Source organism: Mesocricetus auratus, unplaced genomic scaffold (assembly GCF_017639785.1).
Source record: "Mesocricetus auratus isolate SY011 unplaced genomic scaffold, BCM_Maur_2.0 Super-Scaffold_6723, whole genome shotgun sequence".
In the NCBI taxonomy this organism is placed as follows: domain Eukaryota; kingdom Metazoa; phylum Chordata; class Mammalia; order Rodentia; family Cricetidae; genus Mesocricetus; species Mesocricetus auratus.
The window spans coordinates 3326-75414 of NW_024429183.1; the positions used below are offsets into that span (position 1 = coordinate 3326).

General features: G+C 42.4%; 1 protein-coding gene across 1 annotated transcript; it reads left to right on the forward strand.

Moving 5' to 3' along the window:
* Positions 1 to 365: 365 nt before the first annotated feature.
* LOC110339687 (homeobox protein Mohawk) lies at positions 366 to 57348 on the forward strand (the record flags this gene model as incomplete). Its single annotated transcript, XM_040735013.1, is given in 4 exon segments — positions 366 to 519; positions 935 to 1270; positions 55167 to 55200; positions 55307 to 57348. Coding segments are annotated over 4 exon segments (711 nt in total), but the record flags the coding sequence as incomplete, so codon positions are not given.
* Between the last annotated feature and the right edge of the window lie 14741 nt (positions 57349 to 72089).

Genomic DNA, 72089 nt, shown 5'->3' on the forward strand with positions numbered 1-72089 from the left:
TCCCCAAACAAGACACACGGCCACATCCTCAGAAAGCTGTCTTAGTTTTCAAAATTTCAGGGGAACGCAAGTTGGTCGACTCAACATCACCATTAACTTTTCCACTCGTGTTTGTGGATTCTCGCATCATTCATCCTCCCTCTCCCTTCCCTTACCCCTCTCCCTCTCTTTTGAAATGGTGCCTCCCACTGTTTCCCAAGCTGAACCCGAAGCCTGGCTTCTAAGTGATTCTCCTACCTCACCTCCAGGTAGCTAAGACCACAGGTGTATAGCAGCAACTCTGGTCTTGGACTCCTAAAGAGAAAGTAACTGCATAATCTCCATGCTTTAATGCTTTGTTAATTGAAAAACTAATGCCGTTTTAGGTGTCAAATTGGTTTGCTAATGCTAGACGTCGGCTGAAGAACACTGTTCGTCAGCCAGATTTAAGCTGGGCCTTAAGAATAAAGTTATACAACAAGTACGTGCAGGGCAATGCCGAGCGGCTCAGCGTGAGCAGCGACGACTCCTGCTCTGAAGGTTTGTTCAGGTTTTTATTTTCCTGCCTTTGCTTTGCCATTGTAATAAGCTCACCCTAGATGCCGTCTTAATGGTTGACCCCACAAAATAGTGTAGTACCACAGATCTGTTTTTTTTTATTGCATTAGGTAACCTCACCTTTACAGTTTTATAAAGCAACAGGGATTATAGCTATTTCCTCTGTTTATAGATTTGACATGGGGGTGGGGGCAAGCATTTACATTAAAATCAAATACCCTATGGAACAATTACATAGGTTCCTGTTTCCTTTTACCTAAAAGTCTTACGTATAAAAAATAATCTTATATATGGCATATGTTCTTCCATTGTGCATATTTTTAATGACTAAATGTGACAGTTGAGCAACTAGGGAAAGTATGTGCAAGTACTAGTTGGTGACATTTTTTCCCCTCAGATGGAGAGAATCCCCCAAGAAATCACATGACTGAAGCAGGCTACAGCACCCCTGCCCATCACACTGTGATTAAAGGGGAGAGCTCGGTGATAAAAGCTGGAGTGAGATCAGAGTCAAGGGCAGCCGAGGACTATGTGTCACCTCCCAAGTACAAGAGCAGCTTGTTGAACCGTTACCTTAACGACTCTTTGAGGCATGTCATGGCCACAAGCACTGCCATGATGGGGAAAACAAGGCAAAGGAACCATTCAGGATCTTTTAGCTCCAATGAATTTGAGGAAGAGCTGGTGTCTCCATCATCATCAGAAACTGAAGGCAACTTTGTCTACCGCACAGGTAAGCCCAGGCTTTGTTGTAGTTACGGTGACCTGCGTGAGACAGACATAAACCTGTGGCAGAGGGATTTATTATAACATATAAGAAAGCCATAAGATACATTGAGTGCTGTAAATAATTCTGACACAAAGCTCTTGATTGGTTTTAAACTGGCGATGGGTGTATTTGTTAGTAGATGATGGTCTCAGCCTGAGATATTTTGCTCTCTAACAGTAAGGATAAGAGACTTCAACCTTCCTGATAATTTTTTGGGGTTTAATTATTTTTATTTTTAAATTTAAATTAGAAACAAGGTTGCTTCACATGTCAATCCCAGGTCCCTCTCCCTTTCCCTCCCCTCCTCCCACACCCTTCCACCAACCTCCCCAATACCCCCTCCTTTACCCAGGGAAGGTGAGGGCCTCTATGGGAGTGTCCATAGTCTATCATTTCATCCAGGGCAGGGCCTAGACTCTCCCCCCAAGAGTCCAGGGTGAGAGTACATCTCTATTTGTGGGATGGGCACCCGAAGTCCATTTGTCTGCCAGGGATAAATACTGATCTGCTACCCAAGGCTCTATAGATTGCCTAGGCCTCCTCACTGACACCCACGTTCAGGGGGTCTTGATCAGTCCCATGCTGGATATCCAGGCATCAGTCTGTGTTGGGGGAAGTCCTGTGTATTTGTCAATAAAGCACTGCTGGCCAGTAGGGAATCAAGATACGTGGGATTAGGAGTCCAGAAGGACTCTGGGAAGGAGAAACACAGAGAGTCAAGATGTAACGCCATGGGGTAGGAAGCCCGGAACTATTCTCCAGTAAGAGAAATACTTAGATTAACAATTATGGGGTAATTACGTAAGCCAGAGCTAGCCAGTAAGAAACAAGCAAGGCCAACAGCTTCATAATTAATATAGTCTCCTGTGTGTTTACTTGGGACTGATGTGGCTCTAGAACCAGGCTGGCGGGAAGGCTCCTCTCAAGGAAAAAGCTTCCCTTTACAAGTCTGGGATTCAAGAGCTAACCCTTGTCAGGTCAGCTGTTACTGGGAGTTACACCAGCCCAGTCTTAACCCCTTTGCTCATCAGTCCTCCCTCTCTGTTACTGAGTTCCTTGAGTTCAGCTCAGTGTTTAGCTGTGGGATTCTGCCTCTGCTTCCATCAGTCATTGGATGAAAGTTCTGTTTCCCAGACTCTCTGGCCGTGGGATTGTAGGCTGGCACTCCACAGATCTATGTCTAAAGTCCATATAGGAGAGAGTACATACCATATTTGTCTTTTTGTGACTGGGTTACCTCACTCAGGATGGTTGTCATGATGATGATGTGGTAACAGTGTTGATTTCTTCACCGTGTATCTTGTGTGAACATCAGTGTGTGGGCCTGTGTGTGCCAGATGCCCTCCTCTACTGCTCTCAGCTTTATTCCCTGGAGATTTGGTCTCTCATTGGACCAGGATCTAGGTCTGTAGCCAGCAATCTTACTGTCTCTGACACGCCAGCACTGGGGTTATAGGCACATGACCCGTCATGCTTAGCATTTTTATGTGGGTGCTGGGATCTGAATTTGGGTCCTCGTGTTTATGCAGCAAGTTTTCTTTCCCTCTGAGTCATTTTGCTTGCCTGATGATAACAATATTTAAAGGATGTATATCTCCCTTTATGAGTAATCCATACAGTGGAGGATTGCGCAAATGTTTTATGTACCATCTTTTCTTTTTACATACTTTGGTTGCTAGAAGTGATAGGAAGTAAATATAAATTAACACACGTGCCAGCATTTTCAGAAAGAGAAACACAAACCTGGATTCACTTACTTTGAAAATTCCACTTTCATTCCTGGAAAGTACAAGTGGGGCTGATAAATAGCTTTGAAATTTTTATATTCATTCCAGAAATATTCAGCTGATTTCTACCTGTCCAAAGCATTCAGATGGAGTAGCAGGTTGGCCAATATTTCTATCTTGACTTTAACTTAGAGAGATTTGCTTTTAAGGAGTATTTGAGCAGGGTTACTTTTCGAAGAAGGGATAGGTGAGATCTACATTTGGTACTAATGCAGCCTGACTCCTAGAAACACCAGTGAATGAATCTAATGTTAGATCTGGAGACAAGAAAGCACTCTGCCTAGCCAGTTACACCACAGATGAAAAAAACCAACCAAGAGCACACAATGATTGAGCACTGACTGAACAGCACAGAAGAGCCTTGCAAGAGGTTCCAAGAGGGGCGCCTCTGCCAGCACTATGGTTATATCCACTACCACCCACCACCACCTGTAGTCATCCTACCACCACCAGTCATTGCCTATAGTTACCCTACCATTAATCAATGCCTATAGTTACACTACTGCCTGTAGCTACCCTACCATTAATATGCCTGTAGTTACACTACTGCCTGTAGCTACCCCACTGTCAATCAGTACCTGCAGTTATCCTACAACCACCAGTTATTCCTATCATTCATCAATGCCTATAGTTACACTACTTGCCTGTAGCCTGTAGCTACCACCATTGAGTACCTGTAGTTATCCTACTACCATCAATCACTGCCTGTAGTTATACTTTCACCACCAATCACTGCCTACAATTATCCTTCCACCATCAGCCATTGCCTGCAGTTATCCTTCCACCACCAAGCATTGCCGTAGTTTTCTTACCACCACCAAGCATTGCCTGTAGTTTCCTTACCACCACCAAGCATTGCCTGTGTTATCTTACCACTACCAATCTTGCCTGTAGTTGTTACCACCATTAATCATTGTCTGTAGTTTTCTTACCAACACCAAGCATTGTCTGTAGTTTTCTTACCACCTAGCATTGCTTGTAGTTTTCCTTCCACCACCAATCATTTGCTCCATTGACAATAATAGTATTTTCCCCAAGAATTTGTTGAGTACCATGTGTCCAACATCATGGCAGATGTGATATCTAAATTACACTTTTAGAGAACAATGAGGCTTTTCCAGTAGGATTTAGTTTAAGTCTTTTTTGCATTATAAAACTCGGGTTTTTCAAGGAATATTGTATGACAGGGATCAAGTTAGAAAGATTACCAGAAATGACCAAAGTAATCTTCTTTTAGGACCACCAAGCATATGATTGTAGAAAGAGAAGATGGAGATCTGGAGGTTCTACCTACACATCAGTTCCTGTAATACAGATGTGGCTTGTGTATGGCAGGTTTTTCTCTGACTACTGGGTCCCTGTCTTTGAACTAATGGCATTTACTTAACTCTTACTGAGTAGTTAACCCACTACTCCCAATCATTTACTGAGTAGTGACGATACACTTGGCCCTGCTCTGGGGACCACACACCTCTACGCAAACTAATACTGTTGAGGAGCCTGACATGGCAACAGTAGAGCTTTAGGAAGGAATCCACAATAGGACACTGAGTACAGCCTTCTGACTGATTAACCTGAAATCTCCTCTAGTGTCTACAGATGTGGACAGCATTATTATCCCAAAAGTGTCAGGGCATCCTTAAAGAGCTGACTCAACATTTTTCAATTTGCATCTCTAGCTCCCACATACAGTAATCCCAGACATACAGAAATACAAAAACAGCCTTAGAAGCAGGAACTGGGTATAGGAAGGAGTTAAAATAAACACACACCCACCATCATGAATTGCTGTGAACAATTTTTGACAGTATACCGTCTATACCTGTGTATATGCAATAAACTGATATTGGCCTTGAAAATAAATGATGAATTCATGAGTAAGAAATTTTTTGGAGGGGTGGTTCGAGACAGAGTTTCTCTGTGATTTTTGGAGGCTGTCCTGGAACTAGCTCTTGTAGACTAAGCTAGTCTCGAACTCACATCGATCTGCCTGCCTCTGCCTCCCATGGGCTGAGATTAAAGGCTTGTGCCACCACCACCCCAGCAAGTAAGCAATTTTTATAAATGGCAAATAACTATGGAAAAATTCAGGTTTTTAGCCAATCTAGTGCCCCCAAATTATGAATTGATGGGTCTATTGGGTTGTTTTTGTTTTTTTCAAACTTTGAGTAAGTAAGTCTTAAGTTTTGCACATTTTCTGGAACATTTAAAATTATATCAAGTGCTTCAGTTTTTAAAAAATGTAAATGTAATCCTAATCCCGACCAGATGAAGATCATATAAAAATCTCTTCATGATATAGAGCACTGAGTGGGCTGGAAGTTTTTTACAGTTCAAGCTATTCAAACTACAGAAGCCTGGCATGCATCTATGGCAATACAAATGTGCACATACAGGTACAGCAAATGTGATTTGAAGAAAAATGCAATTAATGAGGTGAGTTAGGTAGCAACTGTCCATTTAGAAAAAAAGATTGTTTCTTATAAACACATTGAATGACATTACCCAGTGAAAGCAAGTAGATCATGTGCCTGCAAAATGCCAGTTATGTTGGGTAGTTTGGAAATGTGTGTTCTTTTCAAAAGTGACAGGACAGTTAGAAGGAACACTATGCCTGTAGCTGACGCTTTTCAGAGTGAGATACTCGGGCTGTGTGTGTTTCTCAAACCATTCCCAAAGTGCTTCATCCATAATAAGCACCGTTCCTTTCATCTGCCAGCTCTTTAGAAATAAAGCCCGTTCTTCAGTTATCCAGCCAAAGAGAAAGCAACCTAGACATGTAAACTTTTTCATGCTTGTGTGTAAACTTTAAAGGAACATTCTGATTTTTTCCCTTAATGTCTAAGCTTGGATAATCAAGAGAGAGAGGTCAAGGGCCTAAAAGTTCTGTGCCAAGTTTCAGGCCAAACAATAAATGGCTATCTTCAGTGGGGCTGAGCGGTAGCACCTTCCTAGCCAGGTTACCACACGTGGCAACAGAAGCACAGGGGACCCTGAATGCTTTCTGAGTGACCGCTGTGGCTTCCTGGCATCTGAGCCAAATCCTTCATTTCCATCTGGTTATGTCTCTTTCCTCATCAGAACGGAAATGTTTGAAATCTGATATTCACTCACACTCCTACCTCACCTTGCTGTAACAAAGATGTGAGCTCCATTTTAAAAAGAACACTGTAAGTGTGATTTGTTCATTTGTCTAGGCTAAGTGCTTATAATTATGTCTCCCTGCCTTTTTCTCTCTCTCTCTAAGAATATATACTTCATTACGAATATGGAATCAGGAATTGGAATGAAAGTTGTTGTATGGAACGTGGGGCACTGGTGAAATTTTATTTCACTAATTCCTTTTTTCTTTTTAAGACAGACCCTTTGTAAACCAGAGTGGCCTAAACCTCACAGAGATCTGCCTGTCTGCCCTCTGAGTGATGGGATTAAAGGTGTGCACCACCACTCCTGGCTTTGCCCATTCTTGTTAGTCATGAGAAGGAGAGGAGAATAGGTGGCTTATGAAGCAGAAACCATCAATGCACGAATCTTTTGCTGGTTTTTATGTAAACATTATTTCTCTGTATTCTGCAGACTTGGGCATTATGCCAAAAGCTATAACAAATCCTCAGTAAATATGCACCAAAATATTTCCAATACAGCTGACAAGAATCCCCAATGTTTTAAACACAATTAAGTGACGTTGAAGGCAAGCAGTCATTCAGTGGGTCCATGGGAAGAAATTCTGTGATTTAAAACAGCTATTTATTTCAGCATATTAGGTTAACAAGTAGGAATTTTCAGATGTTTGCTGGAGTGAATTTCTGATACAATGTGGCACCCAAGTCTCTGGTGCTGAGGTGGATCTGCGGCATCAGGGTAAAGGTCTCTAGACATCATTGTTCCCTATGCCCTCTCTGTTCCTCTCTCTTCCTCATGTTCCCCACACAAGACCAACTAACTATGTCACCTTGTAAAAAAGTCCTCCTTGAGCCGGGTGGTGTTGGTGCACGCCTTTAATTCCAGCACTCGGGAGGCAGAGGCAGGCGGATCTCTGTGAGTTCGAGGCCGGGCTGGACCGACAGCCTCCAAAACAATACAGAGAAACCTTGTCTCGTAAAAAACAAAACAAACAAAAAAAGAAAAACAAAAACATCCTCCTTGCCTAGAGGATTTAAGCCTGCCTTATGCTGCAAAACCAAATCTATTGAATTTTCTTCTGTATGGGAAGAAGGAAAGAAGTTTCTAAGTGTGGTGATTAGAAGATATCAGGGAAGCCTAGAAATAAAACTTAAGGACTTCTGCTTTCCACTTCACTGGGGAACAAAGGATGTGTCTGTCTGTGTGTGTCTGTGGGAGTGTTCACAGCACACAAATGAACCTCTTTAGAAGTGACTGGGACATTCACGGCCCACTGTCGGTAGATAACTCATCACTGTAACCTGCTCCCAAGAGGCCGAGCATCTCAAGTTCATCTTGTTAAGCTGACTTAATTAGTCACATCTGTCCTAGACAAAACATCCAGGCCTCTGGGACTTCTTTCTGTGTGATGTAAATTATTCATGTTTAGCCTTTCCTGCACTTCACTGAGGTGAATGTCCCCAGTAAAAGGGGAAATTTTTGACGAAGAGAGAAAAGAAACCATGTTCTTGGTACATGGGACAGACACTTTGAGATACAGGAACTATTTAGACTGCCTGTCACAGTTGCAGAATTGGAGGCAAATGAGAGCTGGGTAGTAGGGTTGCTGAAGAAGTACACAGCAGGTTGTGGAGGATAAGGGCCAGCTGCCATTTCTGAGTGTCTTTGTCTTAGCTGAAGGTGACGCTTGGAGGGATAAGATTTCTTTTCCCTCTCGTTTCCTGCACATTCATGTGTGTTAGAACTTTAGCTGGTGTCTGTAGGAAGGTCCAGGCGTGCTAGTGAACCCTGCAAGCCACTGGGCCAGCATGGGGTGACTCCTCACTCCTGGTTTCACGTCTTGGGAGTACACTATGGGTCTGACAACTGCCAAGTGCTTCTCTTCAGCAGCTAGTCTGTCCTGTCTGGGGGTCTCCTGCGCACACAGTCATTCCCGCATCAGGGTGTGAGGGCCAGGAGCCCCATGCTTTGGCTAGCCACTTTCTGCTTTTGTGCAATTTTTTTAGTTCTATCATCATCATCATCATCATCATCATCATCATTATTTTGGTATTGTAACGTGCCTGCTTCTTGTTGAGCTTTGCCATTTTGGATTATTTAAAACAACTCTTTCCTGACAAGGTAACAGCAGGTGATAGACTACAGCAGAACATAATGAGATCACCTATCTCTAGGACAGTCAGCGGTGTTTAAAGGATAGCTGAAAGTTTATCCAGTTGTTTTTAGCCTTGTACCTTACCTATCAAACACCACCTGGGAAGGAGGTAGTCACCATGAATGAAATTTCAAGATTGCAGAAATTTAAGTATACATGTAAAAATACAGAATTATCTTCTCCTCTGATGCCATAGTTTTAAACTCTGCATGCGAGGTGTGTTTCAAGGACTCTTCCTTTCTCTTCTCATGTCTCCTGCCTCCTATGAGAGCTCCATTAAGTTCTTATTCAAGGCTGGGATCAAGCCAAGGGGTCTTTGGCTATAGACAAATGGTCTACCCCTGAGCCACACTTCTATCCCCCCAGAGCTTCTAAAAAGTCATTCTAACTTTTCTTGGTTTTCTACAACCCTAACTGGACCCTGACTTCTTTGGGTAAAGAGCAATGATTTATTGATGGCTTTTGAAAGGCAGAACTTACCTAGTTGCTAATTTCAAAGCACTAATATTTCAAATGAGACTTATAGACATCCTGACCATTGCATCAGATCATGACAACCACAGACAATAATCTGTAGGTTCTTAGTAAACATTCACTAAGAGCCATCATTGCAAAACTTACTCACAGAGCTTATGTGGGAAATTTTAAACAAATTAATGTTTGAATTTATATCAACTTTATGGATTCACTTGAAAATATAAACGGAGTTACATAAAATGTCTCCCCCATTGTGAAAAACTGGAAGAGGCACAGGTAGGAGAGGGAGAGTGAGACAGAAAGACAGACAGACAGATAGACATATGCACAGAGCTAGTTTGAAGCAAGTCCATCAATGCAGGATGCATCTATCAGGCACGTTTATCACAGAGAACATAGTCGGAGGCACGTCTTCAGAAACAAAGTGAGATTTAGACCCATTCAACAGGACTCTGTCTATTTGGGTTGACAAGAAGCCAGAACAAAGTTTTGCCTTTTTAAGAATGACTGTTCAGGGTTGAGGGTATAGCTGAGAGTTCACACCTTCTGGGTGTAAAGACCCCTTACCCCAACTTACATTTTCAAATAGGAGGTAGTTATACAGAAACCTATGTTTCTCCTCTCTTCTGTGTGTAACAATGAAGAAGCCATTCATTTTATGGATTTCCCTACTAAGACAGGTTTTTTTTTGTTTTGTTTTTAATGTGATGTCCTTAGTCCTCTTTCCACATCAGATCCCACCCCCCTCATCCCACAGAAAAGACATTCAACCTCCTCTGTCCAGCATTTCAGCTTTCCTCCTTGTCCAAGCTCTAAAGTTCTCTTCCTTGGCCCTGCCTTTGGTGCCTCATGCCTTTAATCCCAACACCCAGGAGGCAGAGGCAGTAAATCGTTGTGAGTTCTGGGCCAGCATGGCCTCAAGAGCAAGTTCCAGGACAGCTAGGGCTACACAGAGAAACCCTGTCTCGAAAAGAAACGTTCTCTTCCTGTGCATAGAGAACTAACTCCAATACCCATCACCCCTCTCTATGAAGTCCTTCACCAGCCGTCTGATGACTGATAGTTCCAGTCACACCCTGCTAGGTGTGTCTGATTGGTTACATTTGTGTTAGGTCAGGTGGAGGGGTCGCTGTTGCAGGACATGGTCTTAACAGTCATAGAAGTCCATGTGGGCTCCAGACTGGAAGTAAAGACAGGTTTATGAGTAGGAGACTTTGGCCCTGCAGAGGCATTCTCTGTGTTTTGCCCTGATTCTTCTGCTGGCATCTGTCAACAAATCCGATGTGACTGGTTTCTGATGCTCAAACTTGCTGCAGCGGCCAGTCACCTCCTGGGCAGTTCCTTGGATGTGCTTGTCCATGTCACTGTGTTAAAGACTGTGTCAGCATTTCCACTAAGAGACTTTTTCATTCCCTGGGGTTTCTAAATGACATTAAAATTGAAGCCAAATTCAAACCCTGGTGTAAAGAGTCTTTTTTTCCCCTTACTCTATGCATGAGGAATATAAGCTAATAACCCACACCAATTCTAACTTTAGGTTTTTACTTTAACTTTTTTGCACATGGATGAGACTGAATAAGGGACATTGACACCTCTTTGTAGCCTGAGACTGAAGAAGATGTAAAAAATGTTTACTGCCTCTGAAAATAAGATGTTCTGTTTTATGAACATGGAGGTGTGTGCCCTACGCCGTCCTTACCCCTATGTCTGTCTGCCTGTCTCTCCGCCTCCCTCCATCCCCATTCCATGATTAGTTACAGGTAGTTCCCCTACTGCTTCCCTGCTTACTTCCTAAAATTCAATAGGTATTTTTCTGCCTGCAATTTTCTGTATAGTGTTGGTGTTACAAAAGCTTTACTCTGTAAATATCCACTTTCTGCCAACCCCGAATAGTTTGGCCCTTTGAAGTTTTAAGGCCGCATGTTTTGTTGTTTATGATTTATTAGATCGTTGATAACTGTGAGTTCCCAGGAAGCAAAGGGGGAATAAACTTGTTTGCCCTAGGCAGTTGGTATTGTTGTTTGTTTCTCAGAACTTTTTTCCTTTTTTTTTCAGGTTGGTGGAGGGTGGCATGTTTAAATAGCATTTATGTACTGAACCGGTCCTCTGTGATAACTTTAGCTTCTCTCCATGTGGTGAACTAAAGGGGCAGGTGCTCATGGACTTTCCCAAAGGACCTTCGAAATCTCATCTCTTACTTCATAATTAGAAAATGACTTTGGGTGCTACCATGGGAACAAAACGATGCCTTTAGATACGAATTGCTTAGTCTGATCATTTTGGGTAATTCCAGGTGCTTAATTGGTGTTTGCTTAAGAATTCTTGAGTCATTAATGTTGAACTTCTGAGAATTTAGAGTGAGTGGGTGCACATTTCTACCAGTTTCATTGAAAATCTTAAAAATCATGTATTATCATTATGTGTGATAGGATGTGCATGCATACTCAAGTCGAGGTGTATGTGTATGAGTGTGACAGTGTGAGTGTGTGTGAGAGTGTGTGTGTAAGAGTGTGACAGTGTGAGTGTGTGTGAGAGTGTGATCGTGTGATTGTGTGTGAGTGTGTGACAGTGTGAGTGTGTGTGTAAGATTTGTGAGAGAGTGTGAGAGTGTGATTGTGTATGAGAGAATGTGTGTGAGAGTTGTGTGAGAGTATGTGTGAGAGAGAGTGCATGTGAGAGTGTGTGTGTGAGAGAGAGTGTGTGAGTGTATGTGTGAGAGTGTGTGTGCCGTGTGTGTGTGTGTGTGTGTGTGTGTGTGTGTGTGTGTTTGAGAGAGAGTTGTAAGAGAGTGTGTGTATGCTATGTGTGGGGAGTGTGTGTAGGTTAAAGGACAATTCTGTGGACTGGATTCTCTCCTTCCATGTTTATGTGCATTCTGGGCTTCAAACTCAAGCGGCAAGCGCTTTATTCATGGAGCCTTCTTGCTGATCCAGTTTCCTCCTTTTAATGACTATTGTGGAATGGTCTTGTTGACATTATCAATTGCAGGCTGTGGTGGACCATTGGTACCTGGGGATGATCTTCAGTTATAGAGGAAAAGGAATGGTTTGTAGAAGATCACCAGTAGTTAAGGGTGGTGGCTGCAAGACTCTGTGAGGTACACCCATGCACTTGCTTGTAGCAGCAACAGATGTTGAGCACATGGGAGAGTGTAGTAGCTTGTGAAAGTGACCAGTACCATCTTCTGTGTACCTTTACATCATGGAAGCCTGAGGTCAACACCAGGAAAAACTCCAGTGCTAATAGCATCCCAGTTTGCTGCTACTTAGATGTTTAAGCATCAACAGCATTGTTCTTCTGCCTCCAACAAGCCTGAGACGTCTCAGTCAGAAAAGTGAAGTATGAACATTCTTCTGGTCCAGCAGGATGAAGCAGTTCAGGACACCTGAGCTTCTGTGAAGGAATTCCTTATGGGCACTTCCCCAGATCAAACGAAGGAGCAGGTCAGATCAGATTGGGAGCACTTTCTCAGGTCTGTTTAGGAGCACTCCATTAGGTTAAACTTGGAGCTCAGATTGGGAGCACTCCACCAACACTTCCTGGTCAGAGTCTAAGAGAATGATGATGAAGTTTAAATTTTACTGCTTCAGGACACTAGGCAGTGTCTTACCCCCTGACCCTGTAGCCTCGGTGCACTTCAGAATCTTCCAGAATTGCTGGACTGCAGACAGGGTTAAAAACTGCCTCACTGCTGATATTTGGAACATTTTCAATTCAGTGAGTGAAATAAACATCTCTGGTGGCAACAGTGTGTGCATGCATGTGTGTGTGTGTGTGTGTGTGTGTGTGTGTGTGTGTGTGTGTGTGTATGTGTGTGTGTGTGTGAGCACCTGTACAGATGATTGTCAGAAAACAAATTTTGCCTTTGAATAGTTTCCATTCAAATAAAGAAGCGAGTTATTGTTTGGCAACAGCAATGCAAATAGGAGTGTATTGTGAATGTAAAAACTAAGATGAAAACACAAAGAACTCAATATGAAAATGACACACTTAAAACACTGAAAAGTGCTGGGAGATGACCATCTACACAGTGAGGTTTCCAAGGGACAGACTGCTCTTGCGCGTTCACACAGCCGCCTGTGCACGAAGAAGAACGCATTGTCCCTTCAGCCGAGCCAGACTCGCGATGGTGGACAAAGCTCAGTATGCAGGGCTGTTTGGAGTAGGAATGCCCTGTTCTGCCAAGACTGTCATTATGACCCTGAAATGTGCCCTTTTCTGAAGGGCCAGAATTCAGAGGCTGTCCTTCCAGCTTCCACATTGATTTAGACAGCAGATCCATTAAAAGGCAATGTGGAATTTAGAATCATTTGTCATATGGCTTCAAGGCAAAGAAAAAAAAAAAAAAAAAGAACGGCTATCTGGCCAGAGCAAGAATTCCTTAAGTGTTACTACGTCCTACATTTCTAAATGTAAAATCCCAGGCCAGAAGTCGTTGGGTGCCAAGGGCCTTTGCTGTGATGTCTCAGCCCGGTGTGACGCTGACGGCTGTGCCGGCGTGGCTGCTTGCGGCCCACACGGCTGTCCTGAGTTGGAGCTGAGGCCAAGCCTGAGGATATTGTTGTTTTCCATGTTCACTCACTGTTTGGTTCCATCTCCAGGGCTTTGCTTCCTCCCTCCCGGCCACTCTCCCGTGAGCCACTACACCTGTCTAGCTGGAGTGAGGATCCTGTCACAGCTGTGTCAGGAGAACAGCTGGTCTTACTTCAGGTGTTGTTGAGCCTCCCGGGTTCCTTCATTTTAGGCCTCTTAAGAAATATATCCCCAATCCGGATTTTGTTTTTTTCACGTCTCATGGAGACCACAGTTTCTTTCACCTGTTTCCTTCTTCATCAAGAGGATTTTTCTTAAAGTATACTTTCCACCCTTCAACTCTGCTTGGAAAATATAAACACAAATCATCTGGAATAGTAATGGTTAGCTATGCTAAAAGATATTTCAGGACTATTTCACTGTTACTATAGTTGAAGTTATGAAATTTCATTTATAGATGCAATAACTTTCCTCTCATTGGAGAAAAAAGTATTAAAACTCATCGTTCTGATTTTGTGACATCCTGCCCACTTTCAAGCACCATTCCTACTCCATCCTGGAGTCTAAGCCATTCTAGGAGCCAGAGAGGAGCCCAGGGAGTAGGCTAAGCCAGCACCCAAGCTCACTTATCTCTCACTTTATTAAATAACAGTGTACAAGGCCCAAAAAGGGGCTCCATTGACACATTCCAAGAAAAATCGATATTTTTATTGTATTTAAAACACCTTTAGACTCTGCTGAGTTTTGGAAAACAACATCACAAGGCCCAGACTTTCTCTCCTGCTAAAAGCTCCTTACTTTACATGAACCAGTGACCTGATTGTAGGTCACAGACTGAAAGAGCAGAGGTAATGTCTGAGGCTAAGGAAGTCCAGCTGAGCCAGAACTGCCAGCAGTGGGTGTGTGTTCTAAGGTAAGCCCCTTTATGAACCCAAGCCTCTAGCTCCTTTTGCGGTGAAGTGAACGAACACGATGATGCAATCTGTAAGTGACACACTCCTGAAAATTTGTGGCTCTGCGGAAGGCCTAGGAGAGAAGGAAACACAGAGCTCAGAGAAATGGACAGGCAGAGGCCCACCATGTTACCCACCATGGGAGGACATGGGGCCAGAAGAATGGTTTGGGGGCTCAAAGGCTCATTATGTCTATCGTGGGGCTTTGTGTGTTGTGTCATTTCAGAAAGATCTAGCCCAAGTTTATAGATACCTGCTTCTGTTTTCTCTAATATTTTAAATATTTACATTGTATAACACAGTTTATAATCTATCCTTAGGATTTATTCTTGTAAATTATATGAGGTAATAACATGGCTTCTTTGTTTACTCTTTTATTTATTTTCTGGGTTGGTTTTATTTTTGACAGGGTCTCAAATAATCCCAAACTCTCTATATTAACAAGAATAACCTTGAACTCCTGGTCTTCTTGCCTCTCTCTCCCAAGTGCTGGTATTTAACTTGTATTTTTACCCCCACACAATTGACTGACTATGGTAGCAGTTCCTAACTGACTTAAAAGGCTACATTTATTACATAAGAACTTCAGTAGGATGCCTATTTCTAGATGATACTGCACTTGATCAGACTTAATGTATTCAATGCATTAGAGCAGACCACCCTTACAACTTTGGTCTCATAGACCATTTTGACGTTTGACAGCATATATCCATTTTCATCTTTCCTCAAGATATTGTCATCTAGGTTCTTAAAAATTCAATTTCCAGCTGAACATTTTAGTAAATTTGACAAGTTCCATTAAAAAATCTTCTTTTTAGAAATTAATTTGCTATCACTTTGAATATTAGCATGACTATTAGCATTTGGTTTGGGTAATAGTTTTGTCTTTAATATATCAAGTCTCCCCACTAAGAAGTGTTTATCCTGGTCAGCTTTTATGATATTCAATAAGTTTTCATACTTTACATATAATTCGCATATTTCTCATGAAGTTAATTACTAGATATGTTATGTGTTCTTAATTGTTTCATTATATGTAATTTTGCCAGTTATATGTTATAATGTTAACACTGACATTTATAAAAGCTATTGTATTTTGTAATATTTTCTTATAGCCAAGTGGGCTTTCAAAGCACACTGTATATCTTGTTCAGATACCATTTTGTATGTATCCTCTCCTCTCCCTCCCCCTCCTTTTATTGTGTCATCTTGGTGATTCTACAAAACGCCATTAGATAGCAAACATTAAATGTAATTTTTCTTGTATTTTACCATTAAGTATAGGCTTGTAGAAGGCTTTTGGTTATCAGAAACCAATAATAAGGAAATTACTGAGTAAAGGAATTTCTTAGTCATTCCTAGAATAGTTAGTAAAGAAACCCACACTCAGCAAGCACAGTGGTACATGTTCCATTTATAATTTTCCTATATTTAAATGTCCTTGAATTCTTGGGGATTTTTTTCAGTTCACCACACTATACCATTTTTTTGTTATATTTCTGAATTGAACTTCCATTGTGTTAGTAAACATTCAAGTTATTGATTTTACATCAAAAACCTCATGAGATTTGCCCATAATTTTATGTCATTCTGGTGCTTTTACACTGCTCATCGTGTGGAAAGAATTGGAAAATATTTTGCCTTTTTTTAATTCTGGAAACTTTTAAATGATGTATTAGCTCTTCCTCATGTCCTGAAAGTTTGAAGGAATTTACCTATGAGATGACACTGAGTCATTGAGATGGCCTTGGGCTGTGATCTATTGGGATGAGCTTGGCCTTGAGTCATTGAGAAGAACTTGGCTGCTCTGCTTTTCCTCATTCATTACTCATCTTTCTCCTGTATGTCATGAACAGTTTCATAACTTTATCTTTTAATTCCTGGTTTTAGCTTCAGTCCCATCCCCATTTATTAACTAGCTTTATACTGAAGTTGATCTTTTCTATTTTAGTATCTTATTTTCATTCTCCAATAATGTCATCATCTTTTTATCCTTCTGTTACAGTGTGAACCTTCAATTTCCCTCAAAACTCATGTGTGAAGGTGGGGCCACCAGCCCAGGGGAAATAGTGGGACTTTTAGTAGATGAGGCATTAGGGGATGAGGCACAGGGAAGGGAGTTAAACCATTAGTGGCTTCCCTTGAAGGGGCCATGGGGTTGATGACAGTTTCCCTCTTTCTCTTGTTTCCTTGCCTCCATGAGGTGAACAAATTTGTTCCCCGAGGCATTCCCTGCAGTGATGTTCTCCATTTGCACAGGCTCCAAAACAGCCAACCAACCTCGGGTGGAAACTCTGAGCCACACAAACCTTTCAGCCATTGAATGTGATTTTTCTTCATGTATTTTATCATAATGATAAGCACAACCAGATATTATCATATTTTCATAGCAGTTAAGAGAGCAGAAGTTACTTGAAAGTATTTCCAATCTCTCTCCTTCTCTATCTCTTTCTCTCCCTATTTTCCCTTCTCCCTCTCCTCCTTCCCCTTCTTCGCCTCTCTCCCTTTCTCCCTTTCTCCCTTTCCTCTTCTCTCTGGTGATTGAGCCCAGGCCTTCACATAAGTTAAGCACATACTCTACCACAACACACAGCCCATATGCAACTCTTCGATGGTTTTAAAGACTTTGTTAGGAGTCCTTCTTGCCTTTTCAACAAGTCTACTGATTTGCTTGAAGACTATTTGTGGTCAGGTGACCCTTTAAGTTCTCATTGAGTCAACAAGGCAAAAAAAGGCATGGCTTTCTTCCCGTGAGTGTCCTGTAACTGGTAACTCTCCTGATTCCGCTTGTGTTCTCTCAGTTCTGTTGGAAATTGCTGACCTGCTCTCTGTTGGGAGAAGCCGCTTACAGCCTGTCCACCTGTTCAAGTTGTAGTGCCCTGTTTAGATTTCTGCACCAATGTTTGTATCTGTTTGTATCTCATCTTTCATGAATTTCTCAACTTTTCTGCTTTACAATGATTACTGTGATTGTTTTTTTGTTGTTGTTGTTGTTTGCTTGTTTGCTTTTTACGAGACAGGGTTTCTCTGTATTGTTTTGGAGGCTGTTGATCCAGCCTGGCCTCAAACTCACAAAGATCTGCCTGCCTTTGCCTCCCGAGTGCTGGGATTAAAGGCGTGCGCCACCACCGCCTGGCTACGGTGATTGTTTTAATGCACTGCTATGTATATACTTGATTTTAAATTTACATTCTATAATATAATTTTAATATCACTTTAAAGGACAAATGGGTCAAGCATTCAATGCACTAACTTAAAGGAGAATTCTGTAATACAGATTTAGTAAATGCTTTTATCATAAAAAATATGTCTTCTGTTTCAGGTAGTTTTTTGTTGTTGTTGTTGTTTTGTTTTGTTTTGTTTTCTGAGTCAGGGTTTCTCTGTATTGTTTTGGAGGCTGTCCTGGAACTCACTGTGTAGACCAGGCTGTCCTCAAACTCACAGAGGTCCACCTGCCTCTGCCTCCCATCCAAGTACTGGGATTAAAGGCGTGCACCACTACCACCCGGCTTGCTTCAGGTAGTTTTTAAAGTGAGACATTGGATACAGTAACAGTCGTTCATACATATTCAATGTCAAGAAATAGAGTAATGTCTGAACTATCACAGAATTACTAATAGGGGGACAGTAAAATGGCTCAGCTCATGAAAGCTCTTACCAGCCAAGCATGACATCATGATTCAATCCCTACAATTGATGTAGTCACTGACTGGTGGGTTGGATCAGTGATTCCAGCACATCTATGATGAGACAGGAGATGAGGACAAGAGAATCATCTGGAAGCTTTAGGCAATCTAGCCTGGGGGATGCAGTGCAACAAATGGGGAGACCCTACTACATCAGGATGGAAAGATAACCCAAACTCCAAGGTTCTCTTGTCTCCATATACATATCACGGTACACAGGTAGTGTGGCCAGCCCATACACGTGCATAATAATAATTCTTAATTAAAAGTTTCCTGGAGAGATGACTTAGCTGTTTCCAGTACTTGCTGCTCTTCCAGATGACCCAAGTTCCATTCCTAGCACCTAAGTTCTGCTTACAGCTACATGCAGCTTTAAGAAATCAACACAGCCGTATTCATGTGGCACACACACATACACACACACATAGAGAGAAACTCACACATATGCACTCACACACACACACACACATAGATAAAACCATTTTTATCCTTAAAAACATTACTGGTAGTCTTTATCTGCATATACACGGTTTGTTCTGACAGCAAAGACTTCCTGATTACATCGTTTCTAGAAAAACCAAGTATAATTGAATTAAATAAACATGCCTGTAGTTATAACAATGTGATGAGGGGCTACTTGGCAGTAGCAGTACACTACTTGCAATGCTACTGAACTTGGATGGACTGTATACTCTGTAGTTAAGTATGTGGCAGGACATGCTAGAAACTCACTTTTCTTTTTGCCTTTCCATGGAAAACCTTAAGTTCTTTGAGGGGAAAATGGTGGGAATTTTTAAGTGAATTCCACTACTTTTTGCCAACATTTCTTTCAAGCAAGATGATCAGTAAGTGGAGCATTAAATATCATATGTTTCAAAATGTTTTTTTACCCTTTTGTGCTTGAGTTACTTTTATGATTTTAGCTAATGCTGTGAGTGTAGTTGATAAAAATGACACGGAGAAAGAAAGCAATGGAAGGGAAAGGATCATGAAGCTTGAAAGGCATTATATTAACTAAAAGACATACTAAATGTGGTATGTGCGCTTGGTTTGTTTTGAAAATGTCAAAAATAGATTTGCTTTCCATTAAGACTTCTATCACTTTCTTCTCTTCCTCACTTTTTTTCTGACAATAACATGCATTTGTCTTTCCAGAGCACCCCTGCTTAGATTACCCTTGGTTGATTGACTGTGAATGGTCCAAGGAAGTATTTTCCAGTAATTCTGTGCCTATCAGCAGTGATAAATGGGCCTCAGGATATTTTTTGGTGTGTTTGAGTCTCCTTCTCTATTGACACACGCAGCCGCAGCACCGCTTTCTGTTTCAAACAGGCCACTGTCCCAGGTCTTTCCAAGACTGACTCTTTCTTTCACTTGAGCAACTGGCATTTCTAGCGTCCTTTGCTTGCAGTGAATCATTGTCATCCCTTAGTAGTTTGTGTTTTATCAAAGGAGTCTTTCCCTGAATTACATAGCTATTGCTTTGATTCATTCTTGAAGACTGATGTGCCCAAGGACTTTGCATCCTTCCACCAGCTGGTCTCACCACTGGAAAAGAAGCGCAGATGAGTACCAGCTCCCATCTGAGCCAGTGTTTTCAGCACTGACCCACACATTTATGGGGGACAGTGTAAAGTCTGATACATGTATACACATGGTGCAGTCAAATCATGCTCACCAACACACATTATTACAAGTATTTATTGTTTCTTTGTGGTGAGAAAAGTTAAAATCTCAACTCTTCTGACATATATAGCACATTATTACTAACCATAGCTGATTCTCAATCTTGGAATGTCTGAATCTCATAGTAATTCTAACCAGGCCTTTTCTGGACTCTCATGCTGTTTTCCTTGATGGCTATAGTAATTACATGCCTATCAACAATATACAAAGGACCCCTTAGTCCATGGTGTCTCTGATGCTCTACACACACACACACACACACACACACACACACACATACACACACACACACACACACACACACACACACACACACACACACGCGCTACCAAGAAGATGAAGGGATTTCTTGTGGCTTTAGTCTTATGCTTAAGAGACATTAAACACTTCTTAATATATCCTTGACCGTTTGTTTATATTCTTTTGAGAAATTATAATACAAGGTTTTTGTTTTGTTGTTTATTTGTTTGTTTGTTTTGTTGTTGTTGTTTTAATGTTTAATGTTGTTTTCTTGTAGTTGAGTAGTTGGCATTCTTTCCATATCAGTTGGATATCAGAATTTTATCTAACATATGATTTGGGTGGTTTTTTCCCTCTATATTTATGATCTGTCTCTTCCCCCTATTGTATCCTTTGCTCTGTGGATTTGCTAAAAAAAATCCCAAACTGAATGGTGGTGGTGCACGCCTTTAATCCCAGCACTTGGGAAGCAGAGGCAGGTGGATCTCTGTGAGTTCTAGGCCAGCCTGATCTACAGAGCTAGTTCCAGGACAGCTAGGGCTGTTACACAGAGAAACCCTGTCTCCAGAAAAACCAAACAAACACATCCCACTTGTTTGGTTTTTCCTTCATCACCTGTGCTCTAAGGGTCATATCCAAGAATCATTGTCTCAATATGTCATGGAGCCTTCCCCCAATTTCCCTTACAGTGATTTTATGGTTTCTGGTCTTTAGTCTTAAAGGGTTTTCTTTCTCAGTAATCCCACACACTCTTTTGGGAGATGCTGTTTGGCAGTGGTACATCCCAACATTTAACCTAAAAGAAGAGAAAATAGATTCACAAACCAAGAAAAGCCAGGAAAATGCCAGAGTTTGGCTTCAGATCATCACACACATGTCTCCATGAAGAAATGGCTTGCATGAATCAGCCGAGGGCTTGAGGTAGCTGAGAATGTGAAGCATTGCATGTTACCTCAATGACAGTGTGGGACTTTTGAGTCTACTTATAAATAAAAGCACAGTTTGTGGCTGTGTGTGAGTTTTCTACTTCACATGGTAAGGTACCATAAACATTATAACTCAATGCCATTGTATGATGTCACAGTTCTGTTGAAACCTGGCAGAATTACTGGAATCTCGCTCGACTCAGGGTCTAACAGGCTAGCATCAGGAAGTCAGTTATTTGTCTCCTGCTGGTAACACAAGCAAAGAACCCACTTGGGGAGTTGTTCAGAGAATTCATTTCCCTATGGTTGTAGGACTAGCAAACCATTTCCTAGTCTTTCAGATTCTAGAGTGTTCTCTTGCCCCTTTCCTTGCTGTTTTCAAACAGCAACATCACATGGACTACCTGCCAAGTTTCTCTGACTCCCGCATCACGGTTATCCATCAAAACCTTTGCAATTATGAGTTGCTGCCATTATACTGAACCCACAAATATGACCAAAATAATCTCTTTGTTTTGGGATCAACTAGTTGCTCATCTCAATCAAATCTATAAAGTCCATTTCCCATGTAATGTGACATACTCATGTGGCACCAAGGTCAAAAGTTTCTGAAGGGCAATATTTTGCCTTTTCTAATGTAGAACACATAACAAGAAGATTTTGAAAGGTTCATCTTATCCCTACTCCAATGTACAGATGCCAAATATAGTATTACTAGCAACTGAAGACTTTTAATTGTAAATTGTCAAAAAGTATGCTGTTTGCATGCTTTGGGTATGGACTATCTACAAACTGAGTAATGAGGACCCGTCTCGGTAAGTAAGTTCAGATTTATGTTTCATTCATTTGTGCTTATTTATCTGCATAAAAGCCCCACCTCATTGTCTCTCTATATACCTGACTCATTTTACTTTCTTAAAAGTTGTATACTGTATCACAACATAAAGTAGGCAGCTGAACACGCAGTTGAGCATGAGCCATTAACAGTGTACTTCTGAGCAAGCTGGCTAGGTAATTGCAGTGGCCTGGGGGATGCTGAGTGTTGAGAGGAGTGCTGACCTTGCAGCTCTGCCCTAAATTTGAGAAAAATCCCAAATCTTAGAGTTGAAGCTTACGAAACATTCAAGTTGAGATGGGCTGATCATAGGACAAGGGGCTTTGTTGCAGGGTTATTTGAAAATACTATCTGTACTGTCCTTGAAACTTGACCTCATTTAAGCTTCTAAAAAGTTTGGAGTCTATTTTGAAAATTAAGCCATGCATTCATAGACTGTGGATTTGCAGAGAAGGGCATGGAAGTTTTAAGTTGAACCTACAAGCAAGACAAGAAGCAAAGCTCTTTGCTCCGGACCTGGTGTCTCCCAGTGTGCCCTGGGTATCCTGTGGCCACTCTGAGAAGAAGGAAATACCCCTGTAGACCTGTCCCTCAGCAGACTTGCTGTCCCTTGCAGATGAGCAGTTGCCCTTCTAAGGAGCTTGGCACGTTGGTCTCATGTGACAGGGCACCTTGCTTGTTTAGTTTCTTCCCTGCTTTCTTCCCAGTTTGGACTGGATGGCTCTCTGCAGAACTGTTCCCTCGGCTACTATTGAGGGTAAAGTCCATGGTCAGCTGTCTGTCACCGTGTGATACTTGCTAAAACTTTGCATCCCGGGTTTAAAGTGTGACAGCAATATATACCGAATGGGTAAAGTATGGTTGCGGTAAACTGAGAAGCCATGACAGTGTTGTCTCCTTGTGTGCTGTGTGCTGTGTGCTCTGTACTTAATCCTCCTGTATCAAGGAACACGGTTACTTTAAGAGGACTAACCTTTTAAAATTCTGATGCAGTCTCCAATGGTGAGACTCAATAGCATTCCTTTGAAACGACTTTCACTCTTAATCTATAATTAAAACCAAGGTTTTCTTTTGAGTTTAAAAGCTTGTCCTTGAACCAAAATAACATGGAACATTTTAAAACAGGGCTCCAAGCAGCTGTAGATACATTTCTTTTAAACCACAGAGACTGCAGTTAGATTTCTCAGTGCCAGACAGACTACAAATTATAACTGCAGCGGAATCAGAAATGAATGAACTTCTGGATGCTGTAGGACCAGGGGGTCTGGTTGAGATGTTTGGAGTCGTCCCTTTGGGTCATACCCATGGATGACTGAATCTTTGCCTGAGATCCAACAGCATGCCCTTTGCCATGCGGGGAAGCATGTGTAGCCTCCTTTGCCCCTCATCCTGTCCTTCAAGGATGGCTCCAAAGAAAGAAGCCATGTGGAGAAAGCTAACAGACAGAAGTTGGAAAGTAAGGCCAGAACACACTGAAACCCCAAGGCTTGGATGTTTGATAAGAATACCATTTAAAGAGAAGGTGATTTTTTTTGGCAGGAAAAGGGATTACAATCCATGATTGAACTGTAGAAATATTTTTACTAAGTTCATTTTCATACTTACTATTCTGGTATTTGATTAGCAAATCCCATGCCAGATTGGGTCTAATAATATCTTAAATTTGCTGCACTGTGTACTGCAGAATGCATGAACATCTGTTATTCTATTTGATCCTCATTATGACTCTATGAGGTAAAACTATGGGTAATTATTCCCACGTTCTGCAGGGTGGGAGGGAGTGACCTGCTGCAGCTACTTAACGGCAGAGCCAGGAAGAGAAGTGAACTCTCTCAGCGTCGCATTCAGGCCCTTTCCTTCCAGTTTTATGGTGTTTTCCATCCTGGCTAAATGGACTGAAAAATTAATAATTCTCAGAGAACTCTTGAAAACAGTGACTAGAAGCTTATCTGGAACTATTCTTTTCATATATATATATATGTATATGTACATATACATATATATATATATGTATATATATATATATGATCTGCTTTGAAAGCTGGGTGAGAGATCCAGAGAAATGCACAGCTACCTCCTCTCCCACCCTTATAGCAATGCAAGTGTCTAGTGGCATTTCCTGGCATAGCGTGGTTCATGCTGTGAGGGGTTTAGGGCTGCTATCACAACCTATGGCACCTGTACTTCCTAGTGCACAGTCACCTCATGAGTTGTGACTGTTTTATACATGTGTTCCTTGTCTGTAGCATGTTGATCCAGACACAAAATGAGCCTCCTTCTTCAAGTACCAGGAGCCCCTACTCTCCAAGACATGCACACGGAATAGTGGGCTGGGTGGACTATACAGGGAGAATAAATAAGGGTCTTCTCACCCATCACTTTCCGACTTATCAGAAACATCACTTCCTCCTGCCCTCCCCCCCTCCCCTCCCTGTGCTTGGGATTCAGCAGTCTCCTTCTACCAGTGAGCTGCATTCCATCCATGCTCTTGTCCCAAAGTGTCTTTTAGTCTTCCCACATGGGACACTTGTTCTATCTCTCCATCCCCATAGAGCCTCACAGTATCTCATCAAGTCCACTCTTCCATCCTCCCTTGCCCTTTCTACCCTGTTGCCCACTCCAAGGGCATAGTGGAGTCAGAACAGGTGGTCCAGAAGTCTGTGAGTGTCCACGTGTGTAGATTTGTCCATTCTCTTGGGTGATCAAGAGATAGAGATAGTATAGAAATTTCCAGTAAAAAAAAAAAAGGAAATAAATGAGACCAGACAGAAATAACTTTGATTTATCCTTATCAGTCTATCTGGTCCTCCTATCCTTTATAAAAATGAAATATGTATTATAAAGAAAAGTAAAACTGTGTTATAGGAGTAGAGAATAGTATAAAAACATGACAAGGACAGAGAAGGGTATAAAGTGGCTTTAATTTTTTAGTGAATATTTATTTTTAAAGTTAAATATATTTTAATTATTTGAGGTTTTCTACATTCATTCAATGTATTTTTATCATATTTACTCACACACACACACACAGACTCTTCCCTCTAATTCCTTCTAAATCCACTCCTCCACCTACCCTCCCTTCTTCACGTCCCCTTGGTTATTTTAATAGCCTACTGAGTCCAAATTGTGCTGCTCAATTTGGGCATATGGGTGTGGGGCCATCCACTGGGTAATAGGTAGCATACCAGGGACCACACCCCCAAAGAAGACGGTTTTCCCTCCTCTAGCACCCATCAACTGTCAATGGCTCCTCAGGTAGGAGTAGGAGCCAATACATGAGCCCTTCCTATCCATGCTGGAATGTTGACTGGCTGGATCTTGTGCAGTTCTTGTGAAGGCACTATTGCATGGATATGTCCTGCTTATAGCACAAAGACGCCTCTCTGATGAGGCCTGAGAGCTGCATGAATCTATGGGTATAGAGAAATGAAGTTAGTAGGCAGTTTGATACTGTGTCCATTTTTCAAAATAATATAAGTAGGTACATCCCTGGATCCCATGAGCTCCCAACCATTAGTTCTTGCCCTGATATACAGTTACGGTGCATCTTCCTGCAGAGTAGGACTTAAATCCGCTCAGAAGGTAGTTGGTTACCTCCATAATATTTGTTTCACTATTGCACACATGGGCATATCTTGTCAGACTGGTTATTGTAGCTTACAAGTTTCACAGCTGAGTAGCACCATCAGGTACTGTGGAAACTACCCAGCAGGGAAAATCTTTCTTATAAGTATGAAGTTGATTTCTTTTTGTCCTGTGACCAACTTATGTGGTATCTTCAGCAATAAGGTCTGATAACCAAGTTCTGGTGGGCAACCAGGAGTAATGGTGGCAGCCTGTATTCTTTGGTGGGGGGGTTCTCTTAGACACCCTTGATCAACAAATACCTTAAGAGCGGGTATCCCATACTGGCACTGGGCTTTTTAATTTGACAACTTATGGCTTTTTTTAGAGAAACATCAACCCTTGTGTAGAGTAACTCCAATTAACATCTTTTAGATGAACATATATACATATATATTCATGTACACATATACATATATGTATATGAAACTTATAAAACAGAAGGTTTCTGTGGGGATCCCTGCAAGCTCTATTGCTGGCAGCAAAATAATCTGATCGTCAGAGAGGCAAGAAGGAAAACTCCATTCAACTCAACTTAGTTAGCTAGCCTGAATCAAACTTCTGGAATCTGACACCAGGAAGTTTATTTTAGACATATTTAAATACAGTATAATCTTGGAAAAACATTTTCCTGGTAACAATTATCCCAATCCATGTGCACAATAAAGCTTAAGCTGAGACTACACCGAAACTCTTTTCCAAAGTACATGTGACCTCTTCCATGAAGTTGTGTAGGCAGAAGTTTCCTGTCTCGAACACCCAGTCCCAAATAACTTCTCTGAGGCTTGTATTAATTATAAATGCTCACCCAATAGCTCAGACTTGTTACTAGCTAACTTTTACATTTTAATTTAACCCATATTTCTGGTTTTTTTTTTCTGTGATTCTTTGAGACAGGGTTTCTCTGTAGCTTTGGAGCCTGTCCTAGAACTTGCTCTTTAGACCAGACTGGCCTCGAACTCACAGAGATGCTCTGCCTCCGAGTACTGGAATTAAAGGCGTGCACCACCACTCATGTTTCGCCACATGGCTCGTGACTTTACCTGCAGTCCACCATGTCTTGCTCCCTCTGCATCTCCTGGCAACTTATCTGACTCCTCCCGTCTTCTTCCTATCATTCTCTGTTTGGCTCTCCCACCTAACTCTGTCCTGTTCCAGCTATTGGCCAGTCAGCTTCTTTATTAAACCAATCACAGTGACAAATCTTCACAGTGTACAAAAGGATTATTCCACAACAAAGATGGGTTCTATAGCTTAAGGGCCTAGGATATGGTGTGGTTTCTGCCCCAGATAGTGCAGAGGTCTGCAGACTACGAAGTACATGTGACATCTCCCCTAAGGATGGGTCTTATTGACTGAGAAACAAACCAAAGATAAAGGTCTGGGGAGGGAGAGTCTGGGATGGACATTCTGAGGATTTGGGTGAGGTCTGGCTCTACAAATAGCAAAGGTTATCAGGTCATTAACAACATCCACTCCCAGCCTTCTGCATGGAAAACAGGTATTCGTTTCTTCTATTGAGGAACAACCTTGCATAATTAACGTTCCTGGTTTCTCTGGTGCTTGTCTGTAAGCACTTGTATCTTCTGTGGGTTTCCAGGTTACTTTTCTTTTTAAAGATTTATTTATTTATTATGTATACAGCATTCTGCCTGCATTCATACCTGCATCCCAGAAGAAGATGCCAGATCTCATTACAAATGGTTGTGAGCCACCATGTGGTTGCTGGGAATTGAACTCAGGTCCTCTGGAAGAGTAGTAGGGCTCTTAACCTCTGAGCCATCTCTCTAGCCCTGTCCAGGTTGCTTTTCAAAGTGCTGGTCCTGCACCACCCTACCCCATCCCTCTCCCCACTTAACCACCTCTCCCTGTTACTCTCCTTTCCCCTTTCACATCCTCTGTGGTTGATATTGGTTTTAATTACATTTGGTTTAAGTATGAGATATTCTTCTAAGACACCTTCCTTCCCCAGCAATGGGAATCTGTCCTGAGAGATGCCACCATATGTCTCTCCAGGGCAACCTAGCAGCTGTGGCTTCATGTTTAGCGTTACAGAAACATTACCATCATCCTGTTTGAATAGCATACTTGACTAGCACCTATCACATTTCTGAAGAAGACATTTAGAACAGTGAGGTGATTTACAAATATCACTGGTCCAAATGCATCTTAAGAACCTGGGCGACTTGTTGTCTAACCTTACATTTCCACCTCTGCCTTCCAAACCCCTTCTAATAATGAGTATCAAAATAAATTAGGGGGACTTTGTTCTTCTGTTGCAACACATGGGGTAGTATAGTTCACAATTATCCAGTTAGGATTTACAAAGGATTAGAAGACTCTGAAAATGGAACAATGGAGAGAAAACAAATAGTAATTATCCTAATTTGATGAGAACATGCTACATGCATGTACTGATATATCGCCACACTCTATAAATAAATACAATCATTACTTACACATCCTGGGTTAGTTACTTTTCTTGTCATTGACAAAATACCTAAGGAACACAGTTTAATGGAGGAAGGACTAATTTTGGCTAGTGCTTTCCAAGTATTTCGGTGTGCTGCTGGAGAATGTGGTGCAGAATGGCCACGGAGCAGTAGCTTGTTCACATGAAGCAAACAGGAAACAGAAAAGTTAACTAGAACCAAGGATAGGTATGGTATGCGGCTCTAAGGTCCAACCCTCATGACCTACCTCTGCTAGCACCATCTCCTAAAGGGCCCCATAGCCTTCAAAGTAGTGTCACAAGCTGGGGGCCAAGTCAAAGCATGAGCTAGGCAGTCCAGATTGAGTTTGTAAGTCATGCTAATTCAAAACTCAAAAAAAAAAATCAAAGTCAACAAAGGGAAAGAAGGAAGGAAGGAGAGAGGCAGGAAGAGAGGGAAGGAAGGAGGGAGGGTGGGAGGGAGGGAGGGAGGGAGGGAAAGAAAGAGAATTAGGGAGAGACTACAAGCATCACACAATTGCAAGTTCTGAGGTTGAAAAGGTAGAAATCTTTGAACAGGAGTTGGGTCCTGGCCCCCTGGCCCTGCTTTGGAGTGTGCTCTGGAGCCCATGGGACTTTGCTGTGTCCACTGGGTGTGCTATTAGAAGCTAAAACACCCTGGTGATTTGCAACATATTTTGTCTGCTCTAGTGAACTTACGAATATCATATTCATCCCTTTTATTTCTTCTCAAGAAAACTCAGCCAGGGTCAAGGGCACTGGATCGTCTCTTTATACCACTCAAATACCACTGAGTATTTACGTCTGGGTAATTTAGGGAAATTATGTATCATTTTCTTTCCTGGAAAATATGGGGTGTTTTCATAGTCAAGTATAGGTCAGATCAATCTGCCTTGATATAGGAGTTAGAAGATCTGGCTCAGTGTAGTGGTGCATGCCTGTCATCCTGGAATTTGGAAACTGAAGCAGAAGGACTGAGAGTTCAAGACCAGCCTGGGCTGTGTCATCAGACCCACTCTAAAAAAACAACTAACAGAAAAGTCAGAAGATCTGATTTTGAGACTGAGCCAGAACAAAACACAAGAAGTAAATACAATTACTTGCTAGTTATAACACATGATGGTAGCCAGAAATAGAAAGACAGAAGAAATATAATGGGAAAAAAAATCCAGAGTTGGGAAGTTACAGCCTCTTACTGAGGTAGAGAAAACTGCATTTGAAGAGTTGACTTGATTAAAGGAATAAACTAGGGGAAAAAAGAAGAAATGGGAACCTGAGAAAAAGAGACTTTAGGAGTTGGTCCTACATGCTAAGGATTACAATGGTTAAGTGCAAGGAAGTAACCATTGAGAAATGGGGCTGAGTAGTTCTGGGCACTTGAAGGAAATGTAGATTCCATGCTGAATAGTTCTGGACAAGTCCTTCAGTAGGATTCCCTATTACACTGCAATATAATGTCATAGTGTGATAGATACAGTATTTTACTTTATTACTATTCTTTACTGAGTATAGGGTACATGCTCCTAAGCACCATTCAGTCTTCTCCCAGAGTCCATGAGCAAAGTACATAAAAGAGAAATCATGTTGAGGTGTACCTTGAGGTGGCTTTGCTGGGAAATGGCTCTGTTACTCTCAAGCATGAGCTAAAGGTGCACTGTTGGTGTAGGTAATGGAGTCACCATGAATCCAGAATGAGAAATTCTTTCAAAACCTAGATGAATAAATGGAAAGCTGAGGGCTGGCAAAATGGCTCAGCTGGTAAAGACACTTGCCACCAAGTCTGAAAACCTGAGTTCAGTCCGTGGACCCACATAGTAGAAGCAGAGAATTGTTATGTGCTAGCTTTCCTTTGGGTTCGTTTCTCCATCAAGTTAAGAATAACTGGATGAGACGTTTGCAGTCTACTGGACACAGTATTTATTGCAGAAAATACACCACACACAGCACATATACAGAGTCAGAACCCCCTGAGTAACACAGGGGTGAGGGGTGTGTGTGTGTGTGTGTGTGTGTGTGTGTGTGTGTGTGTGTGTGTGTGTGTGTGTGTTATGTGTAGAGCAGAGCTTGGCTTCATTTTCCCTTCTTGAATTGGACTTGCCAGAATGCATATAGAGGGCTGGGTCATGTTAAATGACAGCAGCGACCTGACTTAGTAAATGACAATGGTGGGGAGCCTTTGAAATTCCTGCTAAGAAGAAAAAGGCTAGCCCACAGCACAGCAGGGGGTAGGGGAGTTAACCTACTGGCTGGGAGTTAGTCCAGAAGCCTGCTGGGGAGGAAGAGGCTGAGGAAAGAGGGCAGTTATTTTGGACAAGAGTTGGGTGGGTGTTCTTAGCATCTCCCATCTAAGGTGGAGGCATCCTGAACCTCTTTCCCCAACTATCTAACTCCTGTTGTCCCCCAGAAACAACTCCTGACCTCCACTTGCTCACCATGGTACATGCCACCCTTTCCCACAAAATAAATAAATAAAAATGTAATTTTAAAACCCCTTTTAAGAGTGGAAGGCTAAGTATATGCCACAAATCAAGATGAATCGGGTATTCAATGTTTCTGTTACACAGTGAGTTCAAGAATATCTGATTTTTCAGAGGTGCTGTATGTAGAAGATGACAGACCCTCCTATAGATTCTACTTTATCAGACAAGTCTTATGGGGTTCCGTGAGTGTAAAGTGTCTGGAGTAATCAAATTCATAGAGACAAGAAAACTGTATGTTTTACCCTGAGGGGGAGGAGTACTTTCATCTAAACTCTTCCTAAGTAGTAAAAGGAAGAGCTAGAGTCACTCCTCTGATTTGGACTTCTTATTCATAATCAGCAGGTAAAAATATGTTGATCACAGTTTGTATTGTGTCTAGATGTCAGGAATAAAATGATCAGTTTGTTTCCCCTGGATGTAGCATCAGTACTTGAGGTATTTCCGCATCATGTAAGCTGGCGGCCTGGGAGCTTCAGTCACTGTCTACTCCCACTATGATTGTGGTTTTGGTTTTGAAGAACTGGGTTCCAGTTTTTTCATTATTGTTTACTAACTACCAAACACTAGCAAGCTCATCTACCTTCCCTAGTTTGTCTTTATATATGTATATAAAACGGAGAAAATAAAAATATCTCACAAAGCTATCATGAGGGTCAAACACGGTCAAGACCTTGACAGCCAGTGCTCCGCTGTGCTGTCGAAGTGTCACACTCTCCTCCCTCCCCTGTGGACACCTCTATTTCCGAAATAGGACAAGTTGGATTCCCTGTTGTGGCTGTGAGCCTTTCAGAAATTGCACTCACCACACCGTTTCTACATGCACTCCAAGCTTGGAAACAAAAAAAATGTTTTTTGAACGATGAGTGAATTCTTTTGCTGACATTTAACCAAGGCATATTCCAAACCTGAGGTTTCTTGTGAGGTTAAGAAAATGTTGGTCACCTTCTTGTAAAGAGGTGAAATAAAATGTGTCTGTATCTCAGCTCCTCCTTGGTGCACTGGGGTTGTTACTTTGTGGTATTTCAATTCCAGGAAAAATGAAACCAGAAAATAGAGGAGATTTTTCAGATTTTTGTTGGGAAGCTTTTCTTTTTCTTCTTTTTCCTTTTCTCTTCTCTTTGATTTTGTTTTTGTTTTATGGCGTCTTCTCCAGCATTACTTAATACTTTGAAAGTCATAGCCCTCCAGTGGCTCTCAGATACTTACTAATTCATGGCTTTTTCTTATGAACTAATGATTTTAGAGAATGGACTGGAGTCTATTTCCTGTCTGAGACACAATGCTGACTTGGGACAATCTCAATGAATGGAAAATAATTTGCATACATAGGATTTTTTGTGTTTCCTGTCTCGAGCGAGTGTCCATATCCTTTCTGTCTGGTGTTATATGGCCTGGTCCAGTTTGACAATTGACTTTTTCTTTATAAGCAATCAGCCAGCAAGTGGGCTTTTCACTTTTTTTTAAATTTTACATGCATTGATGTTTTTCCTGCATGTATAGCTGTGTGAGGGTGTTGGAGCCCCCTGGAACTGGAGTTACAGACAATTGTGAGCTGCCATGTGGGTGCTGGCTTCACTTTTTAAAGAACATAGATAGTTTTGCCCATCACTGCCTCCTCAGCCCTTCTGGCAAAGTAGGTGAATGGACCACTCCTTCGCCAGTCTCCGAGTTTCCTACCCAGTCACCTTTCTCCCTTGAGATGGCTCCCAGAGCTGTAAAATTAAGTTTCTCCAGAGAAGCAGTCTTGTCCCTACAGGCTGGCCTGCAAGTGGCTTCCTCTCAGGGCTAGGCCTCTGAGAGGAATCCCCCTACCCTCATTTTCCTAAATCTTGGTCTGTGTCTATAGTTAGAGCCTGAAGAATCTTCTAGATCTGGGAAGACTGTGGACCAGTTTTACATTAAAATCAAATAAGGCCTTACTGCATTGTCTCTTGGAAACGGGCATGGGTATGATGTTCTCGTCTTCCACACATGTTGCAGATTTGTTTGCTGATACTAAAGGCAAGCACACAGGAAGACACAACCCTTCTTTTATACACAGGCATGTATGATATTTTATTTATAGCCTTATATATTCCTATATACAGTATTTCATATTGCTATCTTATGTGTATCATCTTATATATATCATCTTTACACATCACCGTATCTGTCAGTTCCTTTATTGTGGACCTCTTAGCAAAGGCACGGGGGAAGAAATGTGGGAATGTGCTGTGAGAGCCTTTGGAACGCCTCCGTAATTGAAATGCAATGGCAGTTGCTCCGGAGTAGCAGGGCTATTGCCTCATTAGCCCAATTTACAGAATGCTTATCTAAGCAAAGTTTACAAGTTAGGCTAAAAGTCAAAGCCATCAAAATGAATCAGTCCGGATGCAAAACTTCACACAGATGTGGCCTGGATTACCAGAGCTGTAGTGACTGTGACCCCCCCCCCATTCCACAGAACGAGCTTTGTTCACACAATAGCACAGCAAGTGTCAGGGAAGAGAAGAGTTTCTGAGGTGGGTGGGAGAGGGACCCTCTTTACAATTTTATAATTAATATAAGCAACCAAGGAAATGTGGTCTGTGCTCAGTTATGACTTCTCCCGTTTGTTACACTTCAGGCACTCCCTGTCTCCCTGTGTTCATGGAGCTAGCTGTTCACAATAGCAGTGTGATGCCTGTTGATTGATGGGTTTGTTGATTGAGCACTGGGGAATAGAAGCGCTTCCACCTTCGTTTCCGTCTCAGTTTGGAGAGGAAAGTGTGTGTATCTTTTGGTGTGCAAATCTGACAACAGGCAACGTAAATATGATGGGTCAAAAAAAAATCTCTTCTAATTAGGACCAGAGCCTATGCAAAGGAAATGGTTTATGTTACTGTAAAAGCAAAACTCCGCCTTTAGTGTCAGATACGCGGTAAGACCTGGAGCGCTTGCCTTCTGCCCCCAGTGTAAACATGATTCCAAGACGACTCTGGAAGTCATTTTCTCAATTCTTATTTCATATGCATGTTCTGTTCTGGGGCTTGGTGCAGAACTTGATGGAAAGTTATTTTCTTTAAGTGACAGCTTGTTTACAGAAATTCCTTGAAATCTGGACGGCTATTGGAAAGACTGAAATGAATGTTGCCCGCAGCGGAGCTCCACCACACCTTCCAGAGTGGTCCCATGCCTTGCTAGTAAATCATCTAACATCCATAAAGGTCATGGGGACGGCTCCCTTTGTAATATGAAGTATTTATGTTTCTTTTACAAAATAAAAAAACATACTGTGAATCATTTTGGTGTTTTTAGAGTGAGGGTACATAGTAAATTATTCCAAAATTATGGGGGCCAAATGCCATTCCCTCCAAACGTTTGTGTAATACCTATTTATCTGAGGGCAGATGACTACTCTGGATAACCAGTGGCAGACTTTGTCAAGTTAAGTCTAAGTAAACACAGCTGAACGTAAGCAAGTTGGACTACAAGGATTTCTTGAGCTTTGCCAATAGCATATGACCTTGGAAAATGCTGGGTTTTTTAAAAACTGAAATCTGTTTTCAATGGAAAAAAGAATTCTTTTTGCTTCAAATTAACAAGTGATGATTAGAAGCTTGTTGAGTTCTAATTTTTAGATGCAAGACAAATGAACATGGGTACATGCACCGAGCAGAGCCGCCCTCCCAGGGAAAGCTGTCTCCAGTCAGGCAGCAAAATATAGCCTAGATAGCTAGGCAGAAGTCAGCCAAATAAGAGTTTGTCTGAGAAGATGAAAGGGGAGGGGGACTATTTTCACTTGTTTCCTTTAATTCTTTGTGCCATTTCAACAGATTAAAATTGTGGTTTCCAAGGGGCACCACCAAATGATGTGTGTGTGTGTGTGTGTGTGTGTGTGTGTGTGTGTGTGTGTGTGTGTGTGTGTGTGTGTGTGTGTCCATGTGCATGCCACAGCATCTTTGCTGGGGTCAGAGAACAACTTTCAGAGTTGATTTTCTCCACCAACCTGTTAGATCCTGGGGCTGGAACTCAGGTCATCAGGCTTGTCTGCAAGCACCTTGTCACTGGCCTGGTTTGTTCTTTAAGAAGCACCTGGCCTCAGTAGCAATGGAACCTCTAGTTTCCAGCAGAAATTCCCATCATTCCTTTATAGTTTCCATGGGTTCCTTCTGTGCTTCTTTAAAACAATAATACATGTCTCTTTGCAATCGTCAAAGGTTCGTCATATTTTTTTCACATAGAATGGAATCCAATATTTAAAAAAGAATGTAAGAGCATTTTGTGGTGGGAGTGAAGTTCCTCATGTCAAAGGTGGGACTTTGAGTGAGAACTGAGGTAAAGAATGGATTAGTTGGGATTTGTCTCAAAACTTCTGGCCTGGATGTCAGCCAGACGGCCTGCTCTGTCTTTCCCTCCTTTAGGGAAATGGTTTCTTTTGCCTTTGCCCTTTGAGTGTGTTTCCTCCTGAGGAAAGAAAATGCAGTCTGTATGAAGGGTGTGTGACTAGTGCAGATTTTAAAATAATTCATTTTTCAAGATGTTAGTGTTTTATACTTAAAATCACATGTTGGATAATAGTAGATGAGCATATGGAAAAATGTTCATCTCTTTGTGCTAATGTATTACTCTGCAGTTAAACCCTTTATTATTTACTTATTCATCAATCCACACATCCACCTTTTCCTGGATTTCCGCAAAGAAATGCCTTAAGAAGACTATTTTCAAACTTGTTGCTAAGTAGCCCAGCATCAGTTTGACTTCGCATGAGCATCAATCACTAATGATCCATCTACACCTGCACTTGAAGATCGAGACACATCATACTATGGATGGACAGGGACCAAACACTGTCCCACCTGCTAGGGAGGGAACCCTGGCCTTCTTCCCCTCCTCTCTAACTCAGTGCTATCACCAATACCCACTCCCCTGAGACAGGGTCCTGAGAAACAGTTTAGATCCCAGTTCCACTCGATCATTTACCAGGCCCCAGTCTGTCTTCACCCTGCCTTTCCAGCCACACTACTTCCAAGTACCCCGCCCCCACCCTGTATCTCCCGTGGGCCCCTGCAAGGGTCCTCCCTGACTCCTTGGTCTTACACCACAAGAGGAGTCTTCCAGATCCACGGTGTCTCCTGGTACCTTTCAAAAGAGAGTCTGCGTCCTTTGTGGGCACACAAAGCCATAACCTTTGGCCTTTGTTAATTCCTCTTGATTCACTTTCAGCTGACTCTACTCATCCCCAATGTGAGAGAGATCCTCAAAGGGGTCATGACATTGCGCCTTCACCAAGTCCTTCTCTTCCCATGGTATGTACTCTGTCATCTCTGAAGTAGTCTCTTCACCGGTACCTCAGTGAGTGCTTTCACGCCTTTGCTGTCTTGGCACTTGGATAATGACATCATTGGCTGGGCATGTGGCGTGAGAGGAGGAGACTGCTCGCTGCTCAGGGTTCTGTGGGGTGTTGTCCCTCTGCCACAGGAGCACCACCTTCTCAGGACCCTAATAGCGCTATCCGCCCACATCTTCCTTGGCACTACCGTAAGTTCCTGTCATTCATTTATCAAATGGTCCTCAGCTCTGGGATGAGATTCTTCTGGAATTACTCTTTCTAGGGTCTGTCACTCAGCCTGCATTCAGTAAGTGTTTGCTGAATGAACCAATGTACCCACGAGTAAAAATAACTGAAGACAACATAAAGAAAATTCTGATACACTTGAAAGAACACTTGGTATCCAATCCTATTGCCTTCTGACAAGTCCTTGGACCTATCAGAGACCTTTTCTGAGTTTTATTTCCTACAATGGGAAATGAAAATCCCCCCCCCATGTTTAATCATGTCAGCGTGCACAAAAATAGTTAAATCATTTCACGAAGTGAAGTCAGTTCACAAAGTACAGAGTTTTTTCTGACAATTAACAGAAGATAATTTGTTTTTCACTCAGGCAAATTCAAATTCATTAGAATGTGATTATATATATTCTACCAAAGCACCAAGCATCCCAAGATGGGAAAAATTCCAAGGGGAGTCAAACATTCTACCTATTAGGCAAGGTGAGGCAAAAAAAAAAAAAAGGTGAACAGTCAGATATGCAATATCAGGATATCAGGATATTCCATGCACTCCTGCTGCAGCCGGAAAGAAGACTCTGAAAACCGCAGCATGAAGCAATGATGCAATTAAAGGGATGCTCTCTCAGCCTGGACTCTTAGGGGAGTGCCTGGACCCTACCCAGAGTAAAATGACAGACTCTAGATATCCCCTATGTGGAAGGATTTGGCAATAGGGTGGGAGGGTGGGGGGGAAGGGGAGTGCGGGAGGAGGGGAGGGAGAGGGAACTGGGATTGACATGTAAAACAAGCTATTTAAAATTAAAATAAAAATGATAAAAAAAACTGCTTAGCTTTACCTGTGTATTTTGCATCACAACGGTGAAAGGCAAGTGCAGTACTGAATTAGATCCTCATAAGAACTCTTAAAAAGCATCTTTTTAAAAAGATGGGAACTCTCAAGTGTCATATTCTCTCTCTTAGGTAAGGTCTCGATAACTGAAACTTGCTCCAAGCAATTGAGAATAAAACAGTTATCAGGGGATAGCTCAGTAGTAGATCTTACCAACATTCAAGGGGCCTTGTGTCCAACCTCCAGTGTTTTGTTTGTTTTGTTGTAAGTGCAAGCTTCTAGCACGGTGATTGAATAATGTGTGTGCAAGCTGCTGGTGCAAAGGCAGCTTCAGGCACGAAACCAGACAGTGAACAGCAGATTGGCAGCTGCCATGGTCTGTTATTTAACACACCCATTCCCACTGTCACTGAAGATTCCTTCATAATGTGTTGCATATTGTGGCTGTTCACCAACTAAAGTGACCTTCTCTGTGCTGTTGCAAAACTGAAGCTCCCATAATTATGCATCGTGCCCTTTTGAGAATTTTCCACACACTGGAGCTGCCTAGACATAACATGGCTTAGACAGTTCAAACACAAACTATGAAGAACCGCTGTGTTTCTTATTGTCTGTTCCATTTCAAGGTAAGTCTTCAGCGGTCTTCAACTTTTGCCACAAAAAGTAGCAAAGGCAAGCGTAGGATTGGTTTTTTTCTTGTTACTGGGTGCTCAGTGGTTTACTGAAATTATTTCTGATTTTCATAACCATCCCAGCTGTTTTCTCTTTTATACCGTTTGTGCACATTTTAAAAAGTGAGATCAGTGCGATTAAGCCACCTCATTCCAACCTGCAGCGCATAAGCAGGAGAGCTACAGATGGGAACTGGGCTCCCTGGCCCTCTCTGCCCTCCTTTCAGTACACCTCACTGTTACAGGAGGACAGTACAGTGAATGCGCCTTCATAAGAGCTTGTAGTTACTCTCAGTAAACAGCTTTGTCCCATTCAAGACACGCCAAGCAGAGCCTTGGGTCGCGCTACTGAGTGACTTTAAAAATCTGAGTCATTAATGTCTTCCTCTGTGCCTTAGTAAAGATGAAATCAGCAGAGTTTCCATTGGGTATTTCTTCAGTTATTTCTAACATGTGGCTCCCAGTTCTTAAATGCAGCAATCCCACCTTCTCTGTGCAGAGTGTGCTAAGAGACCCTCAGTAGTGAGAGATACAGTCTGCATGTGCAGATATGGCAATGATACAGCTTAATTTGTAACTGCACAGTAAGAGATTACTATAATGACTAACAATAACATTGAATAATTATGATAGTGATAAAATATTTCGCCTTTAAAAATATTTAGTCTTTACATTTTGCGTGTGACTGTGGTATATTTGTGTGTGGTGTATGTGTAAGTGTGTGTTCAGGTGTCTGCCTGTGCAGAGGCGAGAGGAGGACATCACATATCCTACTCTGTTACTCTTCACCTTGTTCTGAGACAGGGTTATCTCACTGAACCTTGAGTGGGGATGACAGCCAGCAAGCCACAGGGCCCTCTTGTCTCTGCTCCCTACGGTGCTGGGGTGGCAAGTGTGTGTGCAGCTGTGTTCTGCTTCCTTTTCCATGAGTTCCGAGATGTAAACTCACGCCTTCTGCTTACACAGCAAGCACTCTTTCCCAGTGAGCCATCGCCATCTCCCCACGTTCACTCCTTCCTCTTGAAAAGCCTACTTGGCAGTTTTTCTACATGGCATGTCTGAGTCCTCAGCATCAGGGCTCTTACACTGCATTATAATGTGTTCCTGGAGCACAGTGCCCTGTGACTGGGCCATCTGACACCGTTGGGTGTCCTTGACAAGTAGAGACAGTGCAGATACCCTGGAAATGGGGGCTGTCTGCCTCGGGTACAGTGGAGTGAGATAGCATCATACTGTTCAGAACATTATATATTTGGACATACAAGTGCCTATTTCTGAAATTTTCTAATTAATTTTGAGAGCGTGAGACTGACCGTGGGTAACTGAACCTGTGAAATCATGAGTAACAGGAGACCACTAAATACTGTAACTCACTGGCAGACACTTTTAGCACTCACTCCACACAAACCCCTTTGTTAAACTCTTCTTTTCCTCTTTTATGTTTGACGCATCTTCCCAACCAATTTGTCTAATAACCTGTGTCTTGTAAGATGACTTTCCAAAACCTCTGGAGCTGTACTGTAAACTAACTGAATAATGGATCTAGTTACCTAGGGCTGGGGAAAGATGAGACTATTTTCCCCTGGAAAGCCTTGCTATCCACCTCCTCTCTCTTACAGCTGTTCTAGTCTTATGCAGACATGGAGTAACTGAGCATAAGTGATGCCCTGAGGCCTAAACAGTGGCTTGCTTCTGCGGTTTTCTTAATGTCCTGTGTAGGACTCCTATTGTGGGTGGCCTGGGAAGGAGCCTCTCTCCTGTGTCTGGTAGATTCCTTCGACTTTGTGGATTCTGCTCAGCCCATATACAAACATTTTGCAGAATAGTGACACACTAGGTGTCAACTAGGGGTGCATCTAAGCTAATAGAGACCATCAGGATCTTCATAGCTCTTGGTTTCTTCTGAGAAGCTATTCAGTCATCCTGGATTGCCTGTACAGGCCATTCTTGCTCCCATCCATCCTCTGGGTGATAGAAACATGACTAAGACAACCATATTCTACCTGGAAGGGGGCATATGCCTGCAAAGGCTTTGGAGTCTTACAAATAATGTATGACTTTCCTGTGTTTGTGTTACTGCACACAAACACATGACAATTTGTTTGTACTTCTATGATGAAATATGTCATCTGTTTACTCCTGTGTGTGACAGCCAGGCTCTTTCGTTTAATATTTGACTCAAGGAAGTGACTTCTATTGGCTTCACATTGCTCACTCACTATTTCTGGATGTCTTAGCAGTCTACATGAATTTATATTGTGAAATTTGATTTTCAAACCACTCTAGAGTATATTCCATCATCAGACCCCAAAAGTATGAGTAGGTGGATCTGATTTGTCCTGAAATATATTTCTGTCTCTGTCTCTATCTCTGTGTCTCTCTGTCTCTGTCTGTCTGTCTCAATTCTAATTTGTTCTGCCATATACTCTTGGCTCTATGCCATCCATTGGAGCATATCCAACCTAAAGCAGTCACACCTTAAGGAAAATTGACTCTTCCTCTCCCAGCAGCTTCTCTCTATTGCCAACATCTCCAAGCTAGGGATGGGACTTCATGCCCACATCCCCTCTCCATGTTGGGAGTTTTGTCTCACTTGAACTTGCATAGGTCTTGTGCATGCTGTCAAAGCTATGTGCTTACTTTTTAATGTTTTATAATGTCTTCTGTCACTATAGAGTTCCCCTCATGGGTTAGATTCTTAGACCTGCTCTATAGAACTGTATAAGTCAGGATTTTCTAGAGTAACAGAACTTACAGAATTAGGATTTACCTACATAGAAAAGGAATTTATTAGAATTACTTACAAGCTGAGTGGCACAGCCAATCCAACAATGACTGCCCGTGAATGGAAGGTTCAAGAATCCAGTAGTTGCTCAGTCCACAAGGCTGGATGTATCAGCCAGTCTTCAGTATGCCTGGGAATCCTTAAGAAGTAGGATTTAATGTCAGTGAAGGAGTGGACTTGCTAGTGAGGTAAGAACAAGCAGGCAAAGAGCAAAATCTTTCTTCTCCCACACCTTTATATAGACTTCTGGCAGGTGTGGTCCAGATTAGAGGTGTGTCTTCCCACTTCAAAGTAAGCAGAAATTCTTAACAGGTGTGTCCCTCCATTTGAGGGTTTTGTTTAATTCCAGATATAGTCAAGTTGATAACCAAGATTAGCCATTGCAGGAGCCCTGTTGCATTAGACTTGTGTCTAATTTCCGGTAGACCATTGGAAGAGATGGTCTGAACACAGGATGACCCCACTTGTTCCAGTGGAAGAATAAATTCAGCCTTGAACCCTTGAAGAGTCATTCAGATTTCAGCCTCTGTCTCTCGAACCTGCAATAGGGGCTGTGCTAGATTCATTACCAACAATTTGGTCACATGTTGCAAAGATAGTAAGTGTAAGTGTAAGTTCCACCAGCTGGAATGTAACCAGGCACTGACATCTAGTGAATGCTGTCGTGCTGCACCATCCCATGGCAGAATCCAGCAGGGGCAAGAGAGTAGGAGAGCAGGATGAAGGGATGAGCACATCTCTGCCCACACCAACGATGACTAACCCACGGATCCATCCACAAGGACAGAGCCCTTGAGACCTAATCGCTGCTTAAAGTCCCACCTCCCCATAAGCTTCCATAGTAGGAACCTGAGGGGTTGTTCAGACCATTGCAGTGCTCAGCCCTTTGGTTCCAGGTGATAATAGCTCACTCCTCAAAAATGAGTAGCAGCCTGTGTGGGAACCACTCAATCCACCTTCAAACCCAAATCTAGTATCTCAATCCTTCTCTGCTCCATGACCATGACTTTAGGCTCCATGGATGCCGAGTTGATTTCATGGTGCTGCATGAACATTTCTGGGAAGGATGTAAACAAACGTCTACTCATCCCAGGGTACCAAAGGGTCCAACTCAGTAAATCAGTGAATTTATTGGGCTCCAAATAACAAGTATTAGTGGTGACTTAAAGGCGTTGGGTAACCCCAAAAGCACCTGCATCACCGTGCATGGATGATGACTTCCCTGTAGTTGCATAGATAGAGCTCCTCCTCCCCCTGACCTTCCATATTTCTGTTACCTCCCAAGGCCACAGGGTCATGCCCAGCTGGGGTTCAATTACACACAGCTGGAAGAGAGATGTGGGAAGGAATGGATTGAATCTCCAAAAGAGGGGGAGTGTTAAGTGACTCCTTTTACGAGAGAAGATGAGCCGTTTGGCTGTTGAAAGCTTTTAAGAGTAATCAGAGCTGCACTGATCGCCATGTAAAGCCTAACACTTTTAGAGGACAGTGTTCTATAACACAGGGCACTTCTGCCCTCATTATCTTTCTCTCTTCAGAGACCAGATAGCCTCAGCTACCTCTCAGGGATGCCATGGAAATGGCAGATTGAAAATAGCCCTGTCTGGGGAGTGGATAAGAGTGCTTGCTGCACAAACATGAAGGCCTGAGTTTGAATCTCCAGTGCTCACATTAGAAAGCCAGATGTGGATGCGAGTGCCTGTAATTCAGTGCTGTGGGAACTGGAGACAGGAGGATTTCTGAGGCTTGCTGGCCACTTGCCTAGCTCCAGGGGTTCAGAAGGAGACAGCCTCGAGAGCAGAAGGCAGAGAATAATAGAGCAGGACAGCTGATGCCCTCTGGCCTCCACACACCCATGTAGGCATGTGTACCCACATGTAGTATATCACATATACCACACACACACACACACACACACACACACACACACACACACACACACAAAAGATATAAGCGTGGCTTTAAAAAAAGTAAAAGTGGCCCTGTTTTTAGAGCCTTATCTTGGTGTCAGTAGAAAAAGAAACAGTGCTCTATTCTTTGGAGAAAGGGCCAAATAAAATATTCAACCAAGGGCAGCAGAAACAGTTTACTTTGGTTTACAAAAGCCGATTATGCTCCCTAGAAAGAATGTGTATTTGAAGATCCCGTGTGGATTACTGTCTGTTACCCTATTTTCTCATAGGAAAGATAAAATAATCAAGTGGAAGACCTATAAAAATAAAATCCCCACCATCACTACAATATAAAGCTGGACCAGTGGGTTTCATTTCAAAACATGAATATAGACTTTGCAACAGTCTATCACCATGACTACACCAATTAGAAGACCTGTTCTGTAATCTAATGATAGCTTGAATTCTTTTATTCTTAAATGCGTATTACTAATGACTTCCTGTATAAGATATTACAGCATAGAAAAATTATAATAGAGCAAAAGTTATACAAAGGGAATGGGTTGTTTGCCACCCAGGGAGCATTTTCCCTGTTTCCACTCTGTCCATGTCTAAGCAAAGGCAAATGTGAATAGGTGTCTTTATTGTCCCCTGAGTGTAAAACCTTACGGAAGTGTCAACAGCCTTACAGATGTGTTGCAACAATTGCAACCCACACTAAAGCAAAATCAAGAACACAATGCATTGTGAGAGCCCAATAATGGTTTTTAAAAACTATTGAAATGCTGTCATGTGTTGCCACACTTGAGAGAACACCCAGGAATTCCTGCATGGTTTGACTAAGAGCAGGACATTCCCTGCCTTCTGTGTCAGAGCTTCTGATCTCTGCCCTCTGTGTCTAGGCTCCTTAGGTGTTTCTCCCTGTCAGAACCATCAATCCCAGAGATAAGACCCAAGGATCTGTCCTTTGGAGACACTCTAGCCCCACCCCTTCCTGCTGGAGTTTAATTCTCTTCTTTACAAAAATCTGCAAAATGTACTAGAGACCTAGAGAATGACAGGAGACCCAAGAGCAATCTCAGCACCTCTATGGATGTGGGATAGCCTTGTGCCTCGCAAAGCTAGCTACAATGCAGCTTGTAGCCCTAACTCTGTACCACGCTTGTTCAGGGAGCTCTGCTTTTGGTACCTTTCCCATCTTCCAAGCAGTCCTAGGAGTGAGATGTTATCATCACCTCATTTTACAGGTGATGATAACACCTGTAAATACAGGCATGGCATGTATAAGTAATGCCTGATGTCACTTGCTTGGTGAGTCTGCTCATTATTTTCATGTGATCCCAGTTCAAACCCTGTGCCTTACACAAATTATTGCCAAGAGTAAGATTTGTTACCTATAAAATGCTTTTGCTGGGCCAGCAAGATGGACCAGTGAGTAAAGGTGTTTACCTCCAATCTTGATGACCTGAGTTCAATCTCCAGGGTACATGTGATAGAGGGCAAGAATCGTCTGCTACAAGTAGTCCTCTGACCTCCACATGTGTACATGTAAACACAAGCGCGTGCACACACACACACACACACACACATACACACACACAAGTGTAATGACATTCTTTAAAAATGTTTTTGTATGTGTGTCTTCAAGACCAGCTTGTTAGGTTAAAGCAACTTACTTCCTACACTTTTTTTTTAATTCCGGTATTCTAAATTTATATGGTAATAGTGAGGTGAGCTCTTTATGCCACTGTAATTCAGTAGATGTTGTTTTGATTCAAATTCACTTTTAATCGATTTGTAACATAAAAATTTTACACATTTATAGGGTACTATATGATAATTATACATTTAGAATGCAATCAGCATATATTTTAGTTAAAAATTTTTTTTTCGAGACAGGGTTTCTTCATGTAGCCCTGACTGTCCTGGAACTCGCTCTGTAGACCAGGCTGGCCTCGAACTCACAAAGATCCGCCTACCTCTGCCTCCCAAGTGCTGGGATTAAAGGCGTGCACCACCACTACCCGGACTCATTTTTATTTTCTAACTGGCACATGAAAATTTAAGAATTGTATCATTTTAGGGAGTACCACACAGTGGTTGTGTTATTTTATAGATAGGTAAAAAGGAACACAAATGTGGCTGCAGCATCTGACACCCACCTACTAAGTGCAGCTTTAGCCAGAACAAGGTATCTGCCATAGGCGTGTGGGAGTGGCTCTAATTTGCATGGGGCCTCTCATCCCTTCTTTTATGGAGACTTTTTTTTCTGCCTGGTTTGGGATGTACAACCCTGGGCAAGACTTAGAATGGGTCCGTCTAGCAAGACAGACTCAGGGTAGGAAGGGTCTTTCAGTGCTCTGTTGGTCAAAACTGGGTCACAGAAGGCCACTAGGACAAGGCAGCGACCTCACCTTCATACATGGCTTCTTTTCACATCTGTCCTTTAGTGTTATCAGAAACAGTTTTGGGGTGGCCATCTCCACAGCATAGTGTAAGTGTGAAGGTCAGAAGACAGCCTCAGGGGTCAGTCCCCACCTTCTGCTTTGTTAGGGACAGGGCTTCTGTGTTGTGTGCTGTTTTGTACAACAGACTAACTGGCCCTTGAGATTCTGGGAATTCTTCTGTCTCCGTACCTCCCTTCTAGTCACAGGAGTGCTGGGATTACAGATGTGTGCTGTTGCACCCATCTTTACCTGGGAATTCTAATTCCAATCTTCATGTTTGCATGGCAAGTGCTTTTTTGTATGTTCCTCCATTTTCCATTTCATGTGTACCTTCATTCCTGTTCAAGTTTTATGTACTGTTTCAAATTTAAAAGCTAAAAAGACCAGACCCTAAAGGTCAAGATTGCTGTGGGACTAAATTCAATTTTAAGACTCGTTTATTCAGAGTGCTGGTATGCATTTGGAATGTAGAAAGATTGGTGGTAGAGTCCATCGTGTGTCGAAGACATATTTTTCCTTTTGTAATAAATATAGCAGCTGAACTGTAAATATAGTGCAACTGTCATTTGCTATTTTTCTGAAAGAGCCAAGATGACTGTGAACGTCGTCTTTTTATTGTGTCGTTTCTGGTGGTAATGCAGTCAGACAGGTTTAACCCCAAGATCCCGCAGTCTGAAATATCGTTTCTGGAGCTGGTGATGTGAGGAATTTGGACACCCTGGCAACAGGGTGAGCCAACTCAGAGATACACTGCAGTTCGTATATCAGAGAAGAAATACTTTTTGATAGCTTTGCAGAGATACTGAAGAGTTTGGAAATGCACGGAGGGAGCCAGACGTTCCATCCCATTTCCAGATTATTACAAGTGAATATTTTTCCCATTAAAAGGTTTTTATCTTGCTAAAGAAAGCCATATTAGAAGTTTGTGTCCTAATGTCATTCAGCTGTGTGTTTATCAAACAGCATTGCCCTTCTAGGACTGCAATGGGCAGCTGTCAGCTTGCTCTTGTGGCAACAGCCCTTGCGCTGTAGAAGAGCACAGAGGATGAAGAGCAGGGTTAATATGAAGGAACAAAATTAAGAGCGTGCCGGTTTCAGAACCCGTTGCCCAATTCGTATGCAGAGTGGGCGCTTTTGTAGACAGCGAACGCTCCAGCAACATGCAGGCACACGGAAGCAAAGCCTGCAGAGCTGGGAAGTCATTTTCTGAGACTTGGCTGGAAACCTAGTCTTCATGCATGAAGCATTTTGGGTAGCATCTCCAATATTCCCCTTGGGAAAATGAAGTAACAAAACCCATCAGACACCCGAGGTCAGCAGCTCTTTAATGTGGCTCCAGGGCTCGTTGTCCTGGCGTGCTGGGGCGCTCTGGCACAAAAGAGCAGCAGCAGCGCCATCTTTGTCTTTGAAGATGATAGATTCCACACGCTTAGTTCATTAATCTGCGTTGATGGGCTTTGCCTGGAGTTAAATATCCTCTCCTTACATGGTGGTTTTCATACTAATCTCTGAACAGCACTGATTTTTCTCAGTGACTGCATTCTACCCCGCTTGTAGATGTAAAAGAATAAAATGAAATAGGAAGTTGGCACTTTTATAAATTATATAGTAATATATATATGTATATGTATATATTCAATATATATTCAAATCTCTTCTGATGGTTTACAAAATATTGTCATATGGTTTTTATAACCACCCCACGAATCTGTGATCCATTTTCTAAATGAAAAAGTAGAGACACAGAAAGTCACACAGCTGGTGAACCTTCAGACAGCAAGAGGAGAGCATGGGTTCACTTGTGCTATCAGGTGAGTCCAGGCTCTGCCCTTGTGGTACCCAATGTCTCTGTGACCTCCTCTACATCACCCTCATAGCTAATACAAGAAGCCAAGAGAAGTGAGTATCCACCATCTCGGGCCTCTGTCTGGTCATCCACCAGCTCCTCCCTCCCACAGACTGCATTCTGATCTTCAAAGCAAAGTTTCAGACTGGGAGCTTCCAGCTTAGCAAGGGTGGAACACCCTTGGAAGAGACAACTGTGCAGAATAACTTCCCATCAAGAACACTCAAAATGGTTAGTGGACGGCTGTGAGTGAACTGAAACTGTATCATTGGGTGACACTGTTTATTACTGGAAGTTACTTTGAAGTCACAAATCCCTTTTAAATCCCTTTTAATCTACCAGTCCCAATAGGTAAGAGCAGAATGACTGTGCATCCTAGAAGAAAACAGACAATCAGGAAGAATGGAGCCAGAATAGTCGTGCATTCCACAAACACAGAAGCATAGGGGAATGTACAAAGATCTACCAGCTGGGTAGTGAAAAATCTGTTAAGGCTAGTGTTCTCCAGTAAGGGACTAAGCAGCACATTTACAGGGCTAGCACGGTTGGTTCTCCTGCAAAGAGAATGATGCTGTGCGTGGCTGTTAATGACAATACTGTGGTCCCTGGAAGTTTTGACAAGTGAGTGTTCCCCATCCAGATAAAGAGCTCTTTACCATTGGCCCCGCATGGTGGAGTGCGGCTTCTCATTTTTATATTCTGACATGACCCAAAGGGGATGATGCATTGACAGAAAGGCCGCTGAGGTGGGGATCCTACAGATCCAGGACATCTGGGCATCATTAGCCTTAGCTGGAGCCAGCCCACATGAGAGGTAGCAGGAAGGAAAAGAATGTTGGGCCAGATGTGGAAGCCATGCTAAGGGAAACACTGGCTCAATTTTTGGAAAGATTTTTTCCTCAGACTCTTAAATGATTTTGGAAGCCACCTAATAGTGGCCCTGAGATGAATAATTTAGCTAGAATATTGCAAGGCAAGGCAGGGGGGGGGGTTGAAATAGTAGATCCATCCATAAAGATGAGATTGGTTTCAGTTTCTAATTCTCACTAATTAGAAGGTTTCCAGTGGGCCCACCCCACTGCTGGCTCACACAATCCAGACACCTCATGCCTCTTCCAGAGGCAACAGACTTGCTAGTGACACAGCGTCACTACTCTCCTTGTCAACCCAAGTTTTCGGGGAAAGCTCTCTTGGGACATTAGAATCAGTTTAGTCCTCCAGGGATGAATGTTACATTGGTAGCATTTTCATTCTTTCATTTCAAATAATTTCCTTTGATTCTGCAAACCTCCATCTGTCACCAAGAGAGGATAACCACAAACAGTATCTTCTATAACTGGTGGGACAATGGCTGTCCTGCAGTGACTTAGCAGTAATTCTGCTTGGGCTAGAGGAAAGTGATCACAAGGCTATCATAGCTCCTTAGAAAACATTGCTCCAATTAAAGCCCGGGGAAGCTGTGGGTCCTTGTTTAGATTTCCTTTTCTGAGACTTGGAGAGATGCCTTGATCACAGATCAAACTGTAGGGAGAGAAAGAAAGTCTCTGTTGTTGTCCTTGTGCCCTTGGCCTACAGGTCTAGCAAAAAGTATTTAAATAGTGGAGGGTGGAGGGAGGGAGGGAAGGAGGGGGAGAGAGAGAGAAAGAGGAAGAGAGAGGGGGGAGAGAGAGGGAGAGAGAGGAAGAGAGAGGGAGGGAGGGAGAGAGAGAGAGAGAGAAAGAGAGAGAGACAGAGAGACAGAGAGAGAGAGAGAGAGAGAGAGAGATTTTGGTGTATTTGAGTTTTGCTGGTACTGCAGATAGAAGCCAGGGCCTCAAGCACTGCAGGAGAGCAGGCATTTAACTCATGTCTGTTCCATAGGCTTTCTGGCTAGCAATGCATTAGGCTCACCAAAGTCCCTACAAGTAGTTTGGTCCAAAGAGATGCTAGCATAATGGAATTTTGTAACTGCAAACATGACTTCAGTGCTGGCTGACTGAGAGATGGGTCTCACAGTCCTCACTTCCTGAGTCCCACAACAAGTTCTTGGACCTTCTAAGCTGCAGTGTTATTTGTGAATAAAGGTGTTGGTGGTCTGACTCACGAGGTTATTGTTACCAGATAACCAGGTAACATTTGGAGAGTTCCTGGAATAATGGCATAAGCATAAGTGGTCAATAAAAATTACTCATTATTCTAAACAATTCTCTAACAACCAGGTTTTCTTTCTTCCTATTCGTTTTAAATTGGATGGAGGTGGCTTTAAGCTCTTCTGAGCTACTTCAGTTTCTCCCATGTTTTACACACCAGGGAAATTCTAGCAGTAAACTATTCCTCAGAGAAACACCGAATAAGAAAAAGCAGAAGCTTGGTGAGGAAGTGGGCTCCGAGACATATACTTGTGGGGCTGGAGAGATGGCTCTGTGGTTAAGAGCACTCACTGACTGGTCTTCCAGAGGACCTAGCTTCGATTCCCAGCACCCACATGGTGGCACAAAACTGCCTGGATCGCCAGTTAGCCTTCTTCTGGTCTCTTCAGGTGCCAGGCACACACGTGATACAGACAAGCATGCAAGAAAAACACAAATGCACATTAAATAAATTACTTTAAAAAATGCATGTACAGAATATCTTATTTAAAACAGATGAGTAAAGATTGCTTAGAAGGCCATCTGTCCTGTAATAGTTTGTTTTCTGTTGCTGTTATAAACAACACGACCAAAAGCAATCTGGGAAGGAAAAGATTTATTTCATCTTACAGGTTCTATAGTCCATCACCAAGGGAAGGACAAAATAGGAGATCAAGGCAGGAACCCAGAGGTAGGAACTTGAGCAGAGGCCATGGAGGAACATGATTCCTACATTGCTGTCCAAGCTTCCTCAACTTGCTTTCGCATACACCCTAGGACCACCTAAGGGAGGCACCACCCACAGTGGACTGAACACTCCAACACAATCATTAGCCAAAGAAATGCCATTGGGCATACATATCCACAAGCCAACTTGATGCAGGCACTTCCTCAGCTGAGTTTCCCTCTTCCCAGATGACTCTAGTTTGTGTAAATTGACAAAACTAACTGGTGCACAAATGTAACTATTTGGTCTAAACATCCTATCTTAATTCTGTTTCACACACTTTCCCAGAATTTCCGCCATGAACCTTTATTACTTCCTTTTGTTTTTATATATGAGTACTAAATTCATTTATTTTTGTCTACAATAAATGGAATAAAAATGCCACCTGGTTTAATCTGTTAGCAAAACAAAAGTATTAGTGTGTAATTTATGCACACTAGATTATTTTCTTTCTCTAGAAGTTACTCTGAAGGGAACTTAATCATCGGAAGACTTAATCTGGAAAAAAAAATCTCAAATTGTAATAGGGAAAAGTCACAATTAGGGCTGCAGTTAGAGCGTGCATGCTATACCAGTGCTCACACATATTACGTGTATACTCTTATGATCCAGAACTTTTTAGGTTTAGGGCTTCATAAATGCTATGACATAGGGGTGTGGGAGCAGAGGAGGGAGAGGAAACTGGGATTGACATGTGAAGCAAGCTATTTAAAATTAAAATAATAAAATAAATAAATAAAAATAAATAAACAAAAATACTATGACATAGTCTTTTCCTATTGCATTACTATCTTGTTAGGTAAAAATAAGAAAAACTATTCTTACAAATTACACTTATCTGTTTATGTGTATGTCAGGTGAGGGCAGGAACATAAGTAACACAGTGCAAATGGGGATATCAGAGGAAAACCCACGAGAGGCTGTTCTCCTTCACCCTATGAGTTCTGGGTTCTAACTCAGGCTCTCGAGCTGCACCGTTACCACCTGAGCCATGTTGCTGACCCAAAAGCTTTTATTTAAAAGGAGAAAATAGTGAAGTCACTATGGAGACCATCTGCATCTGTGTGCGGGGCATGGTCCAGCCAGGTACCCTGATGTGAGGGAAAAGACATCCTAAGCATCACAATGGGATGAGACAAATGGGTGGCTGCTGCTTTTCCATAACGTCTTATTGTATTGAGCAGTTGGTATTTTCATATCCTCAGGGAGGATTTCTGTCCACCCTGCTTGCTGGGTCTTGTTCTTTTCATCCATAGTCCCACTCTTGTGAAAACCAAAGCTGGTCTGGTGTCCCTTGTCTCTAAGACACACACACTAATCCTTGGCCATGCTCAACTGCTCTCACAAGCGATGGCTGCCAACCTTACCACCTTTGCGGAAGCCTACTATTCAGACATTTGGGTTTATGGCACACTTTAGATCCTTGACCTATGCCCCAAGGATTTAAGTTCCCTGCAAGGACATGAGGCCAGATGTGATGGGTGCGGTAGATACCATCTTCTATCATCTTAGAGTATAAACTATGGCTTCCTTTCCCTACCCGCCTAGTCCAGATGGCCTGCTTTGCTTTAATTGGGCAGAACAATTTAAGTGTTTCTCTTTCATTCTCCCTGCTTCCTACATTCCCCAGTTTCCTCTCTTTCATGTTTTCCATTTTAATTTAGAGAAATGTCTACTATGCGATTTTCATATTACTTAATTTGAAAAATAGTCACACGCTTAATTTTCCTTCATTTTGTTTACATGGCAGTGGCACAAGTACTCTTTCAGGAAAACACTTAAAACATTTCCAACTTGAGGATTCATTCATTAAATTTGAACAATGTATCACAGAAGAGTAAGAGCTGGCCATACTTTTGTCACTTTCTGGGCCTACAGATGTTATTTGAGGAATATACCTCCAAACTATGATGCTTCTAAATGGCATTCGTGAAAGTTGAAAGGCCCCCTGACTACTGAGCTCCAGGCTTAGATAACCTGAATTGCTGTGCAACTGTGTTTTCTGTGTGACTGTTTCTTTGCTTAACACTCATCCAGACTGAGGCTAGCCCTACCTTAAGCTTTGAGTTTTATGGCATTCAAGATTTTCCTAAGTGCCCAACTCTTTTCTTCTTTCCTTTTCTTTTTTGGTTTAAAACATGCTCTTTTGGCTGGTCCAATAAGCAGTTCCTGCCAACCAATTGCTTTTATGGTAATTGACAACATAGTTGATTTTTTGGAGCCTTTGAATCCAAAGAGGCATTTTAGCTGAGACTTTGGGGAGGCTGCGCCAAGCTATTTGCAGGGTGAGATACCACTGATCAAATGTCAGTGGCAGACCCTGTTCTGCGCATGTTCATATGTTCCTCCAAGGAGCCTGCAGCACGTCTGTAACCTGGGTCCCTGTTCTCTTCTGACTTTCTGCATCTTTACTTCTCCTGGTACTCCTACCAGAAGGGAGCCCATAAGACCAGCTGTCATGGGTGGATGAAAGTGACCTGAGCATCATGACTACCAGTGATGGGGGACAACATCCCCAAGATTCCTTAAGTACTGACTGTGGACTGAAAGGACAACTAGTTCAACTGGAAAAGAGGACAAAGAAAAGGCAAGAAGGAAGTGACAGCATTTAGTGGCACCATCCAGTGTTAGCTGTGGATTATAAGCTTGCTGGGCTGTCCTCAGATGGTGTCAGTCTCTAAAATAGCTGCGATGTCCCCAGACTCCATCTCAGCAAAATAAATAGAAGTTCCCAAACTGGCAGATCTTTAGAGTTCTTGCTTTCCAGAGAATGCACAAATGTTCCCAAGAAGAAAGAGGTTGTTTGCGAACTTCCTTCTGTGGGTCATCTGGGAACTAGACTCATCATTCCTGGAGGGGGGTCTAAATCGAATACCCTACTCACACTAGGAAGCCCCAGTAATACCCAAACAAAAGTCCTGCCCCTTTAACACCAGTCTATGTTTTAAACTCAAGACACCCTAGATGCAGAAAAGCTTCCAAGTGATGACAGTCAGCTTTTGCAACTGGTCTGAATTTTTCAAGAGTGCACTTTGGGACAGTTTTAGCCATGATAGAAACACAAGCTGTCTCCCAGCTGTTACAGCTTATACAGTTCTGCCCCTGACTTCGGAACCAGTGCTACCTTATGACACAAACTGTACCCAAATGCCTTAAAAAAGGTGTAAAGTTCACTTTTGGAATTCATGCACCAGATGGCATTGTAAGACTTGTTTAAAAAAATAGGGGCTACTGAGATGGCTCATTGGATAAAAGCATTTGTCATGCAAGCAGAAGGATGTGAGTTCAAATCCTCAAGACTCATGTAAAAGCTGGGCACATAGTAGGGACATCTGTAATACCTGTGCTCCCACAGGGAGAAAGGAGGTAGAAACAGAAGAAACCTTGGAAACTGGAGGAACCAGCTAGTCAGGTATGCAGGACAGTGAGCAAATGACTCTACTTAGAACAAGGCAGAGCCAACACCAATGGTGCCCAGTGACCTCTCCCTGTGTCCTATGCAGCATGAGCACACACATTCACACCCACAAATGTGCACATGTGTACAGTCATTGTACACACACAGAGAGAGAGAGAGAGAGAGAGAGAGAGAGAGAGAGAGAGAGAGAGAGAGATTTGTGAAACTAATTAGAATGCCCAAGCAAGGCTTTGAGCATGGGTTTTTACACATCAGAGATATTTTTATAGGCACAAACCTGTAAAACACATTCCTTTCTAAGTAAGCAGAATTTCATAATTTCCCAGTGGCTTGACTTTAGGGAGTCAGCCACAGTGGATGCCAGCAACATCTAGCCACTCTGGGGGTGCAGAACATAAGGCTTCCTCCTCATCTGGAGGAACCCCGTGTCCCTCTGCATGCAGGCAATATCATTTCAGGACTCTGCATCACATTACATGTCTAACAGAAGCTTCAAGCTCCCTGCTTGTCTGCAGTCACCACCCTCAGCTGACCTGTCACGTAGGAAACCACATTCTGGCCCCATCACTCGTGGGAACTAGTTAGGCTATGAACCGGAGCATCAGAACCTGGTCTTTTCTTATTTCCCTGAGGTCTGCACTTCATGGAACTTATTCTGCTTTTGACAAAGCTTTCCATTGACTAAGCATCCCATAACCTATTGCTTCACTTTTGGCGACATTTGTGGGAAAAATTGAGCAAAGACCAAAATATTAATTTTCTATTTCTCTCTGTCTCTGTCTCTCCTCTCCTTTCTCCTGTCTCCCACCTCTCTGCTCTTTTCTCTCTCAGTGTAAAATGTCCAATGTCACTGACTTTCCCATTCGAATACCTTGACTCATTCTCTGTTTTAGTGGCATCTTGTGCCTGTCATTAGCGAGTGGAAACATGTACTAGAGACATACGACTCCATAGTCACTAGAGCTGAAGACCTCAGAATGGGAACAGGGACTCTGAGAGGGCTCGGTGACTGGAGGCACCTGCCATCTTACCTGACAAACAGGCTTCGACCCTGGGACTCACATGGTGGAAGGAAAGGACAAAATTCTGTCCTCTGACCTGAACATATGATGTGGCTCACACATACACCCCATTAATACATAAATACCATCTTTGAAAAAATGTTAAAGCAGCACGGAAGAGGCGGTTACCAGAAGATTCTTGGACTGCATTGTAGTAGCTATGTTGCTGTTCTTTCCGCTGAGCCTTCCTGGGCTCTGACTCTTAAGAGCTCTGAATTGGGCGTAAAATTGCACTGCCTAGCAAACCTTGCTCACAACAGAGAAAAAAGCCTTGGGAAATCGTGAATAGGAAGAAGAGGCGAAGGGAAGGACTGAAGCCAAGAAAGGACTGGTTTGCAGAGGTCATCGGAAGAGGAGGACTTGGAGCACACTGTGCATTTTGTGCTTTCTTTCTGTCCTTTGAGGCTCCCTTCACCAGATGCCGGCTATTCTCTTCTGTTGGTACAGACATAGGTGGTGGTGGTGGCAGTAGCAGCCATGGTGGTGACCAAGGTTTATCCACTACCTAGACTCAGAGTCTGCTGAGCTCACGGGGAGACCCTACCCCACTCCCACTCCTGGCCTGCACATTGTATCCCCTAATGATTCAGCGTCTGTGTCCCCAGGCCATGTTCCTGTAGTCAAAGGAATGAATCAACACCCAGAGCCCATCTCCATCTTTCCTTGTGTTTTCATGGTGTTAGAAAAGATTAGGGATCTGAGACAGGGGAGCAAATACGCACCATGGGTAAAGGTGCGCACACATAAGCCATTCCCGTCATTTCTTGTAACAGCAGGGCCAGTAGTTCTGGAGACTGGACTCTGGCTTCTTCTAATGTGCCAGGGGCATCATGTTACTGTCAACATTGTTGACTATCCAGACATGTCAGTCTCATCTCTCTCCTCAAGCCTGAGTCCCAGAAAATTGCAGAATATTAAGGGGGGGGGCTGTCTCACCAGCTTCTAGGAAACTCCTTATTCTGTTGTTGAAGAAAATAAATCACCCTTATGGGGCACGGGAATGTGCTGATAGTTGCTAATAGGTGAGAAATGAGCAAGAGTGTTGACTGGCCCAGTACAGCCAGTACACGTTCTGCACAGCCCTTCTCTGAAGGCTCAGCTTCCTTCAGCAAATTAATATTTCTCTCCTTAATAACTTCTGGGATCGTGTTTTAAAAATTAATGTCAACCGTATTTCCGGATGAAATTTTATCCTTGGCAATTAATGAAGATGTCCTGAGATTAAACAGGACTGGAGGGATAGCTCAGTGTTCAAGAGCAGTTTCTGCTCTTGCAGGGGACCTGCTTTTTGTTCCCAGCACCCACAGCTGGTGACTCACAACTGCCTGTAACTCCAGCTGGTGGAGGGGGAATCTAATGCCCTCTTCTGGCCACCAAGGGCAACTGCACATATTCTCTCTCTCTCTCTCTCTCTCTCTCTCCTTCCCTCCCTCCCTCTCTTTTCCTCCATCTTCCCCTTCCCCCACTCTCTCTCTCTCTCTCACACACACACACACTGAGAAAGATAAAAAGAGCTAAAAAAATACTATAAATCTTAAAAGAAAAAGCCCAAGAGACAAGTGACTAAATTTGTGCTTCTCCTTACAGACACTCTGGACATTGGATCGAATAAAGGTGACAGGTGAGCAAAACCGGCTTCATTTGCCATTGGTGCTTTGCTATAATGTTGTCTCCAGTGCTCAGCACAGTGGGTTTGATCCTTTCCCTTCTCTTTTGCACACATGCAGTGCAGCTAACAGAAGGGGCCCAAGCAAGGATGACACGTACTGGAAAGAGATCAATGCAGCCATGGCCTTAACAAACCTCGCCCAGGGGAAGGACGAAGTGCAGGGGACAACCAGTTGCATCATCCAGAAGTCTTCCCACATAGCAGAAGTGAAGACAGTCAAGCTGCCTCTGCCACAACGCTTCTAGCTTCTAGCGTGGCCAGGGGTCGCTGAGCATGTCAGTGTTTTGCTTTGTTTTTTACCTAAATCCTCATCCTAAGAGCCAAAGCAGGGGTGAAGAGGACTCCCATCCAAACCTCCTAAGTTCAGCTATCCTAAATATATCAGTTGCTTCTATAAAAAGACACATAAATTATAAAAATCATTTTAATCAGAAATATTAACTTATTTTATGTTACAGAAACTATGCATAAAGCATTTGCATTACCATTACAGTAAGTGCCTTGCTTCCCTGAGATAAGCTCCAACGTGGGCACAGTGGAGAGCTGTGCCTCAAACAGCCGATGCCGACACTTGCTAGACCGCATCATTCCAAACTGGTGCAGGACCGAAGCCAGAATCGCTGAAAGCCCTTGAAATAAATTCAGTCATTCACACGTTAAAACTTGGAAATCTGTTCAGCCCAGATGAAGTGCTTTTGCGCCCCACCCCCTTCCCAGTAATGCCTATGGGACTGGAAATTGTTCTTTGTACTTTCCAGGGTAACAGTGAGAATTTTATGTGTGGGTTTTGTTTGTGTATCTGATATGTTAGCAGCTGCCAAAATAGAAGGTGCAGCCTGTATGTGATGTTAACGGCTCACGTGATGTATATGTTTAAGAAAGGACACTTCCAAACCAGTATTTACAGCACACTGTAATCACAAATTATTTTCCCGAGCACTGTGGAAAACATCCCAATGCCCTTTACAACTAATTTGGATTTTTCTTTTTCTGAAGTTTTGCAAAGAGCCTTATTATATAAATCACTGATTTTTTTCCTGTGTAAACTAAACCTATAGTTTAGTTTTAAGACCTAATCTTGTTTGCATTGGAGTTCAGTGTTCCTTTGTGAAGGAAGCTGGCTTCCATACAGAGTAACTAAAAGCTTTTATTTGGTTCATTTCAAGTCACAATTCTGATGGGCAATTTGTATTGCAATGAGAACAAGAAAATGAAGGGAAAATATCTGTATGTGGATATACATATACGTGCAGAAAATTGATTTTTTAAATTTAAAACATATGGGAAACAAAACATGAACAGTCTCTGGTTTGTGCCAAGTAGAACATTCAAGTAAAAATTAAGTGAACTCTTACATTGAAAGAAAGAACATTTTGTTTCTAAATGACACTGCCACTGAGTGAGAATAATCACTATCAAGGAAGAAGTGTCTCTTTCATCTAACAATAACATCCTACCCAGCTTGGAAAGACTTGAAACCTAAAGAAATTGGAGACGCCGAGTAAGACAAAGCAAATGTTTAATGGCAAAGTGAAACGACTGGGCTATTTTGGGATGGGATTTTTTTTTCTGGGTATGTAATCTATTTTGTAATTTTTTTTAGACTGGAAAGCATTTTTGCAAGTGTGAATGCCATCCAATAGTGCAGCATGTGCTGACATTTTTCTTTATTTTACAAAATGCTTTTAAAAGCCAAAGGTTGCTCTGGTTGCTGAGTGGACATGGCTGTCTTGACGGCCATCGTAGGACACTTTTTCATGTATCATAGCATTGTGGGGTGGGGGTTATCTAGTGTAATGAAGATAATTTGATATGGAAATATTTTGTATGTATATTTTTACTTTGTTTTCTTAAGTGCGGTCTTCAGTGACAGGAAGCCCAGGGTGAGACTTGCACATGATGACTGTGTGAATAGATGGGGTATTGGGTTCTTCTGTTACACCCTCGATACTTTGAAATCCAGGGTGCGAAGTGGAGATCACCACAGCTCTGCCCAGATGTGAGCGTAGCAGCAAAAACAAGGACGAATACTTCACTCTTTTTCATACTATTATAAGTTATTCTGGTATTAAATATTTTAATAAAAGTGTTTTTGTTTTACCATGTTGCAATTACATAAATGAATGCTGGTTGTATTTTATTGAAATTGTCATGTTCTGTTTTTTCCATCTTTTGGGGGAAAAAACAGTGAATTTGTTCTGTATTAGAAATGCAAAACTATCCACATGCAATGAAATGCATGCAATTAGAAATGCAATGACAGGACACTATCCACATGCTTTCTTTAAAGTACCAAAGTTCAGAGTCCAGCCTGTGCACACATCAAAACCTTATCATTAGCATATCCTGAGCAATGTCTCCAACTACAATTACTTTTAATTTATTATTTTTCTTTCATTGCTTTTGTCAAAATTGTCTGGAACTCAGAGTCCCCTTGCCCCTCAAAAGCACCTTAAACAACGCCAAGCCAGCAGCAGATAGGCTAAGACATAATTTATACTGAAGAAAGAGAGAGATCCACCCTCTTTTTATTTTACAATTGTATTTTAATAAAATTAATAACTGTCCGGAGTTCTTGACAGATATGAAATAAAAGTTCATTTCTAGACTTCAGTGATCATATGGGTTTCGTTTGCCTTTGGAAGCTGCCCAGAGAGACGGAGCGGTAGGCAGGAGCAGCTCACATGTGGGTCATGGCATGGAGAGTGCTATAGTTGGATCAAGTTTGAATTCTATCACTTGAGGCCACCAACCCACCTGCTAAGACCCAAGGACAAGAGCACAACACGGACTGTTTAAATTCTGGACTGAACTAAATTCTTTCTTTCCATAGATAATACAATAAGCATTCTTTTTCCATATTTGTTCATTCATGGCCTTAAAAACTTTTTATTGGCATACAAAATAAAGGGTTTTGTCATGACATTTTCATACTTATGCATTTTTATACTTTGATCATACAGTGGCCCTGTCCATTACCAGTGTGTTCTATACAGTAGAGAAGTTTGGCTGAGAAGCCAGGCAGGTCTGTATTTGGAGTGTCAGCTCTGCCCCCCCCGCCCCGTGACTGCAAGATCCAGACTCAGTCTTTGGGTTTTTATATGCAAAGCTTGAGGAAGGAGCTAACCCTTGTAGGGTTTGTGAGAAACTGAAATAGTAGATAATGTAAGAATTTGGGCATTATGCTGGCCAACCTACAGCTGGCATTATTCCTAACAGATGACCCAGCAAGATGGGTCAGTGGGTAAGGACTGTGCTACCATGCCTGTCAAAATTTTGCTCTCCAGAACCCACATGGTAGAAGGATAAAACTAACTCCCGTAAGTTGTTTTCTGATCTCCACACTCATGAAGTGGAATAAACAAATGTGAAAAAATGTGAAAATGCCTACTACAGTGACTGACACATAGCAGCTCAGTAAGTGGGAAATATTGTCACATGACGTAATTTGTCCGTGTGATGTTTGTAAAGATGGAAGTGTAGGTGGGATAGGAGACACAAGCCTGGAAAGACTCCCGACTTGAAAGGCTGCAGTGGCCATGGTACCAGAGTTAGAGCGCTGAAGGCAACCCACTCATCGCCATCACTTTGAATGCTACACCTACGCGGGAAGTGGAGCAAAGGAGAGGAAAGGCAAACACACCAGTCAAAGACAGTGTGTTTAGTGGTACCCTTCACTCGGGTGACAAGGACTGCTTTTCCTTCGGTTCCCCTCCACACGGCTCAAGATGACTAAACTCAACCTGCTGCCTATGCTCTAAATAACCGTGTTTAGCACACGCTGCCACTGGCCACAGTCCTCTCTTTAAATCCATCCAGCTAAGTGGCATAGCAAGCAGAGACTCATAAACAGAGTCTGTGCTGGTCACCAAGACATCAGGTGACATGCTCTGCAAACTGCACAGAAGTCTGTATAGCACCGTGATTACAAGTGTGTGCCACAGGACCCCCATGGGACTGCTTCACAGAGAAACCCTGTCCTGAAAAAAGAATCAGGAAAAAAAAAAGAAACAAATAGAGGGTAGGACTTTGAAAACAAATGCTAGCCCACAGTTAATTTCTGCAAATTTGGCCTGTAACACATCTAGTATGGTTATTCTGCTTTGGGTTTAATTTTAATTGATGTGTAATAGTTATTCAGATTATTAGTAGAGTGTGATAGCTATACATTTATGTGTAGTAGAATAATCAAGTCAGGGCAATTAGCATATCCCTCCAAAGTCTTATTTCTTTGTGGCAAACATTCCAAGTCCTCTCCTCTAGATATTTTTAAGTATTTAAGTATTTTGAGGTTTACAGTAAGTACATTATTACCAACTAGTGGGGGCTCTAGAGCATATTCTTACTCTATCTTTGAACCCTACCTCTATTATCTCTCTGCTCCCCCCATACCCGCAATGCTACAATAATCATTATAAAGACATTTAGTTTTGTTTGGTCTTTTTATTCTTGGGAGGGTCTACCACCTAGCTCCCAAATAAATACACTGAGACATGTTCTAACTAACGAATGTCTGGCCTTAGCTTGGCTTGTTTCTAGCCGGCTTTTCTAACTCAAATTATCCTACTTCTCTTTAACTACATTTTTCCTCTGGGCTTTTTACCTTTCTTTATTCTATATATCTCTTTTTCCTCTTTACTCCATGGCTGGCTGTGTAGCTAGATGACTCACCCCTGGTGTCCTCCTCTCCTTCTCCTTTTCCCAATCCTCACTCTTCTTCTTGAGCCTAGATTTCTCTTATTTATTCTGTGCCCACCAGTCCTGCCTATTCTCTCTCCTGCCTCGCTATTTGCCTTTCAGTTCTTTATTAGACCAATCAGGTGTTTTAGGCAGGCAAAATAACACAGCTTTACAGAGTTAAACAAATGCAGCATAAAAGAATACAACATGCCTTTACATCATTGAACAACGATTCCACCGCATAAATGAATGTAACACATTTTAAACTAATATTCCACAACAAAGCAAACATGGGCACATGTTTGTCTTCAATATGCTGTTTTCATTTCATTCAGATGTGTATCCAGAGGTCATATTGGATAGTTATTCTGAAGTACTAAGATAATCTATTTTGTTTGAGGGGAATGCCATACTGATTTTCATAACTATCCTAACAAACCTTCCAGCAATATGGATGGGTTACCTTTCTTTCACATGCTTGCCATCACTCGCTATCTTACGTCTCCTACGATGGCAGTCTCTACTGGGTTGAGGTGATGTCTCCCAGGGCATCCCCTAGTAATTGATGATGTCAAAGTTTTCTTTCCACTCTTACGCATTTTTTTAAGAAATGTCTATGTTGCTAAAATTCCTTCCCTGGAGAAGATATGAACATCTACTCCCTCCTCCTAAGGTCCTAACAACAAACCAAAGTACAGTTCTACCACCATTCACTCTGGTAACCAATGGGTTTATTGGACTTACCTAGAGAGGATGGGTGAGGGTTGACTGATCACCCCAAAGCAGCTGCACTGGAAGGTGTCTTCACCCAGCAGGGGTGATGGCCTCCCCATACCTCACAGATGGAGCCTGTTTTCTCTTATTCTTCCCCCATCTTTTATTCTAGCCTCTCATCCACACCCAATGGTCATATACAAGTACAGCACAATTTCATCAAAATGTCTTGTGGGGACTGGGGATGTGAGCAGCCAGTGATTCTCCCAGTCCCCTCCTTCTAGAAACAAATGTCAATAGCTTGTGTTTTCCTTTTATGGAGTGGAGTCCCTGTATTCTATACCGCCTGTACATCAACATCTGGTTAGGTGCAGTCTGCATGAATCTTCAAATCTATAGATTTGAATCTCCTCCTGTTAATCAGTTGCCATAGGGATGACTGTTTTAGTTTTATGTAACCTCATTTTTCTACTGATTTTGTCTGAAAAACACCTCTACCTATCCCAGTGTCTTAAAGTATTTCTTCTACTAGTCCTATGGTTTGAGATCTTATGCTCAATTTTTAAAACTGCTTTTAGTTGGTTTTTATATATTGTCACGTGGTGAATACACAGACTTCTTTTTTCCTATGTTTTTAGTGTATATGGTGCTTCATCCAATTTTTCCATGTCCATGTTTATCTTTCCATCATTATATGTAGATTTCATTTCATAAGTGGATAAGATTTTAGTTTTGGATCTGTTATAATTTGTTTACCAAATACCCATTGGTAGATTTGGGGGTTATTATTTGATACTCAGAGTTTTACTCCACATTGAGAGAAAGAGTTCACACCAAAACATACATCAATATCCTTCTTTTCTCCATCAAGAAAACATTCCTTTGCCAAAAAAAATTCAGAAAAACTCAGCACCCTTGAGACATCTTGTTTACACTGAGCAAGGCTGTCATAACACTGGCTATGTGGACAGCCTAGTGTTTCTACATCTCCAAGTAACTAGGTATCTCTGAATTAGATACTCAGAAACTGAACTAATGGACTAGAGGGTAGATGCATTGAGTTTCTTGAGAATTTATGCCAAGTTATCATTTTAAAATCCTATCTATTTGTATTTCCAGTGATAAGGTGTTCCTGATTTTCTTCTGGTCAGAACATTGAAAGGAATAGACTTTCCCAGATTTGACCGTGCAGTAGGTCAGTGTTTTGTCTTCATTTGTATTTTTGAAGATGGGTGTCCCTAAATAAAGTTATTGGCATTTCTTTTTGTGAACTGTTTGTTCATATTTTTCATTTTGCCTTTAATTTTCCATTTGTGACATATATGTGTGTGTATGTGCATACACATACATGTACATATACACATACATCAGTACCTTGTCTGAAATGAATAGGAATGTTTTCTATTGTTTTAAGTTTTAAACTTTGAATGGCATCACATACACATCCGGTTTGTACAGAGTGGCAGCACACAGCTGCTCTTAGCATTCAGAGCACAAACCACAGAGCTGAGAAAGAACCAAGGCAGCCCTAGGACAGCCCTATCTTGCTCGCTGACACTGCAGCCTTGGACTTGACAGTCATGTGGCCCCTGTGCAACCATCTGTGACATACAGATCATAGTAGGAGCTGTTGCTTCTCATGAGGGGAGTGCCGGCACATGCGACCATCTGAATGTAAAACGTCCCCACAGGCTTGTGCATTGAAACTCTTGCTCCCAGTTAGTTGCATTGTTTCAGGAGAGTGGAGCCTTGGGATTCAGAATCTAACTTTGTTTTGCTTTGGAACTTGCTGGTAACTACTTGCTGGTAATCTCTGTAACTACGGGTTTGGAGCTATCCAGTGGAGTCTCGTGGGCTCAACCAATGGGTGCACACCCAAAGATGTTCACTGTCCTTCCCTGCCAGAGTCCATCAGGTGTCAGTAGTTCACAGGGCCTTCTCTGAGAGAGAGAGTGAAACTCCCCCTGCAGGCTGGGCAAGCCTCCCAGGCAACACTGAGGTACTCAAGTGAAAGACGGGATCCCGCCTCTCAGCCGATGTCTCTCTCGGTGCAGCCAACTGGCACCAGCGTCTTCGGAACACCTTGTTAGTTTCTCCTTCTCAGGCCTGTTTGACTCCTGGGCCATCATAAGAGAAAGCGAAGGTTTTAGCCCTGCTTCTCTTTTTGTTTTATGCTATAAAATTAGCCTCCCCGGGGACTAATTCCCTTCTTCTGTGGTATGCTGTGACATAAGTTCAGGACGCTCGTTTCACTAGTAGAGTGATACTTGGTCTCTGTGCCTCCCAGAACCACCTAGTCAGGAGCAGCGACACCCACAGTGGCTCTCTCAATGGAGGGCCCGGCTTCCTAGATGACCCCAGCTTGTGTCAAGTCGACGGAAAGCAACCAATATAGGACTTGTAGGGGTATCAAGCAGAGATAAGAGTAACTGTGAATTCCCATCTTCTACAGAGGTCTCAGGAAAATTATGTTATTATTTTTCTTTATTGTCCCCTCACTTCATGGTCAATAGTTTCCTCTCATTCTTATAGTCTTCTTTTGTGCCTTTGGTGGATTTCTACTACTTTCTAATGATCTGCCAAGTTTCAAATTTATGTAGCCCAACAGTATTCACATTCTCTCGTAATGACCTCCTCCTTCACAGAGCTTAGGGTTTGACTGCTAGAGAGCAGGAATACTCCCAGGTCAATAAAGATGGAGTAGTGGTGGAGATCTGATAACCTCTATTTCATGTTCACCTTCTCACAGGCAGTTAAAGCTTAAATGTGCACTATAAAATCTCTTCAACAACAAGCCCAGCCGTTAATCACTAAAGCCTTAGCGACCTCTGCCTTTTGGATCTCCTAACTCCCCAAAGGACTGTCAATTTAACCATAACTACCTAACAACCGCCAAGTTAGACTTTACGAGCTGCTGTTGAGAGTTCAGCTATTTAAGGCTGATTTTAAAAATTATTGGCATTTGCTTGATCACTGGTGCTGTAAATAACCATGAATCAGGAGACTTTATTTCCCTTTAAAGAATGGGCAAAGATTACCAGGTCATCTTTCTCCACGTGGTTAGCCAACTCATTGCTCATCCTTCCAAGTTTGCCCAAGCCAAACAGGTAAAACAAAGTCAGCTCTCAAGAGGGGTACAGGATTTCTAGGAAAGAAAGCCTGAAGGCAGGAGGTCAGAGGAGGTCATCGGATCTCCTGGAGCTGGAGTCCCAGACAGTTATAAGCTGCTCAAATGGCCCCTTAATACCTCTGGGAGTTATAGGAAAGGTAGCTGAACATGAAGAGCAGCAAGTATTCTTAAGCACAAAGCCATCTCAGCCTCTCCAAGCTCCATTCCTGCTTCCCCTATGCTAGATTGTTTCTTTTGTAGGCATACCTAGCAGTCAACAATTTTTGCCCCCAGCAGTTTCATCTTCCTACTTTGAATACCTTTGAAACAACTCAGACTGTGTGATAAGGTATACACCAAGCCACGGAGGCTTTCTCAAGACCTTGGGGTTAGTTAGTTGCAGGGCTCCTTGCAGAGTAAGCAGGAGGTCTCCATTGTTCTCAGAGCCTGTTTCCCTCATGAAGTATAATGACAAAAATAGGGGCAAACATCCTAAAATTCACACAGAAGCACAAAAGACCCTGGGTAGCTAACGCAGTCCTGAGCAAAAAGAACAATGATGAAGGGATCACCCTATCGAGATACATTACAGAACTATAATTGTAAAAACAGCACGGGACTGACACAAAACACACAGGTAAATCAATGGAACAGAACAAAAGACTCAAATTTAACCCCACATAATTACAATAAACTGATATTTGTCAGCGGTGCCAAAATTACACACTGGAGGAAAACATCTTCAACAAGTGGTACTAGGAAGACTGGATATCTACACGTAAAAGAATGAAATTATCTATCACCCTATACAAAAGTCAACTCCAAATGGATCAAAAACCTCAAGGTAAAACCTGAAATTGCTAGAATAAAATGTAGGCAATACCTACAAGATATGAATGCAGGAAGGACTTTCTGACTAGGGCAACAATTGAAAAATAGGACTTTATTAAACTAAAAGGCTTCGGTACGTCAAAGAAAGCCATCAGTCTGGTGAAGAGGAAGCCCGTGGAATGGGAGAGAATCTTTGCCAGCTGTAAATCTGACAGAGGATTGATATTCAGGATATACAAAGAACCCTCAAACCAAAAGTACAACTTTTTAAACAGGTTATGGATCTGAACAAGTTCCTCAGAAGAAGCAAAACTTCTCAAAAAGTATATTCCTCATCCTTAGTAATTAGAGAAGCTGGGCATTTGTGGTACACGCCTTTAAAATCCCAGTTCTTGGGAGGCGGAGGCAGGCTGATGTCTGTGAGTTCAAGTCCAGTCTGGTCTACAGAGAGAGTTCCAGGACAGGCTCCAAAACAATACAAAGAAACCCTGTCTCGAAAAACCAAAAGAGAAAAAAAAAGTAATCAGAGAAATGCAAATTAAAACTAGAGAATTCACCTTATCCCAGTCAGAATGGCTAGATTGAGTAAACAGCTGACAGCAAATGGTGGCAAAGATGCAGGGTAAAGGGGGGGGCTCTTCATTCACTGTTGGTGCGACTGCAAACTGGTGAGACCATTATGGAAACCAGTGTGGAGAATCTTCAAAGATGCTAAAACTGGATCTAACACACGACCCAGTTATATTATTCCTTACATACGCCCAAATGACTACGTAGCCCACTAGAGAGAGTTGCTTTGTCATGTCTATTGCTATTTGATTCACAAAACCCAGGAAATGGAAGTATTAGGTATTAAATTAATAAGGAAAATGTACATATACACAATGGAATTCTATTCAACTGTAAAGAAAGATGAGATGAGATTTTTGAGGAAAGTGTATGAAACTGGAAAATGATTTCTTGAGTGAGGCAACCCAGACAAATGTCCCATGTTCTCTCTTATTTGCGGATCCTAGTTCTGAATCCTTAGGTTTGGGTATTGTACTGGTTAGTTTGATGTCAACTTGACACAAGCTACAGTCATCTGAGAGGAGGGAACCTCAGCTGAGAAAATATCTCCAGAATATCAAGCTATATACAAGCCTGTGGAGCATTTTCTCAATTAGTGATTGATGTGGGAGGACCCATCCATTGTTGGTGGTATCACACTGGGCTAGTGGTCCTGGGTTCTATAAGAAAGCAGACTGAGAAAGCCACATGGAGCATGTGAGTAAGCAGAGCTCTCCGTGGCATCTGCATCAGCTCCTGCCTCCAGGTTCCTGCCCTGTCTGAGTTCCCGTCCTGACTTCCTTTGATGACGAATCCACTATATGGAAGTATGCCAAACAAAGCCTTTCCTTCCCAACTTGTTTTTGGTCATGGTGTTTCATCACAGCAATCGAAACCCAAACTAAGACAGGTATATAACCTGAAGTAACTGAAGGAGTCACAAAAACAGAAAAAGACAATGGGGGGGGGCAGAGAAGGAGCTCTGGAGATAGGAATAGTAGGACACAGGTGCTATGAAAGGGAAATGGGTGAATGGAAAAGCGTGACTAGGAAAGGAGGGAAGGTAATGCAAGGGAATGGGAGAAGGAAGGGTGTGTAGCACAAAAGAAGCTTGAAAAGCCTCATGGAAACATTGTTTTATAACCCTACTTTATGTACATACATTATGACAAATATCTAAAAGTAACAACTTCCAAAGAAGAAACAGGACCAATCAGATGACTCAGTTGGCACTGACTGCCGAGCCCAATGACCTGAGTTTGATGCCTGGAATCCACATGGTAGAGACAGAACCAACTCCCACAAGTTGTTTTCTGGCCGCCACACTTGTGCCATGGCGTGCCCATACCACCACCCATACCACCACCTCTAACACCCCCCCCACACACAATATTTACTCTGGATCACAGTTTCAAAGATTTCAGCTCATGGTTGACTCATTCCATGGGTCTGAGTTTGAGGTGAGACAGAATATCAAAATAGTGACATGGTAGAAGATAGTCACTCACCTTATGGTAGCCAGGAAACAGAAAAGTAATTGGACAGGACCACAGTTAAGCTATTCCCTTTAAAAAGTAAATACAGAAAGGATCTGAATTAAACAGTGTCTTCTGTATATAACAGGCCACTCACTCACAAACACATAGCAGTGGCATTACTTGCATAAGGTCTGTCCAGGATCAATCCAGGCAATATTCTAGCATAAAACAAGAAGGAGGTTATGAGCTGCCACCTCTAACTGAGGGGCGATGGAGAGCTGATGAGTTCTTGAGGGAGAGAGTTGGTTTTTTAAGGGTGAAGAACCTGGTAGGTCAACCATGCTTCAGTGGATGACCCAACATCCAGAACTGTATAGACAGAACAAACTGAAGTTGGTGGGTTACTAATTTTTAATGGCTGCACCAAAGAAGCAAAGGCAGATAGATCTCTGTGAGTTCAAGTCCAGCCTAGTCTGCATAGTGGGTTCTAGGCCAACCAACCATGAAAATCTTGTCTCAGTGAGAGGGAAAGGGGAGGATGAGGAGAAGGAGTGAGCAAGGCTTCATTCCCTTCTCAGTTTTTGCTTTTTTAAACAATCAGGACTCTCTCCAGACCCAGTGTTTGGGCCAAAACCTCACTTGAATATGCAAATCTCAATAAGAAAACAGTTTGCATGTTCTCCCTCATATTCCAAACCTAGACAACAATATGTGTAAACAATTGCACATTCAGGTACAGAATAGCTTGTGAACAAGAGTGGCTAAATATTAGATTAGGAAGGACTGGCTGAGGTGAAGGACATGAGTTATGAAAGAGTATAAGTCTGGACTGGTGGAATATGTTTTTCATTCTAGCACTTGGGAGGCAGAGGCGAGTGGATCTCTGAGTTCAAGCTTAGCCTGGTCTACATATCGAGTATCAGAACAGCCAGGGCTACATAGAGAGACCCTGACTTTAAAAAAGAAAGGAAGAAGCAAAGAAAGAAGAGAGAGAGAAAGGAAGGGAGAGAGGGAGGAAAGGGGGAGGAAGGAAGGAAGGAAGGAAAGAAAGAAAGAAAGAAAGAAAGAAAGAAAGAAAGAAAGAAAGAAAGAAGAAAGATATATAAAGCTAACTCTGTCATTAAGTTTTCATTTTGGGCGGTGGATAAGAGCATAAAAATATATTTGATAGTGAATGTGTGAAACCCAGTGTGAAGTTCCACCACTTCTGTTCTGAATGGCTACTCTAATTGCATAAAAGTTTCTTGGGTTGTGTAGTTATGGGTCTGGTTAATGTTGCTGTGATTTCCAACTTCTTAATAATTGTTTAAAATATTTTTAATTGACAGACTCCCCCTGGGATACTCTTCCAAAGGTTAGTGGGATCCACTTGCATAGTATGAGGAAAGCATATGGACCTTCCTCTGTCTGACTGCTCCTGCCTGAGCCTCCTCCTGGGTCTGGGCAGTTCCATTACCATCTAGATGTTTCTTACTGAATATAAAACGGCTGACAGTGGCCGCTCTATGGCATAGCTACCTTGGCAGACTTCCATCCCAGCTGCACTCTCTTTGCTTTAACCTCTTCCTGACACATCTGCCTGATGCATTTCATCACTCCCAGCACTGACTACTGTCTGTGAGGCACCTGGAACCACATTCTCCACTATGTCACAGAAACTTTTTATCGCAAGAAATAAGAGGCTAAGAAGTCTGAAGACACACCACAGAATTCCTTCCTGCTGTTATTTCCAAGAGCGTGTCGGGTCTTCTCTTCAAAGTGGCCATTGTGAATGGGACGTGCCTCACAATGACACCTAGGCAAAGCTTCAGTAGGCAGCAGGTCCCTTGGTGCCAGGGAGCAGTTTTAACATCAGGGAGCACAGATGCAGCAGTGGTCTGTGCAGCAGTCTTTCCTAGAACAGGCTGCCTTCCCAAGAAGTGCTGCTCACAGCCACAAGCAGAGCAAAGGTGACTCTCCCTGAGCAAAGGCAGCCAAGGCAGGAGCTGTGAGGTTTGATGTCTCTCAGAAAGTCTCCAGAGCTCCTGAAACACACTCTGACTGTTTCGTGGAGACCCTGCTCCAGGCACCTTTAAAGTGACAACTGTCCATTAAGCTGAGAACATAAGGAAACAGCTTTTTGCAAACATAACCTCCAACAGATCATTGGCTTATGCAGTCTCCCCACGGAAACTCTGTTCCCAGGCCTCGAGGAGCTGCAGGGTGTCTTGCAGACAGATGTGGGCATGCTCACAGGGCCCCATCCTGAACCTTTTTCTAGGAACAAAATGGAATGTGAATTCTCAGCATCCATCTGTTATGTGAAATACTGTCTGGCTCGGTTTCACAAAAATATTTTCTAGAATGATAGTAATAATAAGGTGAATAAAGGTTGACTGCTGAAATTTCATTTTTCCTTTAAAATGTCATCTTGAGATGTCACAGGTCCTGCTACAGGACCACGGGTGCTGGAAATGAGAAGCCAAGTGGCAGGGCTGCTCTTGCCCTGCTCAGGTTGACCTTCAAAAAGACATGAGCAGCAAGCAATTAAAATGACTCCTACCTGTGCTGAATGATACAGAGAACTGGCTAGAACTGGGAAGGCTAGAGAGAGATGGGGAGATCATGATTGTTCAGAACAAAACTGTGAGGTATATTGAGCTCCAAGGTGGCTCTGAGGAAATGTTTGAATCAGACCCATATGACAAAAAGAAGCCAGTCACGTGAAAGCTGATGGGAGGGTTGATGCAGACAGAATCCCGTCAGATGCTCAAGTTGGTGTGTGCTAAGAACCAAAAGGGGAAGAGCCAGTCAGGATATGACGTGATGGTTCATCTTCACTGTCAACTTGATTGGACTCAGAATCACCCAGGAAACCAGTGGCGTGCAGCAGAAGCTGTGGTGAGGCCCTTCACTGGGGGTGGACCCCTTTATTCCACCAGCTAGGAGCCAAGAGAGGATCAAAGGCAAACACAGAACAAGAAAGGCAGATGAGCATCTGCCTTCCCCACTTTGCTGTTTATTGTCCATCAAGAATTTCCTGGGCTACACGTTCCCACTACTATGGTGCCCTACCCAAGTACAGACAGGGCCATGCAACCCAAAGTGGACTAAAGCCTGCAAAACTGTGATCCAAAATTAATCCTTCACCCCTTAGCTTTTTTTCTGTTGACATTTGGTTACAGTGACACACAGTTCCAATGACACGCTGTGGATATGTGCAGATAGGTAAGACGTGGGGTTGTAGGGACAGTCAAGACCAGAGCTCATATGCTAGGACAACTGGGTCCAGACCTAGGAAACACTGTTTGATGTTGGCCCACAGGAGACAAGGTCCCTTCTGAAAAGAATGTTATAAGGTAATTGCTGAAAAGGCAAGTTAAGAGAACCAATGTGGATGGTTTCAGATTCTTTGAAAATCAAGAAGACTCTTGGGAAGAAACATCAGAGAAAGCCTGTGAAAGAAGAAGGAACAGAAACCATCCAGAGACCAGTCACTGTGACAGGATGCGGCCATGGCTTACCCTGATGCGAGGGGTACAGGGACTATGTCATCACTCTCTTCTCCTTCTCCACTCTTAGCTCCTCCTACTGCTGTCCTTTGAATGAGACCAACCAAAGTCAAAGCAGAGGAAAGCCACATTATGAAGTCTCTAATGGTCCTGCCTACAAGGCCAGGATTTGGCAGAAAGATGTGACATGGAGATTGTGCGGAAGGGAAAAATGACTTAGCTCAAATGTCCCTATATAATATCTTTTACCAAACAGAAACAGACTACAAAGAAAACATTCGTTAATACCCATTCATCCCATTTCCCATCACACAAATACCCAAAGCTCCTGGGTAAGGAAAATGTAGTGGGACCACAAACTCACACTTGTGTTACAAAGAGTGTCATTGTTTTCTTGAAAATAAATGTTTGGTCTTCTGTTACAATTGATGGCATATAAAATGGATCTAGATCTGTATTATACATAAATAGTGTCATTAAAATATGTCAGAGATTTATTATAAGTTTACGGGGACTTTTCTAGGCTTGATCCTGGAAGAGCTATGATAATGTTGAAAGTAGTACTCATGTGATTTGATGGGTCATTTTATGAACTGATCTGTACCATCTTCCCAGGTATTTCAAACATCCTAGTCCACCCACATGTAATTCTTTACCTGTTTCCTATGGCATGGTGAGTTAGGGTGGAAATTCCTATCCTGCAGTACTGAAGTCCACACTATATACTCTGCCACTGCTAGGCCTGCATACCTGCAGAAAGGCTATGTGGCTCCTTGGTTTCTTCATCTTTTCAATAGTTAATAACAATGCAGGTGTGACCCCTGGGATCTAAAATGTTTCAAAATGTGGAACTCTTTGACCATTGGCATAATGGAAAATCCCACACCCTGACAATGTTTTATATTGAAAATTGTTACAAATGTTGCATATACTTTCCCTCAAACTGTGTGTATTCCTTTCTTTTCTGTTGCTATGATAAAATATTCTGACTAAAAGCAATGTATAGAAGAAAGGGTCTATTGTGGCTTATAGTTCTAGGGGGTTAAGAGTCCATCATGATGGAGAAGGCGTGGCAGCAGGAGACAGAAACAGAGCTAACATTTCAACCAGACAGGAAGCAGAGAACACAGGAAACGGACTGAAGTTATTAATCCTCAAAACCCAGAGATGTGCTTCCTGTAGCAAGACCATGTTTCCTAAAGGTTCCACAGCCTCCCCCTAACAGCACCATCAACTGGTGCTATGTGATACTATTCCTGGAAAGAAGTATGCAAACATCTTCTCACCCCAGACAGGGAACTGGTATATTGAACCAATGAGTTTACCAATGAGTTTTCTTGAAGTTACTTACAAGGGTAGGGGAATACTTACAGGAGCAGAATGACTCAAAGATAGCTGTATCACCAAGGGCCACCCCAGCACAGGTGATAGTTCACAAAAGCTAGAAACCTGAAGCACACTGCACAGCCTGTAGACAGCTCAATGAGTTGGAACGTGTCCTTTCCAAGTAACTCTGGTCTAAACCACTTCCCGGAAACTAGCTAGTCTGCTTTTCCCAGGAAGCTCAGCTGATCTGAGAGTCTTTGAAGATTGGCGTGTGAAAGTGTTTTTTTACAGCCTGATTTTTTTAAAGTGTCTCTCAGCAGTCTTTACTATTTATATACCTTGGGGGAGGGAGGGACCAAGGGAATTTGGTTGGTTTCAAGGACTTCCTGTCTTAAAGAGGTTTCTTCAGGATGGTACACTTCTAACCAGTTTCAGCATCAGTGATGCCATTTTGTCTCAGTACCCCGACGATTTGCGATGGGTTACTCCCACAGACACATTCCTCTTGGAAAGACAAAACCATCATCTTCTGAATTCACAACTTTGTACCAGGTCACATTAGATAGAACACTCCCAGGGCCTTATTTGGAAATATTTAGTCCTCCACCAATCAGGGCTTGACCAGGTAACCTCAAGCTTGTCCCTGCCCTGTCCCCTATAAAG